This window comes from Dendrobates tinctorius, unplaced genomic scaffold, assembly GCF_039654945.1.
Source record: "Dendrobates tinctorius isolate UK_male_01 unplaced genomic scaffold, ASM3965494v1 ptg000098l, whole genome shotgun sequence".
NCBI classification, from domain to species: Eukaryota; Metazoa; Chordata; class Amphibia; order Anura; family Dendrobatidae; genus Dendrobates; species Dendrobates tinctorius.
The window spans coordinates 17,469,163-17,530,110 of NW_027361766.1; the positions used below are offsets into that span (position 1 = coordinate 17,469,163).

General features: G+C 42.3%; 1 protein-coding gene across 6 annotated transcripts; it reads left to right on the forward strand.

The window, feature by feature from the left end:
* The first annotated feature begins 4,384 nt into the window (after positions 1-4,384).
* SOX13 (SRY-box transcription factor 13) lies at positions 4,385-60,570 on the forward strand. 6 transcript variants are annotated; one of them, XM_073587144.1, is made up of 16 exons: positions 4,385-4,685; positions 30,101-30,173; positions 37,460-37,583; positions 39,213-39,303; positions 40,043-40,129; positions 42,022-42,194; positions 42,287-42,355; positions 42,453-42,558; positions 43,620-43,684; positions 43,776-43,938; positions 44,719-44,825; positions 46,188-46,284; positions 46,982-47,134; positions 54,265-54,481; positions 56,535-56,598; positions 59,282-59,418. In XM_073587144.1, the coding sequence occupies exons 2-15, from the start codon at positions 30,112-30,114 to the stop codon at positions 56,560-56,562; spliced, it is 1,542 nt and encodes a 513-aa protein (XP_073443245.1). In that variant the 5' UTR covers positions 4,385-4,685; positions 30,101-30,111; the 3' UTR covers positions 56,563-56,598; positions 59,282-59,418. The 6 variants fall into 6 exon arrangements, with proteins under 6 accessions (XP_073443245.1, XP_073443246.1, XP_073443240.1 ...); XM_073587145.1 differs by lacking the exon at positions 56,535-56,598 and having other exon boundaries at positions 4,387-4,685; positions 54,265-54,485; positions 59,282-59,422; XM_073587139.1 differs by lacking the exon at positions 56,535-56,598 and having other exon boundaries at positions 4,395-4,685; positions 59,282-60,570.
* Positions 60,571-60,948: the final 378 nt, after the last annotated feature.

Genomic DNA, 60,948 nt, shown 5'->3' on the forward strand with positions numbered 1-60,948 from the left:
AGCATTTCCCTGATCCACCCAATCAGTGATTCTGTCATAGAAGGAAATTAAGTTAGTCTGACATGACTTATTAGTTACAAACCCATGCTGACTCTGTTTAATCACTTCATTCTTATCCAGGTACTTGCATACATGTTGTTTAATAATTTGTCCAAAGATCTTTCCTGGTATAGAAGTCAGACTCACCGGCCTATAGTTGCCTGGGTCCACCTTCTTCCCCTTTTTGAAGATAGGAACAACATTTGCTCTTCTCCAGTCTTCTGGGACTTCTCGTGTTCTCCAAGAATTTTCAAAGATTATGGAGAGGGGTTCAAAAATTTCTTCTGCTATCTCCTTCAGTACTCTGGGGTGTAATTCATCTGGACCTGGAGACTTGAATTCCTTTAGGTTAGCTAAGTGTTTCCTCACTATCTTTCTGTTTATAGATATCCTGGATTCTTCTATTCCCTTAATAGGACAGTGAAGAACAGTCGATGTTACATTTCCTTTCTGAGAGAAAACAAATGCAAAATAGGAATTTAAAACATCCTGTCTTACCATTTCATCATTTTCATCCTGTAAAAATCCTATAGCATCTTTGACTTTTCTTTTACTTTTTGACATATCCCCAAAATCCTTTATTATTGCTTTTGATGTCTCTTGTAAGCCTCAATTCATTGTCAGCTTTAGTAATCTGATCTGTGCCCTGCAAGTTCTGCAGACAGCATTATATTCTTCTTTAGATATGCCTCCCTCTCCATTTTCTAAACATTTCTTTCTTCCTTTTTAGCATGTGCTTAAGTTCTGTGTTCATCCATCCTGGTTTCCTTAAATGCTTCCTATTCTTCTCTCTTTTTGAAATTGTTAACAATTGTGCTTTGAGAATTTCATTTTTCAAGATTTCCCATCCTTCCTGGACATTTTTGTCCTTAAGGATATCCAGCCATTGGATCCCTCCAATTCTCTTTCTAAATCCCTTAAAATCTGCCTTTCTGAAATCTAACCTTGACGTCTGAGTCTTCACAGGTCTTCCTCCTCCAGTTATCCAAAATTCTAAAATAGCATGGTCGCTACCTCCTAGGGTAACAGACACTTTTACCTCCTCAACCATTTCCTCCCTGTTTATAAGGATTAGATCCAAAGTAGCAGTTCCCCTTGTTTTCTCCCATACCTTTTGGAAGATAAAGCTGTCAGCAAGAGATGATAAGAATTTCCTTGACCTGTTAGTTTTGCCTGGGAGAGATTCCCAAAAAATGTCAGGATAGTTGAAATCTCCCATGACAACTATGTCCTATTTTTTGGAGAACTTGGCCATTTGATGCATAAAGAGTTCATCCATATCTTCAGTTGCACAGGCGGCCAGTAGTAAATGCCTACAATGGTGTCCTTTCCATTGTTCTGTCCTTGTATTCTTACCCAAACAGTTTCCACAGAACTCCCAGTCTCTGAAGCTTCAATCTCTGTGCAGATATACGCGTTTCTAACATACAATACGACACCTCCTCCTCGTTTATCAAGTCTGTTTCTAGCAAATAAGTTGTATCCTTCTAGTCTTGTATTCCAATCCAAGGTGTATTGTCCCACCAAGTTTCAGTGATTCCAATGACATCATATTTATTTTCCTGCTTTAGTAGTTCCAATTCTCCTTGTTTGTTGCCCATGCTTTGTGCATTAGTATAGTAACATTTTAGTTTGTGATTGGTTTCTCTTTCTCCAATATTTTTATTATTTAGATTTTTTTGTCTTTGTTCTTTCCTCCCATTTCTAATAGCAGAATTCTCAATAGCATTTGTCAGGTGTATGGCTTTTTCTGGCCTTTTGCTTCCCTTCCCACATTGTTCTAGTTTAAAGCTCTCCTGATGAGTGTAGCAAAGCGACTTCTAAATACATGTTTTCCAGTCTTCGTAAGGTGCACCCCATTTCTAGCAAGAAGTCCATCGTATAGGTAATTCACTCCGTGATCCAGAAATCCAAATCCTTGCTGATGGCACCATCGACGTAGCCAGTTGTTCACCTGCAGAATCTTATTCCACCTCCTTGCTCCATGGCCATCCACTGGGAGGATGGAAGAGAAGACCACCTGCGCTCCCAGTTCTTTCACTTTCTTACCTAAGTTTTCAAAGTCACTGCAGATGGTTTCCAGGTCGTTTCTTGCTGTGTCATTTGTCCCCACATGTATTAGCAGGAATGGGTAGTCATCTGTAGGTCTGAAGAATCCTGATATCCTGTCAGACTCATCTTTAATTTTTCTGTATTTATCACCCATTCCTGGTTTTGGCTTACAGATACTGGGTTAAAAACCTCACCAAATACTGAATGTGTGAATGTGGCCTTAACCTAGAAAACTGTATTTGATCATGTGCATGTTTTAAGGCAGTTGTATGAAAATGAATTGGATGCAGATGTCACACAGATGTAAAACGCATAGACACGGATGACACATGAACGTAAACAACATAGGCACAGATGACACATGAACGTAAAAAACAGAGACACGGATGACACATGGACGTAAAGAACGGAGACACGGATGACACATGGACGTAAACAGCATAGACACGGATGACACATGGACGTAAAGAACGGAGACACGGATGACACATGGACGTAAAGAACGGAGACACGGATGACACATGGACGTAAAGAACGGAGACACGGATGACACATGGACGTAAAGAACGGAGACACGGATGACACATGGACGTAAAGAACGGAGACACGGATGACACATGGACGTAAAGAACGGAGACACGGATGACACATGGACGTAAAGAACGGAGACACGGATGACACATGGACGTAAAGAACGGAGACTCGGATGACACATGGACGTAAAGAACGGAGACACGGATGACACATGGACGTAAAGAACGGAGACACGGATGACACATGGACGTAAAGAACGGAGACACGGATGACACATGGACGTAAAGAACGGAGACACGGATGACACATGGACGTAAAGAACGGAGACACGGATGACACATGGACGTAAAGAACGGAGACACGGATGACACATGGACGTAAAGAACGGAGACACGGATGACACATGGACGTAAAGAACGGAGACACGGATGACACATGGACGTAAAGAACGGAGACACGGATGACACATGGACGTAAAGAACGGAGACACGGATGACACATGGACGTAAAGAACGGAGACACGGATGACACATGGACGTAAAGAACGGAGACACGGATGACACATGGACGTAAAGAACGGAGACTCGGATGACACATGGACGTAAAGAACGGAGACTCGGATGACACATGGACGTAAAAAACTGAGACACGGATGACACATGGATGTAAGAAACGGAAGTACGGATGACACATGGAAGTAAAAAACTGAGACACGAATGACACATGGACATAAAAAAAGGGACACGGATGACACATGGATGTAAAAAATGGAGGTAAGGATGACACATGGACATAAAAAAAGGAAAAACAGATGACACATGGATGTAAAACACTGAGACATGGATGACACATGGACGTAAAAAACTGAGTCACGGATGACACATGGATATAAAAAACTGAGGCACGGACGACACATGGATGTAAAATACGGAGGTAAGGATGACACATGGGCATAAAAAAAAGTGACATGGATGACACATGGACGTAAAAAACGGAGGTACGAGAATGACACATGGACAAAATAAAAGGGGACACGGATGACACAGGGACGTAAAAAACAGAGGTTCGGATGATACATGGACGTAAAAAAAGGGGACACAGATGAAAATTTAAAGAAAATCTCTGGAAAATCGGAGTTTTCTGGATGAAACGTGGCTGACTTCCCATACGCTCGTCTGTAGCCACCTAATACAGGGCTCCCAGCTTTCCCCCAAAATCTACTAAAGTGGGGGCAAAAGAGAAGAAACACCATGGTGTGAGCTAAAATCATGGGACATTATTGGACTAGGGTAATCCCAGCCTTCTCTCCCAGGACCTTTGTGTTCCTCCTTTGCACAACAATCACCTCACACAAAGGTCACTGGTAATAAAGAAGATAAGCAGTGCTGACTCCACAATGGAAGGTTATTCGGGAGGCTCCGGCACCACACGGGTTAATGCCATTTCCACAGTATAGGGGCCTCTCTCCCCCACTTCCCTTTGATGTGTCCCTCACGGGACAGGAATGTGCCCCCTCCCCCCCATTTCCTGCTGCTCCCAGTAATGGGGTCTGTAAGCATCATATGGACACAGGAACAAAGGGCTTTTCTTCTGCTCCTGCTCACAAAGGGCCATTGTTCATTGTTTTCCTGCTGCTGCTGCTGCTGCTATGGGGCTTTTGTTAATTGTTATCTGGACACACACCCAGACACAGTGTGTCACACACATGGATATACGTGGAGTGGGGTCACAAGGCGCATATAGCTGCACGGCGCTGTGGTATAGGAGCGCGCCACGTGATCCGCGCGACATAGTAAATAACACACGCGTGGGCTCAGCCCTGTCAGGAGAGAAGAACTCCGTCTGTGTGATCGCGGCCGACTGCTGACTCCTCACACGCCCAGCAGGGGGCGGGCAGGAAGCGGCTATTGCATCCCTGGAGAGGCGCTCACACCCACTGGAGCCCGGAGGAGGCAGTGCACGGGCGGCGGCACAACACGGGGCTATGACTCGGGCAGCGCTCATTGCGGGGACAGCAGCGGACGGACGCCTCACGGAGTAAGGAGCGGCGCAGGAAGGCAGTGAGTATGGGGCCATTCTGTGTGCATGCTCAGGACGTGTTCTGTCCCTGCCTTCTTCCCATGTATTCTCCCTGACATGTCAGGAATACACAGACCCCACGTCCTGGCTGCTGCAGATACACTGACACTTTTGTCTGACACCACTGTCGCCTTCTTCATTTACATGGGACTGCCTAAAGCCAGAGAAGCTGTCACTGTCATAGAAGACTGTGGTAGTGATGGGGGCAGTAGTATTTGTGTCAGACTGACACGGTTTACCTATGGTGACACGATAATTGGTATGAATGGCGCCACCTAGGCGCAAATAATTGGGACTTTGGAGGGGCCGCTAGGTTTCCGGCAGCTGTTGCGCCTCTTGTGGCCCAGTCCTTACAATCTTGTAACTGAAGGGCTTGTGCACACGATGCAAATTTTGTGCGTTTTTGCCATGCAGATTTGCTTTCAAAACCTGAAGCAATCCTGATGGCGGCAAAGTGAATGAGAAGCCTGACATGTCGCGCACACGCCGAGTATTTGTGACCTGCATATTAGGGGCAGAGAATAGTCTGCGGCATGTCAAGTCTCTGTGCGTTTTTCACCATTGACCTCACTGAAATCAGTCAAAAAAACGCAGGCAAAAACTCCTAAAAAAAAAAATGAAAAAGTAGCGTTTTTGCAGTTGCGATTTCCTGCCAAGAGTAGCAGAAATGGGGCAGACCTTTCTGCATCCGCTCAGTGTGTGCAAATAGCATTAGAATGGAATATTTGACCCTAGAGCATCATTGTGTGTGAATAGTGGTCACCTATAAATCATCATGAAGTTTAATGTTCTCATTAAAGGGATTGTCCATCCGGAACAACCGCTGTGTGAAACTCAGCGGCTCGGCTATTGGCAGCCTTGGCCTGTCGCCACTATTGCTGGGGGTGAGTCCGTTGAAGTCTTTTGGCCACTTTGTGTTCCTATTGGCAGCAGACGGACACCAACTCGACCCCATTGAGTATATTGGAGTGTGTAATAGAGGCTGCAAGATATGTAAGCATAGCCTAATACTGATGGTTGTTTGGGGTCTTCCAGAGCAAGGGTCTCTACTCTGGGGGGCCCTGAGCAGCTCTTCCCCATCCCCCATCTGTGTTCACATATGAGCAGGGGTTGTCCGGATGTTATATTGTTATGTCCTCCGATCTATGGTGGGGACCCAGTGGCCCCCATAGTCCAACCCGTTATGGGACCCTCGTGTCATCAGATACACATCCGATCACTATGATTAATATTTACAGTGTACTGACACATCATGGCGGTGTTATGGTTAATAACACGTGATTGGTGTTTACTGTATGTACCCGCCTGTAATCATTAGAACTGCTGCCCGTCCATATAAGCATGCCATACCTGTCTGTATTATCACATATATTGATTCTATGCACGCGGCTCATTCTGTCCTCGCTGGCCACATACCTGCTTTATGTCCTCATAGGTAACATCATATATTTATACTTTCTTCACGTGCCGGCAATTGTAATCCAGACGCGTCTATAAAGGCAAAACATCCATGAAGACTAGAGATGTATTTATTGTATTTTTTTATGGTGCAGTGAGGTCCCATTGGAGTTAATGCTGAAGAGTTCCGATCCCAAACACATTAATGTTGATTGATGTTGTTGAGGTTTATTTACATTAACACCAATGTCAGTTTTCTGAATTTGTGGGAATTTCCTACGCAGATTTTGTTGAATATTACAAATCGGAATTCTGCGTGAAAATCTCCCTTCCCGATCATACGGCCACTGCCACTTCACCGGGTAACGTATCACTTACACGGGTGATTCCACCCAGGTTCCAGCTGAGGAGTAGCCCTATTGTGTGGGGTCAAATGGACTCTCATGCTCAATGGGCAAACCTATGGCAGATTCTGTATGCCGGTTGGCCTTGACACGGTCATGAACACGGGGGGGGGGGGGGGGAATACCGACTTGACCTGAACCCGACCAAAGGGAATATGTTGTCATCTCCAGTGCATTACTTTAATAAGACTTCTAGTAACTTACTTTTCTATAACTTAATTTATTATTTCTGCAAACTAATGGTGATTTATTTATTTTGGTTAGGGGAGGGATTCGAGACGGAATTTGGATTTATTTTTCTTAGTGAACAGCCCCCAATGATAAGAGGATACATGCCAGTATTCTCTGAAATACCATATTAATCAAAATATTGTACCATTTTTGCACCTTAATACATTATTTAATACTTTGCCATTAGACTCAGTGCTGTGACATCAAAGGGACGTGACTAAACAGCCGCAATATGGCAATGTATGCTTCAGCCCATTATGGCAGTGATGTACGCATTCGACAGGATAGACTCGTTATACAGGGTTCCCCTCAATGGGGTAAATGTATAATATGCTGCACTTTTGTGAAACATGTCACACACATTAATAAGCCAGATGTGTATAAAGGAATCTCTTGTCTATAGAAATCCTTGGTGAAGCGGCCTTTCTTTCTGAATGTTCCACGTATCGGTATAATGAGTATGGACGTGCGAGGTTCAGTTAGTTCTGACGTGACAGATGTGGGAACCAGCTGTATACCGAGAGGTGAATGAAGACTTCTATAGAGTCTCGGAAGACCTTTCACCGCTGTTAGCGGCTGTCGGAGATGCTCACTGACAGATTATGGGCTGTTTTCTTCATTTGTGTCCTGACAGCAGGATGAGTCTTACCGTACTTCCTTTGGAATAATAGACTGTGTATTGTTGCCATCTTTTCATGTACCCTTCCCGGGAAGAATATAGCTAATCTGTCTAGAAATGTTAGGGGTTATTCTACTAGCACTGGAAATATATAAAAAACAAACAAACAATACGTCCCTGTAATTACGTGCCGACATCAAAGCGCCAAAGGTTCTATGCCCGTCATAGCTTAGAAGTTCTTGACACGGGCGTATAAACAATGCTGAACCCCAGTGCTGGTGGTTTTGTGGCCCTAACCTGGTGGCTGGCTCCCTTGTTCTAGGTGGAAATATTCCCGCTGTAGAATAAAAAACGTAGCTTTTCCAAAACTCCTATCGATCCCAATAGAGACTGCTTGGTCAACCATTAAGTAAGACTAGTCAATCGGCCAGTTTATTACTAGTGGTCCTGCTGTTTAGAGCCCTGTGGAATCAAAGGGATAACCTTTCTTCTCCCCAGTGATGGAGTGGCCCCCTTCTATAAAACACATTATTGTCTGACGATTTACTCCCACCGATGGTGGCTAGGTTGGAAAATCTGCATGTATTCGAATGCGGTTTGTCACAGTTCGGTTCTGTCAGTAACAGTGACCTATGGAAAGTCTTTCCATTCTTTCCTTAAGAAACTGCAGCTGCTCCTTGTCAGCTGTCATCCCTGCCAAAGGGCTCACTGTGTATCATAGAAGCGGAATAATATGGCTGTTATCCTGGGTGAGCAGCGACTTTACAAGGGCTCTGATTCTGGTGATTATATTTTAGTTTATTCTGATATTTGGCCACAGTTACTGCATTGTCACATTAACTACAGATTAATGCCAACTGACAAAATCATGTGGTTGAGTTATATGAAGTCAGCATACAAGACTTTCTATACTTTTCCTAAACTGTATTTTTATTACGAGTTGCTGCGGTCAGGATTCTGGTAGAGGAGAAGACACATTTACTTTATTTTATTTTTTTATGGCCACCAGGTTTTATGTTTGACATGCTTGCGATGCATTTTCATCGTGTCAAAAGCTCTTCTAGCAATCGTCTCGTTAGACCGGGCATATCATTGCTAGAGTTTTAATGATACATTAAATATATCTAGCGAAATTCTAATATCATTTACCCCAGTAGGTAAGCTAGGTGTATTTTCCTGTTGTGAAGGACGTGTTCGCACATACCTGTCATGCATGTGTTTGATAGTTCTGCGTGTTACTACGGCCCTTTGTTGTAGTGCTATGTGCCTGGAACGGGAGTGATTGATTTTGGCAGGTGTTCTCCTATATATACTGTAATTCTTGTGCTTCATTCATGACCAGGAGACTGATTTCTAGAACAGTTTTATTCTAGGATGAACTAGACTCCAAATGGACTAATTGTGATGTATGGATCAAAAATGTTAGGAAAAGACAGCCGGTTTGAGAAACCCATGGGAGTGCGTTAATGCTACGTTTCCAGGGCTCTGATTAGGGGCTCCCTCACACATCAGTGATTTTTTTCTTGTATCCCAAAAAAAAAATGGTCAGTTTCATCACTGTTTCTGATCAGAGTTTGGTCCGTTTCTACCGTCTCATCAGGTTTCTCAGATGGAAAAATTGACTATGAATTTTTCTCCACCATTTCTTGTAAAACAGTCTGCGAAAAAACTGACTTCTGAGTGCTATCCTTTTTTTTTTTTTTTCATGGACCCATAGACTTGCATTTGCGAATTTGATCTGTCACTCGGATAAATATTAGACAATTTTCCTTGCTTTTGTGTAGATCACTGGGTCCACGGAAAAGATTGGCTATGTGAGCAACACCATAGACTATCATGGGTACGAGTTCTATCTGTGAGAAGCACACACTCCTACGAGAATGATGTGCAGGAACCCTGTCTGAATGACTGTAACGGCACCGTGTCCCTTTATGATATCTCATCCACATGTTGCAGAGACGATCAGTAAATTGAGTGTGCCGCTTTATGCTGCGATTATACACCTTATATTCACCACTATATCCTCAATATTTGTAAATAAACATCTAAACCACTTGGTGTATTTGCACATGGGACATTTCTACTGTGGACTGCCAGCAGGGGAATCGGATTTGATTGCTTGAATGCTGCAAGGGTCATGCTTTTGCGTTGCAAGGAGTAAAATCCGCATTGACATCTGCATCATTAATTGACACGCTATGGCTTTCAAATCCACAGTGTTGGTCATCTTTCACTTTGAACATTACTTAACGTGTAAGCATGCACCCTACATTAACTCTGCTACATAGTGGATTTCATTTCTAGAAAGTTTTCCTTGTATATTCCCTGTGTATAACATACCTTTAGTTTGGACTTTACCTTCGCGGCACTTACTCTTATTTCTGCAGCCCTTGGAGACAATGTTTCTGATATACATAGTGCATTTTCCATGCGTAAAATCTGCTGCGTATTCTGTTCATGTGAACATAAACATAAACTTACTGTCCTACCTAGGAACACATTCAGAAAGAAACCCTGGTTGTAAATGGCTTTTTATTCTTGTACACTGATTATGATTCTACACCAGCGCTTTATTATTTTTGCTCCCTGGAATTGTTGCTGGGTATGGACCTGAACTTCATCTCCTGATGATGATGAGATTACACTCTATGAATTTAAAGGTTTATTATGGCCACAAGAGCCATTATCATTAGTAGAGCAGAACGCCCCATTATGGCAAGTGTATTATATACTTATAGGAAGAAGGAAAAGTAAGGTGGGACGATGTGTGGTCACTATACAACAATTCCAAATCCGACATTTAGTAACAAGTGGTTACATGTTAGTGCCGATTATGCATTAAAGGGAATCTGCCACCAGGTTTTTGCTAATATGAGATCAGCATACTGTACACACAGACACTGATTTAAGCGATGTGTCACTTATTGGACTTCGTAGTGCAGATTGATAAGAAAAAGCTAGCAGTTCTCTGAATGTTAAGGCCCCGTCTCACTAAGCGATCTCGGTAGCGAGATCGATGCTGAGTCACAACTTTTGTGACACAACAGCGACCTCACCAGCGAGATCGCTGTGTGTGACAGCGATCAGCGAGCGGCCCCCCTGCCGGTATCGCTGATCGCTGGAAGAAACCTCTGGACATTTCTTTGGTCGCTGGTCTCCCGCTGGCCAGCACGCATCGCTGCGTGTGACAGGCGGGAGACCAGCGATCAGGTGTAAAAAAATAATAAAAAAAATAAAAAATATAGTTATTCTCACCTTCCGACGTCCCGTTCAGCCATCCTGCCTCTCTCCACGCTCCGGTCCCATTGATCCTTTGCACGAATGACCGTGAGACTTTGTTATCCCTCGAGACCATGACATCTCGCGGTCATTCGTGCAAAGGATCACTGGGACCGGAGCATGGAGAGAGGCCGGATGGCTGAACGGGAAGTCGGAAGGTGAGCATAACTATATTTTTTATTTTGATTCTATTTTTTACAGCGATGGCAAGCGATGCCGGGCGCTCGGCATCGCTGTGCTGATCGCTGGTGAAGCTGTCTGTGTGACAGCTCACCAGTGATCACATAGCGACTTACCAGCGATCCTGACACCTTGATATCGGTGTCGGGATCGCTGGTAAGTCGCTTAGTGTGACGGGGCCTTTAGACTCTGTATAAACCCTCCCACACCACTTGAATGGCAGCTTACTGAGCATAGGCAGAAAGCTGTAGGCAAGGTTATAATGAGCTCCTAAATATGGTGGACTACATATAGGCAGGTTTACAAGTCCTCTAATGATAAAATCTCAATTTTATCAGCAGGAGATGATCAAAACTACACTAAGCAGCCCAGTAAGGCTACTTTCACACTAGCGTCGTGCACTGCACGTCGCTATGCGACATTGCAGCGCACCGACGCATAGTGTGGAAGCGCCGCACAACGGGGGGCAGCGGATGCTGTTTTTCATCGCATCCGCTGCCCCATTGTGAGGTGCGGGGAGGCGGGGGCGGAGTTCCGGCCGCGTGTGCGCAGTCGGAAATGCTGCTGACGACGAACCAAAAAACGTTACATGTAACGTTTTTTGGTGGCGACGGTCCGACGCAACTGTCGCACGACGGTTGCGACGTATGGCAATGCGTCGCACTGCGTCGTTAATAAAAGTCTATGGAGAAAAAACGCATCCTGCAAGCACTTTTGCAGGATGCGTTTTTTCTTCAAAACGACACATAGCGACATGCAGTGCACGACGCTAGTGTGAAAGTAGCCTTAGTGACACATCGCTGGAGTCAGGGTTTTGGTCTCTACATTTTGCTGCCCTCTGATACTCAAACCTAGCATCATCAGGGGGAAGAAGCTGCAGTCACTACCATAGCCTCTGCCCCCACAATCGGTGACGCTTGTTTCAGGGGCTGGGCTAGTCCCTGCATGATGAGCACTCTGGAAACGCTGTCAGAATACCTGGCGTGCAGAGACAAGCTCCGCCCCCACAAGTGATGTCATTGGACTGTGCGCCAGATATTCTGACTTTGCGCTTTCCTGCCGACTAGTTACTGCTGATCTTTAGTCAGCAGGAAGAGAATGCGCTGTCATACATTGTGCAGGGACTAGCCCAGCTCCTGGAAACAAGTGCCACTGATGACTTCGTTTTAAGGTGGGGGTGGAGGTTGTGGCAGTGATCACAGCCTCAGCCCCCTGATGACGCTTCCTTTAAGAATCCCAGCATACACTGGGATTCTCAAAACAAAGTGCCATAAAAAAGGAAGAAATAAAAAAGAGAGAAAAGCTGTTAGTGTAGTTAGGGAGGTTTAGGACATATTTAATTCAAATAAATAAAATAGTTTAGATTATGACATCAAATAGAAAGGGATTAAGGGTGAAAGCTAGTTTGGATTTTGGATGACCCCTTTAAGGCAAATGCTTATTGGGGAATGTTTATTTCTCAACACATTTAGCTGTGATAAACTATGGTCTCTACATATTCCTGTTAGGTCCGAACTGTGTTTCAAGCCAATTTTATTCATCAAAGCATTCTTAGTGAATGGGTAGAAGCAGCAGGGAGACTGCATCATTGCTGCTCTTTCTTACAGGGATCTTGACTGGCCATTGATTTTGCCATTGGAAATCAATGCTGTAGAGACACCATCCTCCTCCTGAGTGCTCAGTGCCATCTTCTATGACATTACTGCAACATGCCTTCTACTTGTCGAAACAGACTCTGAAGTCATATAGCTATTGTCTGATCATCCAGATGTCGGACACATTGCTGTTCATCTTTAGACAATACATCGGATTTTTCTAGCTATAAAACACATTTGTGCTTGGGAAGTAAAAGCCTTAATAAACACTGAATTTGTCTTCTATGTGGCATTTGGACTGTTAGCTGAGCCATATGTCACAGCTAATCAGCCTGAATACACATCAGACAGTACAGGGTGGAACTGATGTGCACCTTTTCCATTGTCTTTTTGTCACCTGCAGCTATAGGGTGTCACAAGAATCCTTAACATCCAAAACAAAAAAAACCCTTTTGTGTGCCTGCTGCTTTTGTTGTTTTGCAGTAGCTATTGTAACACACAACAATAGTTCCAGGGGAAGAAAGGGTCTTTTGTGCACTCCCTTCCTTTGTCACCTGCAGCAACTGAATGCCACAAGGACAATGAGATAATTAGATGGTTCACCTTGCTTGTTTTTGTTCTGACCAGTCCCTTTCTATCATGGCCCTGGGCTAAATAAAAGGAGGGCCCCAGTGTTATTACACTATGCAAATAAATTAATTGTAAAATTAAATTAGACCCCACACAGTAGTTGCAGTGGATCTGGATTTTCTTGCTCCTTTATCAGCAGCTGCTGTCAGTGTAGAGGTCTCCTTGCCTTAGTTTACTGTGCAGCAGTCAATAATAAGGTAGTTGCAATATGCAATACTTACTCATTGGATGCAGCATTAGCCGGATTAGCGTTAGGAGGCCTAGCCCCACTGGGTATATGGCCGATTGTTTAAGCACACAGGAAGGGGGCTAGATTCTGCTGAGCGGATGACTACACCTGAGGGAAAGATAAAGGCCATATGGCGCTGATCTACTGGCTGCAGGGTGCTGTGGTGCTGATCTCCAGCATTCCTACATTTTAAGTGGATGCTTCTTCTGCGATGGTGGGGCCTTCACCAGTTTCCCAATTTGCATCTCCAATGCCAGCCTTAATTGTTGACCCAAGAACAATTGACAGTGAGAGAAGATAGGTAAGGTTCCTGTAACTGCTCTAGAATTGAATCGATGCCTTTGAATATGCCCACCAGCATCACCCACCGTATCACCAATAATTCCTCTCTAGGTGCCAAATACATTTCGACCATCCACAGTTATCTTGTCACTTGGAGGATATGCTATGAGTAGTACAGGTATTTAATGTAAATGCTTTCACCCCCTTAATTTGTACTGTGTGAACTTGGTGCAAAATCAGGTGTGTTTTATAGTAAGGCCGGGATCACACATGCGAGAAACACGGCCAAATCTCGCATGTTAATACCCGGCACTGCCGCTGGTACTTGGGAGCGGAGCGTGCTGCTCCATGTATTGCTATGCGGCCGCACGCTCCGATCCGAGTGCCGGCGGCAGTGCCGGGTATTAACATGCGAGACTCGGCCGTATTCCTCGCATGTGTGATCCCGGCCTAAGAAAAGCAAACGTGCCAGTGAAAGTCTGAATCAATTCCTCTGATAGTCCTGTAGATGAGGACATGCCAAGCTGCTGCTTCATTATTTCATTTTTTGTTTTTATTATTTCTTGCAGCAATCAATAAAATGTTACAAATGTGGTTATAGTCCGTAAAAGTCAAGCTGTTATTTTTCAGGAGGCTTTCATAGCTAAGATATTGTAGGGATTGCAATAAAGTGGTTTGCATCATTGTCCAGTACACAGGACAATGTGCTGTAAATAGAACTTGTGCTGCCGACAACAATGGCAGCCTATGCGCAGTGAACTATTCCAGATCGTTCAGTGTGAATTAAACAACTGCTGACCAGCATAAATGCTACTAGTGAGCGATCGCGTAATGCTGCACATCCCACATCTGGGCCACCTGAACTGTCTTATTTGGCGTCCCCCACCCACAAAAGAAGCTGCTTAAATTGTGCTCCCGGGGGAGCCATACACTTTAGATCAGCAAACAGAGTGGACAACATGCAATTTAACCTGGATGCAAGAGCTCAGTAGATGGAAGCCATGACTGAGTGAGGACCAGGGGCCCAGACATGATATAACCTGGCCTTGATGATGGAAACAGAATTGTAATTGAATTCTTCAAATAAGCAAATTTGCCAATTGATTCATTTACTTAAAATTTCTAGTTAGTAATATTGACGAACACATACAAACCTATATCAAAATTTCCTTTTATATTCAATTTCTTTTTGTGGTCAAATGCACAATGATTTATCATAAATTGGAATTTACAAGCTGTTTTCGTGACTGTTTACTGATTTTTGTAGATGAGGCCAAGTAACAAACTAACAATAAGCCACAAAAACGATTAGGGCAAAGATTTACAAACCATTCTTGTCTACCACGTTCTTTAGATTAAAACAATAATCAGAAAGCACAATTTCTGTAGTGGGGTGAGAGCATGATAGGGTATAGCTCTCCCAATGTATAGAAAGAATATAATGCAAGCAGAATACTCCCCAAATGATTGCAAAACCAGGCCAATGGAGTAAAGTCCCCTTAAGCCATCAACCACTAAAAAATGTAAACTAAGCAAATTTTATTTATACCAAAAATGACAAACAGTATTAAATTACGAGACATGTACACGTGGTCAGAATCGTTGGTACCCCTTGTGTAATGACAGAAAAACCCACAGTGGCCACAAAAATAACTTGAATCTGTCAAAAGTAATAATAAATAAAAAAAAAACTATGAAAATGAACAAATGAAAGTCAGACATTGCTTTTCAACCATGCTTCCAAAGAATTTCTAAAAAAAACAAAACTCCTAAAATAGGTCTGGACAGAAATGATGGTACCCCTGAAAATAGTGTGACAAAACGGACATCTTAAATTAAGGTGTGTCCACTAATTGGCATCACAGGTGTCTACAATCTTAGAATCAGTGAGTGGGCCTGTATAGAGGGCTACAGATACTCACTGCGCTGTTTGGTGATATGGTGTGTATCACACTCAACATGGACCAGAGGAAGCAAAGGAAAGAGTTGTCTCAGGAGATAAGAAAGAAAATTATAGACAAACATGTTAAAGGTAAAAGTTATAAGACCATCTCCAAGCAGCTTGATGTTCCTGTGACTACATTTGCACATATTATTCAGAAATGTAAGCTCCATGGGACTGTAGCCAACCTCCCTGGACGTGGCCGCAGAAGGAAAACTGATGACAAGTCAAAGAGACGGATAGTACGAATGGTAACAAAAAAGCCCAGAAAAACTACTAAACAGATTAAAGGTGAACTTCTAGCTCAATGAACATCAGTGTCAGATTGCAGCATCTGTCATTGTATGAGCCATAGTGGACTTCATGGGGGACTACCAAGGAGGACACCATTGTTGGGGGAAAAAAATCATAAAAAAGCCAGCCTGTAATTTGCCAAACTACATGTTGACAAGCCACAAAGCGTCTGGGAGAATGTTCTATGGACAGATGAGACAGAAAAATGGAACTCTTTGGCCAGGCACATCAGCTCTATGTTCACAGATGGAAAAATGAAGCATATCAAGAAAAGAACACTATCCCTACTGTGAAACATGGAGGAGGCTCTATTATGTTCTGGGGCTGCTTTGCTGCATCTGGCACAGAGTGTCTAGAATCTGTGCAGGGTACAATGAAATTTCAAGACTATCAAGGGATTCCAGAGAGAAATATGTTGCACAGTGTCAGAAAGCTTGGTCTCAGTCGCAGGTCATGGGTCTTGCAACAGGATAATGACCCAAAACACACAGCTATAAACACCCAAGAATGGCTAAGAGGAAAACATTTGACTATTCTGAAGTGGCCTTCTATGAGCCCTGACTTAAAGTCTATTGAGCATCTTTGGAAAAAGCTGAAACATGGCGCCTGGAAAAGGCAACCTTCATACATGAGACAATTGGAGCAGTTTGCTCTTGAGGAGTGGGCCAAAATACCTGTCGAGCGATGCAGAAGTCTCATTGACCGTTAAAGGAATCGTTTGATTGCAGTGATTGCCTCAAAAGATTGTGCAACAAAATATTACGTTAAGGCTACCATCATTTCTGTCCAAGCCTATTTCATGAGTTTTATTTTTTTCTATTCTGTGGAAGCATGGTGGAAAAGCAATGTCTGACTTTCATTTGTTCATTTTTATAGATTTTTTATTTATTACTTTTGTCAGATTCAAGTTATTTCTGTCACCATTGTGGGCTTTTCTGTCATTAAACAAGGGGTACCAACATTTTTTTCCCACTTGTGTATAATCATATTAAGTGAAAACAGATGGAGGAGACATAGAAGTGGGTGAGGAGGGAAAACAGACAAAAGTCAAACAGTAGGATCAAGGGAAGCAGCACTGCCAAATTTAAAGGACATACATCAGTGCACAATCAGCAGTAGTCAATAGATGAATTCAAGAAGTAAAGTGCATAGTGTGCATCAGTTGATAGAGCCCATCCTGCAAACATCATGTCTACTTACCCATCATAGGTCTGGGCAGGTGTCACCCTCTTCGCCGCTCTTTCCTTAGATTATCTGCTCTTTAATCAGATTACAGCTTGAATTGGGCTCATATCACCTTTTTTTAACATAAAAAGTATATAGCTAAAAATAATGGAAACTTTTCAAGTATTACGTGAAATCCAAATGTATGCCAAATTAACACTAACGGGTTACTTTAGGAATGTATATTTGATGTGTGCCCTCTCTCTCCTGTCCACCTCCTAAATATGCACACTTTGCGTTGTTGAGCTTGCATATTTATTTCCATATGAGAGCGAGAGAAACTACTACTAAACACCTCTTACAGTCTGTGATCCCCTAATATTGTCAGCAGGAAATACACACAGTGCCACTTTACACATCAGATTGTTGGCAAATTAAAAATCGTCAGAATCAGAGCTGTTTTCTATTTCAGTCGTAGTTATGGTTTTCTCTTGTGATGTATTGTCGGTATATCCAGTGTTTTTAAATAATGTAGATGTGGTGTTACTTTCGGTTTTGCCCCAACACTGCACTGCAATATAAACACCCCAATAAAGTATCAGCAAGGAGGCGTCACATTGGGCATCCACAATACTACTTCAGTGTTTGGCCAGCTGCTCCACACCCATTGGAAAGCCTTCGTGTGATGGATCTCGAAATATAGGTGATCTGTCTTCTGATATCAGTGCGTCTCATCCTCCATAGTCAGGTTTATCTTTAGATAGGGTTGGAAACTTTTTTTTTTTCTTTATTCCAGGTTTGTTTTTTTTGTTTAACAAGAAATGCAATGTATGTTTTTGAAAAACACTTTTTGGCAGACCTAGACGGATTGAGGTTTTGTGAGATCGTAACTGATGTCAGATTGTTTTACCCTGGTAGTTTTGTTTGCTGGCACAGACTGTGTTGGAACCATATCGAATCAGACGTTGAGATGCGGAGAGATGAAAGAAGTTTGGAAGTAGTTGGATTGAAACCAAAGCCTCACGCGTGGATGACCCTCAAAGGAGCAATCTCATCTGCTGTGTAGATAGAAGTCTCTACAGGTCACAATGCGGGCAGAGTCTATGAGGAGTTATTATGTCGTTTTGCAGCTGCGTTACAAATGTGTTCTTCTGCTTGTTTTGCTCAGGCTAAACTTAAAAATAATCCAGCCTGGAATTTATTACTATTGTTGCATAACTTTAGAAAGTATACACAAGCTGCTTCAGGAGAACAAAGCAAAATAAATATCTACACTAGCAGCAAACAGGTACAAAGATGGCAATATTTGCTTTAGTGTTGCTATTGGCAGTAATACATGCCCTGGACTGCAGTTTATGTAGAGGTGGGCCTGGTACTTTCTCCTTTTTGGTTATTCCAATGTAATTATTATTCTCTTCATCTGAACATTAATGGTATGTGCAGACATTGTGGATTCCATTGCGGACGTTTCCGTGCGGATTCTGCAGAATCTGCAGGTAAAATGACCTGCGTTTTACCTGCAGATTCCCTGTGGGTTTTGTGCACCTGTGGATTCCTATACTGGAATAGGTGTAAAAACACTGCGGATTCCGCACAAAGAATTGACATGCTGCAGAAAATAAACCGCTGCGTTTCTGCATGGAATTTTCCGCAGCATGTGGACATCGGATTTGGTTTTCCATAAGTTTACATGGTACACCGCATGGAAAACCGCTGCGGATCCACAGCCAAATCTGCAACGTGTGCACATACCCTAATTTAAAGTTAAAACCTTTTGGCTCTCAAATAGTATATCCTTTTATTACAGTCCGGCATCCATACTTTTAGGATATGCTTCCACAGAGTACTGCATGCAATATTGACCATTGATATTGAATTATTTGTGTGGCTGAAAGCTCTCTAGTGTGTATGGCCTCGTGTGCTAGCATGTAAAATGGATGATCGTCACCCATTATATCCTGAAAGAACACAGTAACTTCTCATTGCCCTAAAAATGACAGCAAGGAACGCGGTTTCATTATATATTATTTTATATTTATATTAATTGGACTTGACTGTTTCTCACTCACATACGCTAGGGTCACACCACCATATTTTCTCTCTTCCGAGAGAATCAGGCTGATTATGCTAATCATACAAAAAAAACTCTCCTTTCTGCCACCCCATGAAAATCGTACTGGACTTGGATTTTTTATTTTTTTTACACACTCATTGACTTGCATTGCCAAGTGCAATCAGAAGAAAATTGTGCGTGCTGCAAGCTTTTTTTTTTTTTTTTTTTTTTTAAATTTTTCCGTCTGACAAGCTAACATAGAAAAAAGTTGGACGTGTACACGGCCCCATAAAATATCATTGATCAGATTGAGATCTGATGTTTTGTCAAATCGCACTCAGACTAAAATACACCCATGTACACGAGCCCTAATTAGGTAAAATGTCAATAATTCATGACCCAACTTTTAAAGTTTTTCAGCTACCAATTCAAACTTGCCGTATACAGTAGGTAAAGGCCCTATTTTTAATTGTTTATTATTAATTCTCTTGTAAATACTCCCCATAATATTATCTGTATCCTCCTTTCCATATACCTTCATAGGCGGTTGTCTATTTAGGCTGTGTGCCTACGTTGCGTTTTTTTAAGCGTTTCCGCAGCGTTTGTGCCGGCTCAGACGCTGCAGAAACGCTTAAAAGAAGCTTCACATTAAATTGCATGTGTTTTTGGCTTTTTGTGCCAATGCATGCGTTTTTAAGCGCTCAGGAATCGCTTAGTGGCTAAAAACGCAGCATGCTCATTAATTTCCGCATTGCTGAGCGTTTTTAGCCTTTTCCAATGTTCCCAGAAAACGCGCGTCTTTTGTGCAAAAAACACGCAAGAAACGCGCGGAAAAAAGACGCGCGCTTTCTGGGAAGGGGATCAGTTTCCTGAGCATTTAAAAACGCTAACGTGGGCACATAGCCTAAGAGTTCAACATTATAATTCCGATCATTTTGTGCACATGGAAGTGCGATTGGCTTATCTAACAGCCTTTTAAACGACTGCAGATAGACTTCTATGTAGCTAATTGGTAGTCGTTTAACAGCCGCAGGTCAGAAAATTTACATGGGTTTTCGTTGTATGTTTTCAGTTCTGAAAAACTCCCAGATAACATCGTGGGTTGGACAAATGAGCTTTAGAATAGGGGTAGAAAACTGATAGAATCACTGCTGAACCCACTTCCTGCCCCCGCATATGTAGGGGCAGATGGATGGGATCATTGATGATAAGGATACATTTTCTAATACATTACTTGCTTGTCATATAAACAACTAGCAATGTGATGGCACCTACAGTTGCCTGGAGAGGAACAAATAAAGAAGATTTTTATTATATTCTTAAGTCAACTAAAAGGCATTGTAGGTAAGGAGCTTTGTGAGGATAAATAAGCAAATTTGTGTTTTGTTTTTATTTGTGCTAAGTTATGAAGAGACTTGTGACTGATTCTTGGTCATTAAACTATAGGCATGGAGAAAACGATCCTTTCTACAAAAAGTTTTTCTTGATCTGTTCCACACTATTTTCATTCTACAGGATTGTCATATACAGGTGCATCTCACAAAATTAGAATATCATCAAAAAGTTAATTTATTTCAGTTCTTCAATACAAAAAGTGAAACTCATATATTACATAGAGTGATCTATTGCAAGTGTTTATTTCTGTTAATGTTGGTGATTATGGCTTACAGCCAATGAAAACCCAAAATACATTATCTCAGTAAATTAGAATACTTTATAACATCAGCTTGAAAAAATGATTTTAAAATCCGAAATGTTGGCCTACCGAAATGTATGTTCAGTAAATGCACTCAATACTTGTCGGTGCTCCTTTGGCATCAATGCAGCGTGGCGGCATGGAGGCGATCAGCCTGTGGCACTGCTGAGTTGTTATGGAAGCCCAGGTTGCTTTGATAGCAGCCTTCAACTCGTCTGCATTGTTGGGTCTGGTGTCTCTTATTTTCTTGACAATATCCCATAGATTTTCTATGGGGTTAAGGTCAGACGAGGGATTTCTATGTATTCTAAATACAGATTATATATATGTGTATATTTATTATTCTATAATTGTAAAATGTGTTCCAAAGTATCCTAAGCATACGGTACTGCAAAATAAATATTTGTAACGGATATGTGCAGATACAGATATAGGATGGTCTTCGATTTTCTTGTCTCTGAAGGCATTTGTTCATATATTGGAAATCGTAAAATTCTGGCATTTCCATTATTAGCTACCTTATAGTCACTACAATATAGTGTAATTTATTTCTGGATGCAAAAGTTTTAGGCATGTGTGGTACGAATGCTGCAAAGTAAGAATGCTTAAAGAAACAAGTGTTAGTTTTATTGTATCAATTAACAATGCCAAGTAAATGAACAAAAAAGAGAAATCTAAATCAAATTCATATTTGGTGTGGTCGCCCCTTTTCTTTCAAAATAAGATCAAAGCATCAATGCTAGATAAACTTGCACAGAGGTTTAGAAGGAACTTGGCTTGGAGCTTGTTCCAAACACCTTGGACAAATCCTTCTGTCTCTTTGTGTAATCCCAGACAGACTCGATGATGTTGAGATCTGGGCTCTGTAGGAGTCATGTTATCATTTGCAGGACTATGTTCTTCTATACCCTAAGTGTAGTTCTTAATCACATTGACTGTATGTTTGGGGTCTTTGTTCTGCTGCAGAATAAACTTGGAGCCAATCGGGTGCCTCCCTGTTGGATTGGATGATGGATAAGTATCTATTTGTGTTTCTCAGCATTGAGAACACCATTAATTGTGACCAAGTCAACTTGCTGAAATGCAGCCCCAAACTTGCAAGGAACTTCCACCTGCTTTACTGTTGTCTGCAATCACTCATTATTGTACCGCTCTCCAGACCAAACTTCCTTCTTTTTCAGCCAGTTATTTCACATTTTGATTCATCAGTCCAGAGCACCTGCTGCCATTTTTCTCCACACAAGTGTCTTGGCTTTGTTTCCATGTTGAAAGTATGGCTTTTTGCCCTCAATTCTTCCATTAAGTCTATTTCTGGCCAGACATCTCCAAACAGTAGATGAGTGTAGCTGGGTCCCACTGGTTGCTGACTGTTCTGAGCTGATGGCCTTCTTCCAATTTCAAATGCAAAGAAGCATGATGTGCCTTTTATCTGCTGCACAAAGTTTCCTTGGCTGACCACTGGTCCTCAAGGTTGCCCATTTCTTGGTGCTTCTTCAAAAGAGCTTGATACCCCAGCCTTGTTTGAAATATTTTCCGGTGAGAGAACTTGCTGATTCAGTATAACTATCTAGTGTTTCTATTTTGTTGTGTCCTGAGCCTTGCCACAGTGTGAAAAAGTCCTCCATAGTGTCACCTAAAAGAGTTTGGCTGTTCCTCACCCAGTTTTCAGCCCCATACGCAACTGATTCTGTTTGACTGTTTATATTCTATATACTGTATATGAAAATCATGATGATTATCAATTATTCCTGTTTTAGTATAACTGGTTACTCATACATCTGACACTGATCCTACAAAATCCATGACTGTCTGTAAGTGTACTTGGAAGAATTGATACAGATTTGAAAACAAATGGTGGTCACAGCAAATATTGATTTGCTTTAGATTTCTTTTTTGTTCATTCACTTTTGCATTTTGTTATTTGATAATAAACTATTTTTGAAAACTTAATTTATAGCATTTGTTCAAAACCTTCTTCAAACTTTTGTACAATGCTGTATATAATATAAAAATATATTAAGTGCATGTGGTCAATTACCTACTGTAACGTCTCTGTGTCAATGAGGAAAATCTGGCCACTTGTGTGGGGCTGAACTATTTTCAATTATGCCAGATGTACTACTGCTGTGTTCAGTAAATCAAGGGACATGAGCCAATGTTTTATGTGAGACTGTCCGGTGCTCCTTTTTGTATGATAATTTGTGGAATGCTTCTGATTACGGATTTCATCACCCCCTGCAGTGTACTACTAGTCTGCATCATTTGGAGGACAATTATTCAGTCTTAATTTATCTAGCTTACAATCAGGTTACAGCCATGATTATCTCCCCTCAATGTTGTTGGTCACAATGCCCTGTCATCAGTGTGATTCTACAGTACTTCAACCTAGAGACCATGGTTGCAGCTGGCAGATTACAGAACTTCTACACTGCCCAACACTGAGCCCATGAATTAGTTTAGATAACCAGGTTGGGACAGTCCTGTCCCCTGGTCACAAACCTTGCTGTGCTTGGTCAGCTTCCTAAGTTTGCTGTTACCTCCTCTCAGTGTGTGCCCACCAAAAGCGGAGTGCTGCTACTTTGGGGTAGTTGGCCCTGAATACCCTGATTGTCGCGGAGGTTCTAATCCCGGGCGAGTCAGTGGGAGGGTGAATCTCTTGTCACTTGAACCATCTTGTGTGCTTGCTGTGAATGTAATATATGCTGTTAACTGTTGGTGAACAAAGTCTTACCGGAGTGTGTTGCCTTCACCTTGTGCTGTCTGAGTAGTGATCTGCCCATGGGGAAAGAGTGCGGGCTTTCAGTGGGATGAACCCCGACCCGTGTGGTCTCTCTGGGATGAACCCTGACCCGTGTGGTCTCTCTAAAGATAGCTAGGCCAGCAGACAAGAGCCCCCACTGATCCTCGTGTCTCCACACTTACCACTACTACCAGTTTGTCTAAGGTCATTCGAATGTGTATAGGGTGGTTGGAGGAAAAGCAGGTCATTTAGTGAGTACTCGGCAGACTGCTTTTGGAGGTTTATGGTCACCTTTTTTAGTGGTTCTATAGATTTTGCTCCTGTACTGATAATTTGCTGTACTTTTAGCAATTTTATAGGGGTTTTCTCTCCTTGTCCTCAGGATACTGAAGAAATTAATTCCAAGGCATTAGGTAGTTTACCGCAGATTGTGTGATGCAGGTATTATTTTGATGACCTTTGCCTTGTATTGATAACACTTGTCACCTGATAAAATGACTTTCTGGCAATTTGGAAACTATTTTCCACCTGCATGTGCAGTTTTTTTTTCAGATTGGATGGAATCTTGTACTGCAACATGTGTTTTTTATATTCCGTATATACTTTCTCCAAGTGTTGTCTTTTAATTGTATTTTGGAAATTGTTCACTTCTGGAGTAAGCATAAATACTTTACTATTTCTGAAGATTAATAGTTCAGTAGTGTTTGTGCACCTTAAATACAAAGTTGTTAAGCAGCAAGCCAAAATACCGTAGTTATTATGGAATCTTTATGTAATAAAAACATAATAACCCATATTTTTGAGCACAATAAACAAATCAGACTGTAGAATATGCTGTGCTTTTGAGCCTAAAAAATATTGTACATTTTGGTTCAAAGCAACGGAGGCACAAAACTTGCTGTATCAATGAAGGTATGTTCACACAGAGGTGTTTTTTTTTTAACATGGATTTTGAAACAAATTCTGCACTAAAATCCACTTTAGGGTATGTGCATGGGTATTTGCTGTGTTTTTGCGCATTTTGTTAAAAAATGAAGGATTTCCTATTAACAGCACAGTGAATGAGATCCCTGAAGTCATGCACATGTTGCTTACTTTTTCCTGGCAGATTTAAAGCTGTTTCAAATCCGCAGCATGTCAATTCTTTATGCATTTTTTTGCACTTGTCTTTCAAAAAATTCTAAAGAATGGTGGGAAAAAATGCATTAACATGCTGCAAAAAATGTGTGTATTTTATTCTGTATTTTATTTTTTGCGAAAACGTCAACATCTGCAGCAGAAAAATTTGCAGCAAATGCTTAGCGCGTGGATATACCCCCAGCGCTGCCTCAGTTATGCTTTCTATTGTCTTTGGGAAGAAGACGCTCCTATAGTGTACATGATGCTGTTATTTTTTCATATGTTTTGAGTTTTTTTCAGCTTGTAAATATTACATGTCTATTTTTGAGGCATTTCTGCCTAAAGAAATAAAAATGTCTAAATGTGGTCACTGAATCAATAGAAACATAAAAAAGTTAGTCATGCACGTAAAAGGAGCCAAAAAACGAAGAAAAAAAATATATTTTTTGTTTATGATTTTTTGTAATATTAATCTTTGCTAACCACAACTGCTCGGAAGTAGGTTATTAAGGGACAAAAGGGCAACTGCACGATCAGATCAGAGTTCTTGTAGTTGGTAGCTCAATATATATATAATATATATATAACAACGGCAAATATATATATATATAAAAAATTTTATATACAGCTCTGGCAAAAATTAAGAGACCAGTGCAAAAGTATAAAAAAAGGTATATTTTCGAGTAAAATGTAAATTGCTCTTATATTCTATAAACTACTGACAACATGTCTTTGAATTTCCAAGCACTAAAGTTTGTATTTATTTTCAGAAAATGAGAAATGGTCAAAATAACAACAAAAAAATGCATTGCTTGCAGGCCTCTAATAATGCTAAGAAAACAAGGTCTTAATCATTTAGAAACAACAATACTAATGTTTTAACTCAGGAAGATTTCAGAAATCAATATTTTGTGGAATAACCATGATTTTTAAACACCGCTTTCATGTGTCTTGGCATGCTTTCCACCAGTCTTTCACACTGCTTTTGGGTGACCTTATGCCACTCCTGGTACAAAAATGTAAGCAGTTCTTCTTTGTTTGATGACTTGTGACTATCCATCTTCCTCTTGATTATATTCCAGAGGTTTTCAATGGGGTTCGGGTCTGGAGATTGGGCTGGCCGTGACTGTGATTTGATGTGGTGGTCCTTCATCCACACATTGATTGTCCACAAATTGAGAAAATAGATATCCGGCACCGTTGTGTGGAAAAATACCCTGGATGTCTGCACATATATTTTTCACATTATTAAAAAAACACCTTAATCCCACTTGGAACGGGTGCTCAATCCCATGTTGAAAAAACAGAACATTTCATTGTGAAAAGAAAGAAAAAATAGGATGGCACTCACCGTTCATGTGAATCAAATCACTTTAGTTCACATACACAAGGCATAGGCACGGGAGCAATGTGCTGGAAGACGGACAACAGCCGTTTCGCGCTCAATACGCTTCAACAGGTCCTATTGAAGCGTATTGAGCGCGAAACGGCTGTTGTCCGTCTTCCAGCACATTGCTCCCGTGCTTATGCCGATGCCTTGTGTATGTGAAATAAAGTGATTTGATTCACATGAACAGTGAGTGCCATCCTATTTTTTCTTTCTCCACACATTGATTGACCTAGCTGTGTGGCATGGTGCATTGTCCTGCTGGCAAAAAACAGTCCTCAGTCAGTGAACATTGCCTGAGCAGAAGGAATCAACAGTTTTTCTAGGATAACCTTGTATGCGGCTTGATTCATACGTCCTTGCAAAGATTAACCTGCCCAATTCCAGCCTTGCTGAAGCATCCCCAGATCATCACCGATCCTCCACCATATTTCACAGTGGGTACAAGACACTGTGGCTTGTACGCCTCTCCAAGTCTCCGTCTAACCATTTGATGACCAGGTGTTTGGCAAAGTTGAAAATTAGGCACATCAGAGAAGCTCTCCTTTGCTTCTCATTGATGAAAGGTTATTTTCTAGCCTTACATGACTTGAGCCCTGCAACTAGGAGCCTGTTACGAACTGTTCTTGCCGTGCACTTCACCCCAGCTGCCATTTGCCATTCCATTTGTAAGTCACTTGTCATCCTGTGGTTGCTGAGTGACATTCGAATAAGATGATGGTCATCCCGGTTAGTGGAGGGTCATTTTCGCCCTCTGTCGGTCTGTAACATTGTTGTCCCCAATGTCTGCTGCTTGACCCTGTTGTAATGGTCTGCCGTCTTAGAAATTTTAAGGGTGGAGGCAACATGACGCTCACTGTATCCCTCTGCTAGTAAAGCCAGAATTGAGCCCTTCCTTTCCTCACTCAAGACTTTTCTTTTAAACTCCTTTGGCATGGTTAAGTGTTATTTTTTCATTCCTATTACTTTTGGGATATTACTAGCACTTGTTTTGCCATCCAGCTTGTCCTATTGCAACAAGATTGTGAACACCACAGCAGGGTTTTTTATACTTTCCTTCGTTATATAAGATTTGGTTAAGGTTATCACCTAATCAAAAGCACATTAAGTAGAATGAGGTGTACTCTAGTTGGAATTCAACTGACACTGGAATGGAATGGCTGTCCGACATGTAGAGAAGCTGATTTTTATAAAACTGTGCCGTGGTCTCTTAATTTTTGCCATCTATCTATCTATCTATCTATCTATACCGTATAATGTCGAGTATAAGCCGGCCCCCCTAATTTTGCCACAAAAAACTGGGAAAACTTATTGACTCGAGTATAAGCCTAGGGTGGAAAATGCAGCAGCTACTGGTGAATTTAAAAAATAAAAATAGATACCAATAAAAGTAAAATTAATTGAGACATCAGTAGGTTAAATGTTTTTGAATATCCATATTGAATCAGGAGCCCCACATAATGTTCCATACAGTTCATGATAGCCCCATAAGATGCTCCATACAAAATACACCCCATATAATGCTGCACAAAGGCTAATAATGGCCCCATAAGATGCTCCATAGAATAATATGCCCCATATGCTGCTCCATAAAGGTTATGCCCCCATAAGATGCTCCATAGATTATGCCACCATATGCTGCCCCCATAAGATGCTCCATAGATTATGCCCCCATAAGATGTTCCATAGATTATTCCCCCATATGCTGCCCCCATAAGATGCTCCATAGATTATGCCCCTATATGCTGCCCCCATAAGATGTTCCATAGATTATTCCCCCATATGCTGCTCCCATAAGATGCTCCATAGATCATGCCCCTATGTGCTGCCCCCATAAGATGCTCCATAGATTATGGCCCCATGTGCTGCTGCTGCATTTAAAAATTAAAAAAAATGACATACTCACCTCTCCGTTGTGGGGGGCCAGGTGCCAGTGTCACTGCTGGCACCTTAGATATTCACCTGTCCCCCGGTCCATCGCTGCTTGCTGCTGTCTGGCACGTCACCTGTCAGTGACGTTCAGACTGCAGGGGGCGCGGTGTGCACTAACCACGTCACCGCGACCTCTGCTGTCTGAACGTCACTGACAGATGACGTGCCAGACAGCAGCAAGCAGCCATGGACGCAGGACAGGTGAGTATCGCTATACTTACCCGTCCTGGCACTGTCTCTTCAGCCCCCAGCTTCTCCGCGATCTCCCTTCCTGATTTCAGCGGTCACGTGGTACCGCTCATTAAAACTCATGAATATGCGCATATTCATGAGTTTAATAAGCGGTACCATGTGACCGCTGAAGGAAGGAAGGGAGATCGTGGAGAAGCAGGGCTAAGGAGACAGGACGGGTAAGTATGACCTGAAACCCCTGCCCCCCCTCCGAGCCCCAGGTGTATATGACTCGAATATAAGCCGAGAGGGGGACTTTCAGACCAAAAAAATGAGCTGAAAATCTCGGCTTATATACGTTAATTACACTGCTCAAAAAAATAATAATCCAGTTGCAAGTTTTTATTCTTTGCATAGTGGAATGTGTTCAGAACAATAAAACATTAACAATTATCAAAGTAAATCAAAATGAATATCTGATGGAGGTCTGGATTTGGAATGATACTCAAAATCAAAGTGGAAAATCAAATTATAGGCTGATCCAACTTCAGTGGAAATGCCTCATGATGACAAGGAAAAGATGCTCAGTATTGTGTGTGTGGCCTCCACGTGCCTGTATGACCTCCCTACTGTACAACGCCTGGGCATGCTCCTGATGAGGCTGCGGATGGTCTCCTGAGGGATCTCCTCCCAGACCTGGACTAAAGCATCCACCAACTCTTGGACAGTCTGTGGTGCAATATGATGTTGGTGGATGGAGCGAGACATGATGTCCCAGATGTGCTCAGTCGGATTCAAGTCAGGGGAACGGGCAGGCCAGTCCATAGCTTCAGTGCCTTCATTTTGCAGGAACTGCTGACACACTCCAGCCACATGAGGTCTGGCATTGTCCTGCATTAGGATGAACCCAGGGCCAATCGCACCAGCATATGGTCTCACAAGGGGTCTGAGGATCTCATCTCGGTACCTAATGGCAGTCAGGCTACCTCTGGCGAGCACATCGAGGACTGTGCGGCTCTCCAAAGAAATGCCACCCCACACCATTACTGACCCACTGCCAAACCGGTCATGCTAAAGGATGTTGCAGGCAGCAGATCGCTCTCCACGGCATCTCCAGACTCTGTCACGTCTGTCACATTTGCTCAGTGTGAACCTGCTTTCATCTGTGAAGAGCACAGGACGCCAGTAGTGAATTTGTCTATCCTGGTGTTCTGTGGCAAATGCCAAGCACTCTGCACGGTGTTAAGCTGTGAGCACAACCCTCATTTGTGGACGTCGGGCCCTCAGACCATCCTCATGGAGTCAGTTTCTAACCGTTTGTGCAGACACATCCACATTTGTGGCCTGCTGGAGGTCATTTTGCAGGGCTCTGGCAGTGCTCCTCCTGTTCCTCCTTGCACAAAAGCTGAGGTAGCGGTCCTGCTGCTGGGTTGTTGTCCTCCTACGGCCCCCTCCACGTCTCCTGGTATACTGGCCTGTCTCCTGGTAGCGCCTCCAGCCTCTGGACACTACGCTGACAGACACAGCAAACCTTCTTGCCACAGCTCGCATTGATGTGCCATCCTGGATGAGCTGCACTACCTGAGTCACTTGTGTGGGTTGTAGAGTCCATCTCATGCTACCACGAGTGTGAAAGCACAACCAACATTCAAAAGTGACCAAAATATCAGCCAGAAAGCATTGGTACTGAGATGTGGTCTTTGGTCCCCACCTGCAGAACCACTCCTTTATTGATGGTGTCTTGATAATTGCCAATAATTTCCATCTGTTGTCTATTCCATTTGCACAACAGCAAGTGAAATTGATTGTCAATCAGTGTTGCTTCCTAAGTGGACAGTTTGATTTCACAGAAGCTTGATTTATTTGGAGTTATATTTTGTTGTTTAAGTATTTCCTTTATTTTTTATATATAATATATTATATTTTTTTAATATCCAAACATCATTTAACCGATTAAAACATGGCACGTTTCATTGATTATTGGGGATATAATATAGAATGACATGTTTTATTTTCCATTTGTAACTTGTGTGCACATTTTTGTCTTTCAGTGCTTGCTTGAATGGATTCTTCTGCAGTGCAGGGTGCATTGAAATGCTATTCTTTAAATCTATTACAGCAAAGGTAACTATACTATGCTGTACTATAAGACCAACCGCAATAATATGCTTGTTGAATTTTACCCTAATAGGGCAAATGCTACAGCCCATCAGTTTGTCAAAGTTAGTGGCCTTACATCACAACATGGGCGTCACAGTACAGAGACCCCAGCACTTAGTTGTAATTTAGAAGGAACCTGACTGTAAATGATGCTTTCCTCCTGCAGCGGAACAGCAAAAAAAAGTGAAGCAATTCTCATTGTTACCAGTGAGATGTGTAATATATCAGTTCCACCAAAGCGAGTGGCTCATTTGTACCTGCTCTCCTCCCTGGCTGATAGATGAAGGTCCTATATTCCCCTTTTCTATTGGTTGTGCTGTATTTTTTTCACTTTTTTGGGGGTGTTTTTCACTTAGTAACATAGTTAGTAAGGCTGAAAAAAGACATTAGTCCATCCAGTTCAGCCTATAAAATTCTGTCAGAATAAATCCCCAGATCTACATCCTTCTAAAGAACCTAACAATAACTGTAAGATACAATATTGTTACGCTCCAGGAAGACATCCAGGCCTCTCTTGAACCCTTCGACTGAGTTCGCCATCACCACCTCCTCAGGCAGGGAATTCCAGATTCTCACTGCCCTAACTGTAAAGAATCCTCTTCTATGTTGGTGGAAAAACCTTTTCTCCTCCAGACTCAGAGAATGTCCCCTTGTGACCGTCACCTTCCTTGGTATAAACAGATCCTCGGAGAGATATTTGTATTGTCCCCTTATATACTTATACATGGTTATTAGATTGCCCCTCAATCGTCTTTTTTCTAGACTAAATCATCCTAATTTTGCTAATCTCTCTGGGTATTGTAGTTCCCCCATCCCCTTTATTAATTTTGTTGCCCTCCTTTGTACCATCTAGTTCCATTATATCCTTCCTGAGCACCGGTGCCCAAAACTGTACACAGTACTCCATGTGCGGTCTAACCAGAGATTTTTACAGAGGCAGTATAATGCTCTCATCATGTGTAGCAGACCTCTTTTAATGCACCCCATGATCCTGTTTGCCTTGGTAGCCGCTGCCTGGTACTGGCTGCTCCAGGTAAGTTTATCATTAACTAGGATCCCCTAGTCCTTCTTCATGTCAGATTTACCCAGTGGTTTTCCGTTCAGTGTGTAATGGTGATATTGATTCCTTCTTCCCATGTGTATAACCTTACATTTATCATTGTTAAACTGCATCTGCCACCTTTCGGCCCAAGTTCCCAACTTATCCAGATCCATCTGTAGCAGAATACTATCTTCTCTTGTATTGACTGCTTTACATAGTTTTGTATCATCTGCAAATATCGATATTTTACTGTGCAAACCTTCTACCAGATCGTTAATAAATATGTTGAAGAGAATAGGTCCCAACACCGACCCCTGCGGTACCCCACTGGTCACAGCGACCCAGTTAGAGAATATACCATTTATAAACACCCTCTGCTTTCTATCACTAAGCCAGTTACTTACCCATTTACACACATTTTCCCCCAGACCCAGCATTCTCAGCATTCAACACTTGTTGTTTTAATGGAAAAAAAAACTGTCAATAGCATATGATGGATCTTTTATCATAATTCTTAATTTTTGGGATTGCACTTGCCTCTTTTGATGGGTATTCTCATAAGTGCATACTCCATTAGAGTGCATGGTCTATTGCTCAGAACTAGCCACTCAGTGAGAATTGCTATGGTGAACTCAGCCTAGGCATGTACATTCGGCTCAACTGAGCGTGCAGGTGTTCTCAATAGGGAAGCGGGAAAAGGCGACCAGACAGCTGGTGGTGGCTTATCTGTGGTGAGAACAAAGCATCGGGCATGTTAGAATGCAACATATCTGTTCCTTAATCTCTGCAATATCTGCTGTTGTGTGGAGTCTGGACTTGTGATGGAACATTCAGTAGTGCACTAATATTATTATCATGACATTTAGCTCCAGTTTTCTCAAATTTGAGCCAACTTTCATGTCACGATCTTATATATTTCTTATGCTGAAAGTATCTTCCATGGAGAATATGCAAATAATTATATTTTAGGTAATAGAATTATTATTAGGTTTTTGCTTTAGCTTTTTGTACTGCCCTGTAAATGCTGTAACCAATGCATGAGATTCACATGCAAACTATGCACAACAGAAAGCATAAGGGAAGTCAGCACATGAAAACCTGGGTGCTCCGAAGTGTCCCTTGTGTTTTCCCTTCCCTGGTGTTCAGAGGCCGAGGGTGAGGAATGTGGGAGAGGCTCCACGCATGGAGTGAGGGTGGGGGAAGTCATTGTACTCTAACAATGCCATCCTTAGCTAAGGCAGAGTCCCCACAGCAACCTGCAGGGCAGGAACAGACCTGATTGCTAGGGGGAGGGAGAAATGGAGAGAATGAAGAAGGATAAGGGACGAATAAGCAGATGAAACTATCAGATAGCAGTGGTAACGTATGGAGGGCTTCTGTGTCTGTCAGCGACCGCATAGAAAGATGTGTTCTTGTATCTGTCATCGCTGACATGTAGGTGTGAGTCATGCATTATAGGTACTGTGCTGTGAGCGGCTCAATGGTACATGTCTATGTGTGAGCGTACAGGTTCCTGGCAGCGGAACATTATCACAATGCCCCATTGTGTTCTTGTCATACTTCCTTTGTTAGTTTGTCCGCTCATTGTTCGGCTTCCTCTGCCCCCTGCCGAGTGGCCTCTCCTTGCTTTGGCTCCACTGGGAAGCTTTGCACTCCCACTCCCAGCACTCACCTCTGCATGAAGCCCATACTGGAATATGGTCTTCATGCAGAGGTGAGGGTGTTAATAAGGAGTAAAGGTTTGAACAGAGAGAACAAGCACATCCCACAGTAGGAGTCCAGGGATGCAGTAACCGGCTATTTACTATGCTTTTATTCTTCACCTTTTCTACTGTAGGTTTGTTGCTTTTAGTAGTGTTAACACTAAGGCCTAGTAACAGAGGATATTTATTTTCCAGTTTTTCTATTACCTCAATATCTGTATTTTGGATTTCATAATGTATCTACGGTAACTCATTCTGTTCTCGGCCTCTCATTCTAGTGTGTGTTGTCTCTTGCTTTTCTTTCCTCGTCCATGTTTTCCTCCTTTACAGCTAGTTATATGTTCCTCCCTTTCTTCAGCGGTCCCAGAAGCAGGACAATAAGCTCAGCACACAATGTGCACAATGACAGATGACAATGACTGACCTTTGAGCTATGAATTTACTCCCTTTGATTGAACTTTCTCCCTTGGCACGCTGCACTGGTTCAGGACTAGTTTGATCCATTGAGTAAAATTCCATGTAATTTACCCAACTATGGGTGAGAAACATGATGTTTTGTTTTTGTTTTTTTAAGTCAAAGCATTAGTTAGATGCTGCATTTTACCTTAGATTTTGAGGAATTGCTTTAGGCTAAGTGCACACGCTGCGGATTGGTCTGCGGATTGGCCTGCAGTTTTGCCCTGCGGTTTATCATCTCTACAATGCAGGAGATGGTAAACCACAGCAGAATCCGCAGAAAAGAAGTGACATGTCATTTCTTTCTGCGGATTCAAAACCGCAGCTTTTCCGGAGTTAAAAATCTGCAGCATGTGCACAGCAGATTGTAAATCACATAGATTTACATGCTACTGTACACTGTCTGCAGAACTGCTGCAGTTCTGCTGCGGCCAAAACAGCAGCTGAACCGCAGCAAAAACTGCAGTGTGTGCACATAGCCTTATTTTATTGCTTCCTTAGGTTTTGGGAGAAGGGGAATGGGGGAAAAAATCAGTTTCTGCAATACTATGAGTTTGCTGCTACAGTAATTCTTTAGAGCAGGAGTGGGGAATCTTTTCTTCTGTTTGGGGCCATTTTGATATTCATACCATAATGTTTCTCTTTGGTGGGACGTGTGATGTAAGGTGGTATTTAACATGTTGCTACTCTCAAATGCTTTTCCAGGTATGCTGTGGTCTGGATCACAACCTTTGATTTTGTAAAGAAATCGCAGCAAAAAGTTGTTCTGAATAGACATGAGCAAATATCGTTGGATGCCACCTTATTCAGCTCGGTAATAAAGCTTACCAAATAGCTGCAGCGGGAACCCAGATACCTGGAGCGCTTCCGTTAATCAGGTGTCCGACGCCGCAGCTGCACATGTCGCGGCTGTGTGACAATCACAACACATGCATGGAGAGACCAACAAACAGGCTCTCCATGCATGTGTTGTGACTGTCACACAGCCGTGACACATGCAGCTGCTGCGCCGGACACCTGAATATTGGGAGCCCTCCGGGTTCCTGCTGCAGCTATTTGGTAAGCTCTATTACCGAGCCGAATAAGGAGGCATCCAACGATATTCATTCATGTTTATTCAGAACAACTTTTTGCTGCGATTTTCTTTACAAAACTTATCAATGGTTGACTGTGATCCAGACCACAGCATATACTCTCATGTCTACTTCTGAACACAGATGTATATTACACTGCAGGTCTCCTCACAGTGGGAAATTCATCACTGCTCATGTTACATTTAAAGAATGCAAACAGTGGAGGTCTGCAACATATACATTACAGAGAATACACTGGGGCTGGATTATACACATCACATAGGAGACACTGGGACATCACATAGGATGCGTTGAGACTGGATCATACACGTTACATAGGAGACACGGGTTGCTGCATATACATCACATAGGATACCCTGGGTCTGGATCATACACATCACATAGGAGGCATTGGGACTGGATCATACATATCACATAGGAGACACTGAAGCTGCTGCATATACATCACATAGGATTCCCTGGGACTGGATCATACACATCACATAGGACATATTGAGACTGGATAATACACGTCACATAGGAGAGACACTGGGGCTGCTGCATATACATCACATAGGATTCCCTGGGGCTGGATCATACACATCACATAAGATTCACTGGGACAGAAGCATAACATAATACAGGAGACTTTGAAACATATCAAATAGGAGATGCTGGGACTGAAGTACGTATTTCACAGGAGAATGTGGGACTGGATCATGTACATCACAGGAAACATTGGGGCTGCCGCTGCTGTCTTCATCTGTGGAATGGGAGTTCTCCGCCAGTGGAATGGGAGTACTCTGCCGAAAAAAAGGTCTAGACGCTGATACTGGCCAGGACGTAATCCATCAATGCATGCACCGCAGCATTCAGTATTTGCAAGAAGTAATTAAAGGGTCAGCAAAATGTGACCGTTGGCTCAAATATTGTGGTTCCCGGTAATCTACTCGGGGAGCTCGAGAAAAGGTTATTGCGGGCCCCAAATGGCTCGCTCGCTGGCTGGAGGGTATCCACTCTTGTCTTAAAGGAACTCTTGTCAGCACAGAATGACTGTTCAAACTAAATACAGGCATGAGTTGAAAACATTGACACATTCTTAGCACTTCATCTTTAATCTTTAATCTCATCATGAATGACAAGTTTACATGTAGAGGGTGCACAGCAGGGTTTCTGTTCAGAAATTTCAGTTTTCTGAACGTATTATAAATAATTCTTCTCCAGAAGGAAGAAAACCTTCTCTCTCGTGCAACCTGTAGGAAGCTTTGTTCTACAGACTCCCTACTGGCTGGATCTCACTTTCATGAGGCAGCTTTCTGAAAGATAATAAAACCACTTTTCCCCAATCTAAGCAGCTTGACAGCAGCGAGGGACATTTTATAAGCTATGACGTGAATGGGGCATTTCAAAATAAATAAAGATATATGTTACTCCAGCTTTACCCTTAAATACTAGCTGAATTCAGACACCCTAGTAACACATTCTATGTGCAAACAACAATGCACAGACTTGCATAGTAGTATCTCAGGCTGTCAAGTTCAGGTCAGGCGACCCACTGGCAATCCGAGCATCATGGTCCATACATGAACTATCTTATATAGGAGTCTGAGATTTTAGGACTGGTGCCACTCTGACTGTTCATTATATGGCTGGATTTTGCCCATAGAGCTAGATTTTGTAAATCATACTATTTCTTTGCTAGCGATTAATGTTGGAGTTGGCCTCTAGTACATCACTGTAAACCATACTACCTTCTTTAGAAAAGGTTATACATTATCTTTGAGTACACTTTCCATGTGTGCACTTACATAATATATGTTATATTACATTATAATATTTCCAATATGTTAGCGTGTATGTATGTATATGTGTGTGTGTATGTATGTGTGTGTGTGTATATATATATATATATATATATATATATATATATATATATATATATATATATATATATATATAGTAATATGTATATGTTTTGTTTCTTTTTTAAATCACTTTTGCAATTGCATCGTTTGGCTATTAACAGTTTTTTGTATCCCAGCACAGTCAGCTTTTATGCTGTCTGTAGTTTTAAATCAGCAGGGAAAAGCTTAGGAAAAACAGCTAAGGCCGGGGTCACACTGGCGAGGAATACGGCCGAGTGAGAGGCGCTAAAAGCACGCATTAGACACGGACCAATGATTCTCTATGGGGCAGCTCCCAACAGCCGTATATTTCTCATCCGTATTCTACGGTCCGTGCCAATTGCAGCATGCTGCGATTGTCAGCGTACTACGCCCGTAATACGCCAATGCAAGTCTATGGGTGCGCAAAAAATACGGATTACACACGGACCACACATGTGACTTGCGAGAAATACTCACCCGGTGTCTTTTAGCAAAGCCGGCAATTCAGTGCGCTATACAGTAAACTCACACTGACAGGTTTAATAAAGAAACGAAAGAATAGATATATACACATAGAATACACACATATATATATGCATTCTATGTGTCTATATCTATTCTTTGGTTTCTGTTAGAAACCCTGTCATAGGGCTCCATTATATGTCCATTTTGCAAGCCTGCGAGAAAATCTCGCCATACGGATGCCATACGGATTATATACGGATGCTGACATGCGTAAAATACGCGACCACACCTTGATTACGGATGACATACGGAGCACTGTTTAGGGGCCATTCATCCGTATTACACATGTAAAATACTGACCGTATTTTGCGTCGGTTAGTGTGACTCCGGCCTAAGAGTTATCCACTCTCCTGTCAGGCGATCAGAAGGAGCTCTCTCACCGTTTACCAGTTAATTCATTCTGCAGCCAGCAATATACAGTGCAACAACAAGTATGTAGAAGACAAATAAATGATCCCAATTTTTACATGAATCCTAATTGCAAGAAAAATCTTTACATTTCACATTATGCTCAATATTTAGAAAATAGGAAAATCCATAACTCTTTTCGAACCCTCTGTTTCAGTGTTGCTTCGAAGGTGTCCATTTCTCCAGCAGAATCCTGCCCTAAGATGGAGGAGGATTCCAAAGACGATATCTTACTGAATGTGAATAATTTAGCTACTTTACAACAAGATTCATCTCTTCAGGTGAGCCAGGTATTTAAGTTTGGATAACATATCCATGGTCACACATTTCCAAATCGAAATCTTCTAAGCCCACCTGTATTTTGGTGCAAGATCCAAGTCAGAAATCGCTCTGATTTGTTCCACAGGCTTTTTTCGACAGAATCTAAAGACCTAAATAGTAGCATATGAGGTGCTTTTTGCAAGTTTTGATGTTTTTTTTTCATGGAACTTCCTGTTATGTGTTAACGGCATTATGTAAGCTCCGTTCACCTGAGTCGGCTAGAAATTGTCGTCAGATTTCATATGAATCTCTGATCGGAATCCATGACAAAATCCCAATGTCCTGTCCAACCTGTTTGACCACTTGGGGTCAATTTACTTGTTCCAGATTTGTTAGAAATTTCAGTAACTTTTCCATTTATCTGATTAGGGCTTTCATTAAAAAACCGGGTATTTTTGTGCTGCAGATCAACCCCAATCTTATGTATGACGCTGATTTTAAGGCCGGGGTCACACTTGCGAGAAACTCGCACGAGTCTCACGTCTCAATACCTGGCACTGCCGCCGGCACTCGGAGCGGAGTATGCGGCTGCATGGATTTCTAAGCAGCTGAGCGCTCCGGTCCGAGTGCCGGCGGCAGTGCCGGGTATTGAGACGTGAGACTCGTGCGAGTTTCTCGCAAGTGTGACCCTGGCCTAAGTCAGAGGAATTCCTGCAACTAATTTGCCACGTGTAGAGTTTCCCTAGAAGAGAAACATGAAATAGTTTGAAGTACATATACACAGAAATCTGGGCTAGAAACTTTCCTCTTACTAGAGCAGTGATGGTACCAGATGTGTTATCATTTTTCATTATGCGTTTCTATTTTTTCAAACTATCAGAAATCAAGACAAATGAAACCCATATTATTATAAATATATAGATTTAATATTATTAATACATATGATTACTAGCATTACCTGTGGCTAAATTATGATAGAGGTGAACACAGCAATAGTGGATCCCTTCCCCCTTTAAAAAATAAAATAAAAAAAATGGTCAAAATGGAAATTAGAATGAAGTCTACCTCTGTGTATATATGGAAAATCTCTGCAGCAATGGAAGTTTACTTTGTTGCTTTTCTATTGTGGTTTGGGTTAGAGTTTAATCAAAATGAGTCATGTTTTAAGTAGGTAAAAATTGCCCTAAAATGCTTCAAACTTTTTTTTTTTTCACAAGACGCAATGAAAGGTGACAAAAGTGTAACTAGTTAAGTTTTTTTGTTTGGGAATTGCTGGAAACCTACTTAGGAAATTCATGTTCACATCTTAGATAAATACAAATGATTTATATCCTAAATATAAATATATATTTGTACTAAGCAAATGCTCTAAATCTGTGGCAGTATAGGTTTGTATGTGGATCTTTATTGAATATGATGTATTTCTAAATATTTGAGGTTTACCGCAGTTTCCCTTATGTAGTAGCGCCCCCTAGTGTGCTGAATGGAGCAAAATGAAATTTATAGATTTTTTTTTTCTATAAGCCAATACTTTTTATCTTTACAGATCAGAATGTTTGGCAGCTAAAAATTGATGGTGGAAACATGTTTAAAAATTGCTTGTAATTCTATTAACTCATTGCTGGTTTCACTTTCATTTTTTTACAAAGGAACCCTCGCATGTCTCGGATTTTCAGAATATTGTCCCTGTATCTAATGGACGGCAAGAAAGTCCTGAAGTGAGCAAAACCATGAATGATGGTAGGATTTTCAACCCACACTTTATTTTATTTTTTTGAATACCCAATGACACTTAAAACATTAGTCCAGGATTGGGGTTTGTCTGCAGCCACTGTGAATCCTCATATAAGGTGTGGCGCTCCCTGTCTGGCGCTCCCTGTCTGGCGCTCCCTGTCTGGCGCTCTCTGTCTCTCGCTCTCTGTCTCGCGCTCTCTCCTGCCTTTTGTCATTAGGACTATTTAGACACTGTCTAGGCGTCTTCTTTACACGCATAGTGGCAATGCATCATTGGATTTGCGGAAAGTTCTAAAGGCCACCGCTCCCTTTCGAATTGGGAGAAGAGCAAGGCTGGTGATGTCCTGTCTACTGATACCTACTGAAAGGTAAAGAATGGGCCCGGTGCATGATCCTTGCCGATCAGACACACATCTGGACAGGTATCTGTAGACATGATGTCAATGCCCCCTCTCAATACACAAGATGATTGGTGCGTTTAGGATGCTTCTCAAGGAAATGTATATGCTAAATAAATGCTCCCCCACGTTAGATGAGCATATGACAAAGTTGATACTAGTACTATAAGGCATTCTATAGGTCCTATTGTAGAGATAAGAGCTAACTCTTGGCTTTTATTTTAACTACACGTGCCCTTATATTTTACTTTTATGAATCTGTGATTGCTGTGCACATCATGTTGCAATATGTCCTGTCGCTGCCATTGAATTTTGTCTTTATTTATATATACCATTCTCATTTGCAGCAATGCCAGCCCTTGAAAAACTACTCAGAGGCGACTGGAAAGACACAATATTAGGAAATGGAACCCTGGACTGTAAAGATGTGAAAGGTATGTTCTGTAATATATTATGTGCTATACAGTGGTTTCTGCTCACACTAACACAAACTACCACTAACTTCCTAACTGGTCCAAGTTTTGTTTCAAAAGTTTAGATAACATGGCTCATTTCTTTGTTTTATTTTTAAAAAATATGGTTAATACATTGAAAGTGACACTCAAGCCATCCATTGCACAGTAATGTATGGCCAGCATATCCCACAGCCATCCTTTATTAAATGGGGGGGGGGGGACAGAGTATCCTCTTTTGTCTGTTTCCCCACCATAGACATTAGTGTCCAGATTAGTGCTCTTGTTCCTACACAGTGGCTTTTAGTTCTCCCTTTAGGATGTTCATATGAACTAATAGGATATGTGAGCAATGGTTATCTTCTTGAGACAACTCTTTTAGCCCCTTTGTGACATGCGCCGTATTAGTACTGCGCATGTTGTGTCTTTTGATGTGGGCTCCAGCGGTGAGCGCACATCTTTCCCCGGCACATGTCGGCTGTTTTGAACAGCTGGTATGTGCCCGGAACAGCTGCGGGTGGAATCGCGATCCACTCACAGCAATTAATCCGTTAAATGCCGCTGTCAAAATTTGCGCCAGAAATCCGTCCTTCGGTGACCCCCGTCACGTGACCGCAGGTCACCGATGGGTTAGCATGACAACCAGAGGTCTCCTGGTGACCTCTATGGTTGTCAATGCTGGATTGCTATGAATGCCACATGGTGGTCGGCGCTCAAAGCAAGTGAGTAATTCTGCTACATACAGGTGATCTGATCATCGCCTGTATGTAGCAGAGCCCATCGGATTATGGCAGCTTCTAGTCTCCCATGGAGACTATTGAAGCATGGCAAAAGTAAAACAAAAAAAAGTTTTTAAAGATATTTAAAAAATAGAAAAGTTCAAATCACCCCCATTTCACCCCATTCAAAGTAAAACAATAAAAAAATCATACATACACACATTTGGTATCACCGCGTTCAGAATCGCCAGATATATCAATATAAAAAAGATTTAACCTGATCGCTACAGGGCATAACGAGAAAAAATGTCAAAATGCCAGAATTACGTTTTTTGATTGCTGCAACATTGCATTAAAATGCAATAACGGGCGATCAAAAGAACGTATCAACAATAAAATGGTAGAATTAAAAACGTCAGCTCGGCACGCAAAAAATAAGCCCTCAACTATCATGACATCAGGAAAAATGGAGACGCTACGGGTCTCGGAAAATGACACAATTTTTTTTTTTTTACCAACTTTGGATTTTTTTTTCACCACTTAAATAAAAAAGAACCTAGACATGTTTGGTGTCTATGAACTCGTAATGACCTGGAGAGTTATAATGGCAGGTCAGTTTTAGTATTTGGTAAACATGGTAAAAAAAATCCAAAAAAAGTCGTTGAATTGCACTTTTTTTTTTGCAATTTCACCGCAGTTGGAATTTTTTTTCCAGTACACAATATGGTAAAACCAGTGGTGGTGGTTGTTCAAAAGTACAACTTGTGCTGCAAAAAACAAGCCCTCACATGGACATATTGACGGAAAAATAAAAAAGTTATGGCTCTGGAAAGAAGGGGAGTAAAAAATAGTAACGCAAAAACGAAAAAGGGCTCCTTCTCAAAGGGGTTAAAGGGAACAAGTTGCTCTGTTTGGGGACACTGAACCAACAACATATCATTATGCTGTTAGGATTGAGCGCTCCAAACATACCCTCATCAAAACAGGCCATTTTAAGTTTGAGTAATGAAAGGATGTATACATTTCCAAGATGACAGTGGGCACATTGTGCAGATGAGGCAACGCCCGTTATACCAATCTAGCATATTTTGGGTTGGACAGTCATAAAAAAATATGAGGTTTTCCTTTTTCTGTAAATTCCTCTTGTGCTTTTAGGTACTCAGGAGAGCTTGGCAGAGAAAGAGCTGCAGTTGTTGTTGATGATCCGTCAGCTTGCAGGACTGAGGGACCAGCTGCTTAATGCACACTCTGAACATCGGAACATGGCAGCTATGTTGTTAGAGAAACAGCAGCAGCAAATGGAGCTCGCAAGACAGCAACAGGAGCAGGTAGAAATGATTTGTTTCCTGCATATGTGACTGCGATTGCCATATCTTTGTGGTGCTCGTCATCTTTTCTCTTTCTGACTTCATCTGCATAGATTGCTAAACAGCAGCAGCAGCTCATCCAGCAGCAGCACAAAATTAATATGTTGCAGCAGCAGATCCAGGTAATGATCGCTTTCAGCTTTTAACCTATGCCACAATTTTAAAGTAAGAAAGAGCTTAACCTTCCAATTTCTTTTTCATTTTTTGCGATCTATGCAGCAAGTAAACATGCCATATGTCATGATTCCAGCATTCCCTCCTGCTCAGACAGTTCCTACTGATCCCCAGATTTCACCTCTTCTCCAACCAATTCCTTGTAAGCCTGGTGAGTAGATGCTGATCCTTGAATGGAAGCAATCTACATTTTGACATTTTTAATAGAATGCAATCATACTGTCAATATCTCTCTTTGTGTTCATGACATCATCTACTGACCTTAGAATCATCTGATTGACACTGCATGCTCTTATTTAGTCTGTGATCTACAAGAGATTCTTTTAGTTTAAATCCTTCTAGATCATATGATGATCCCATATTATTTGTGCCCAGATGCATAACTTTACGTCTCTACATCAAACCTCATCATCCAACTGGTTGCTAATAAACTCAGTTTTTCCATATCCGCTTGTAACTTATGAACATCCTCCATAGACTGTATACACTGTGATTGATTTCATCACACTGTTTAATCCCTTCTATATCACTAATAAATAGGTTTAATTTTAGTGGACTCAGCAGTGAACTTTGGCGTAAAGTACATCATTTACATAATGTCCAAGCTCTGTATCCACAGCTACTCCTCTGTCAAAGCTCTGTATCCATAGCTACTCCTCTGTCCAAGCTCTGTATCCATAGCTACTCCTCTGTCCAAGCTCTGTATCCACAGCTACCCTTCTGTCCAAGCTCTGTATCCACAGCTACTCCTCTGTCCAAGCTCTGTATCCACAGTTACTCCTCTGTCCAAGCTCTGTATCCACAGTTACTCCTCTGTCCAAGCTCTGTATCCACAGTTACTCTTCTGTCCAAGCTCTGTATCCATAGCTACTCCTCTGTCCATGTTTATTCTCTTCATGAAAAGTTATTAGGTTGGATTGAAAGCTTTTGTCCTTACAGCTGTGCTGGTGTTCACTCATGTTATTTTCTACTATATACTCGGCATATAATCCCTTACAAGCCCCTTGAACATTTTTCCCCACAATGGATGATGAGCTTACTGCTATGTAATTACCCAGGAAAGACCCACAGCCCTTTTTGAAAAATGGTCACAACATGTGTATTGGGAAGGAAAGGGTGATTAGGTGAAATAGTCAGCTGAACAAACGTGAACTATTTATATGTTCCTTTACAATGAGTGTATGTTATATTGATTATAATTATTTTCTTCAGTTGAATATCCAATGCAGCTGCTACATAATCCTACACCACCAAGAGCCTCTACTACTGGAAAACAGGTAAAGTATTGCAATGGAAGGATGTGAATTGGAAAAGAACAAATATGAGCCCTAAAATGAGGCTCTAATGTTCCCTTTGTCTTTTACTTAGGAACCATCTCAGCCTTTGAATCTGACAGCCAAACCAAAAGCTTCTGAGCAGTCTCCCTCATCAAGTAACTCTCCAACTTTGAAAATGTCACCAGCAACAAGTAATGGTTATGGAAGCACCAGAGATAGTACATCCAGCCCTACAAGATCCAGTCTACCGCTTGGTATGTCTGAAAATTTTCCTTCCCTTTTCATTTAAACCTGGTGGCTATAAGGTGGGGTCACCTATTCATAGGTGAAACAATCTGATGATTTATTTTCTTCTAACCGGGATGAGAATTATTCATGACCTTAAGGCTATGTGCCCACGTAGTGATTCTGAAGCAGAATATTCCTGAGCAGAATCGCACACCCTGCTCCCGGGAAAATGAATGTGGTTTTTGACGCGCTTTTTTAAGCGTTTGTCAAGCGTTTTAGCATGCGTTTTCCTAAGCGTTTTTGCCCATGCAAAATTAATGAACATGCTGCACTTTTTACCGCTAAGTGATTCCGCAGCGGTAAAAAACGCACCATTGGCACAACATGTGCGGTTTCAGTTTTGATTGAATGGATTGCTTTTCTTAAGCGTTTCCGTGGCAGAATCGCACATTTAAAAGCGCTGCGGAAATGCTTAAAAAACACTACGTGGGCACACAGCCTAAATGGTGAAAACATGATTGTTCTGGTTAACCAAGTGGTCTTGGGTTTTTTTTTACTCCAGTAACACATTAATCTTTTTCATGATGATTTTACACATTGTCCTCCTCTCTATTTCTTAATTTCCTCCTATACCTTACTGTCAAGAACTTATTTTGCCTTACACAGTTCTTTACGTTTAGATTTTTTTTTTCTACCTTCCCAGTCTGCTGATTTTTTTTTTTTTTTTTTTTTTTATTTGGTAATTCTGTTTACTCTCTGTTGTGTCCAGTCATCTTTTATATAGTGATTGATATTTGTCCCCTCAGGTTTCTTGGGTGAAGGAGATGCCATTACTAAAGCCATACAAGAAGCCCGGCAGCTTCTTCATGGGCAGAACAAAACACCAGAGCAGCGTGATGGTCACAATGTTAAGGTATGTGTTTAATAGGGGGGAAATCTGTGACAACCAGAGAGAACAAGGGCAATGGCTGACAGTCTTAGTAAATACAGGAAATTGATGATAGTCTCTGAAAAGCATTAGTGATCTTTCATGTAAGGGTTTAATCATGTCAGGTTCTTTTTTTTTTCTTCAGCTCTTATCTCTTTGCAATCTGTCATCTGTCCACTTATGTATTTATTAATCCACTAGATGGAGGCCCGATGCTATCGCATCAGGAGGGCAGTAAGTCACGATGGGGGCAGGCTTTGCAGTGTTGAGAATCTCCCCCTCCCCCCCATGTGCTCATCCACCTAGCCACTCTCTTTCCCCATGTGCTGACTTCTCCCGTGTGCTCTCTTCTTTGACCTGTCTACCCCATGTGCTGTCCCCCTTGTCTGCTGTCTCTCTCCTTCCTGTGCTGTGTTCTCCCCTCATGTGCTGTCCCAATTGCGCTGTCTCCCCCCTGTGCTCTGCCTCTCTCACCCCTGTGTCTGACCGTGTACAGAACATACCATAGCTCCTGGGCAGGGGAGGAAGCAAAAGACAATACTGACATTACAGCAGGAGATCGCAGAGGATACATTTTGTGAGGTAAAATATTGTTTAAAAACAGTCAGTGAAATATTTTACCTCACAAAATGAATCCTCTGTGATCCCCTGCTGTAATGTCAGTATTGTCTTTTGCTTCCTCCCCTGCCCACGGTCAGTACACAGTCAGACACAGACAATTTTTAAAATGAAATTTCGTTCATGGGGAAACCCCTTTAATGTGACCGGCTTCCTCTGCCTATAGACACGTCGCGCATCTGCCGCCAAGTTCAGCCGAATGATTCACAGCGCCTGCGTGGAATTCGCGGAGGCGCTTTGCGACGGTGTTCCGCTGGTGGTACCGCGCAAGAGGCTGCGAGTGTGTGTGGTGGGTACAGCCTATAGAGTGTGTGTGTGTGTGTGAGGTGCAACAGTGTTCCGCTGGTGGTACCGTGCAATAGGTTGGTACCAGCAGCAGTTTCCATATTGAGACACCCATCACTTGGGTGTCCCAATATGGCGGTTGGTGAACTTCCTCCGCTTGGAATTCTGGGATACGGTGACATCTGGACAGAACAGGAAATTAAAACTTTGACGTGTAGTAGTTGAATTTGTCATGATTATGCAGGTGTACCTTTAATGTAAATGATAAATCTTAGGCTGTAGTCCTTTACATTTCCTGTTTTATTCCGAGCAGCTCTACTGTTCAATGCTGAATCTCTTTTCCAGAATAAACTGAGGAGTTGTTTCTGTAATATTCTATACAAGTAGAGAACACAGTACATGTTAGTACTAAAATGTAATAAACTTCAGTACTTTTATGTCTAGGAATTGTTTGAATCGATGCCGCAAAGGCAATTTCAGGATGACCCTTCTCTACAAGAAAGTGAAGAATCTTTACTGCGATGCAGCATGGATATTGATGGTACGTCCTACTATTGGTATTGGGGTATGTGCACACAGCATGTCGATGCTGGAGCAGCCATAGGGTTTTCCCAGGTGAAGACGCTTCAGGAAAACTCTCGGGCATTTTCCTGAAGCAACTTCGCCGTTGTTCTCGCACTGGTGGCGTTCATTCTGTAGAGATCGGCCAGCAGAAGCCACCCGAGAGAATGAGCACGTCACTTATTTTAACCGATTCAGGATTTCCAGTGTGACATAAGCCTGAATATGTGCATAGCAATGTGGTTTTGACATTCGTACACTATGTTCACTCTTTGGAGTGCTTTTGTGCCGCTTTTTCATGCTGATTCTGTTAAGATACCGTGTGCACATACACTGCATTTGTGATTCCAGTCAAAGGGTATGTTGCAATTTCTTGATCCATAAAGAGAAAAGTAGAAGTGAGAGACTGAAACTTTTTGTATCCATTCCATTTGGCCCAGAAAAACAACCATAAATACGATTCCTTCCTTTATATCATAGTCTTAAAATGTCAAATGTTGAATTCTCTCATATCTTGTTTTATAATACCAGGAGGTAATGTGGAGAATATCTTCCTTCTCTATTTTTTTTTTTTCTTGTATCTGCCTCCACATCTACTTTTTTGAGAATTCAAATTATCAGACATTTTTATGACTGAAATATCAATTATGCAATGTATTTTGTGTGTATAATTATAGAATGTGTTCTAGGATCCCGACACTTCTCTGAGAGCCGTGGCAGCCACATAAAAAGGCCAATGAACGCTTTTATGGTATGGGCAAAGGATGAACGAAGAAAGATCCTGCAAGCCTTCCCAGATATGCACAATTCCAGCATCAGCAAAATTCTTGGTAAGATTTTTTTTTTTTTTTTTTTTTTTTTAATACTCTAATGTGTAATAAAAAAATATAATAAAAAAGTGTGTCAGGACTCTATAGGTAAATGCCATGCCAAATGGTCAGGTGACACCAGTACTTTGATAGTCAGCAAAGCCTTTAGACTACAGTATCTGCCCTTGGTTCCTACAAATTTGGTCTGATACTACATTATAAGGTAACTAGTGATGAGCGAACATGCTCTGATAACGTCTTTTCTCTATCGCCTTATTGGGGGACACAGAAACCATGGGTGTATGCTGCTGCCACTAGGAGGCTGACACTATGCAGAAAAAAAGTTAGCTCCTTCTCCGCAGTGTACACCCCTCCGACAGGAAGTAGGATGTTCAGTTTAGCTTAGTGTCAGTAGGAGGTGGACACGGGTCTTTCATTAGACCCCTATCTACCTCAATGTGCGTCGTTCCTTTTCAGGTACAGAAGGGATACAGAGTGAATAGTCACATCTGTACTCCCACAAGAGACTAGGAGTACGGCGTGTACTGCCACCCCGTATCCTCTTACGTCTAGCCGGCAGGACCCAGACCCCTAGCACAGAAGCGTGCTTAGGTGAGGCAGACCCGGTCCTGGCCCTTCGTCTCCCACCTACTCGCCCACCAGAGCCTGTTTGTTGGATGAGACGTGACGTCCTGAAACCTTTTTCCGGACGTCGGACACCACAGGGAGAAAAGGTACCATTTTTTCCTAGGAAAGAACTTCGCATAAGAAGATGGGATAAAGAAGAGGAAACCCCTTTTAGTCTTGGCCGGCTTAATCGGGCCTAGTCCTCCCCTCATCTGGCCGCTCTCCTGCCGCACATGTGAAGAGCTCATCTCCTGCCGGCAGATCACTTCAGGCTTCCCCCAGCTCGTACCCTATTCAGCAGAATAGGTGATGGTGGGCAGCAGCCAGCTCCCCTCAGCGCGGGGCTCATGCCCCGCCGCTTCCCCCCGCACCTGACCTTTCCGGTAGGATTCAGGGGATAGCTCCAGGTTTTTCGGGCCTCCACGCCCCCCCCCCTTCGTCGGCGGTCCCTGTGTCTAATCTAGGCCCCGGCTTCAGTTGCGGCCTAGTCTTTGGTAGCTCCGCCCCCCCGTTCTCGTATCCGGCGGGCTTTTTTCCCGCCCGTCTCTCTTCAGCTCCCGGCGCAAACTCCGCCCTATGTCCGGCTACCTTGCGGCGCACAGAGAAGACACATCGCCGCCATCTTCCTGCTGTAATGATTCCTGCCTGCGCCCTGAGTCCACGGTTAGATCCGCCCCCGCTCGGGCTGTGCAGAGTGGAGGTCTGGACAGCGCCCCTCTTCTAATGTGGGTAGCTGGGGGCCCTGTGCGGCCATATGGGGGTGAGCGCACCGATAATGATTTCTGCCTGCGGGCAGCGCGGGCCTTGTCACCGCAAGTCCCTTACAGTAAAATTTAAGCAGCCCCACGCTATCGGCAGGTCCAGAGATGTGGCAGATTATCCTACTTTGGTATTGGCTCCTCTGCTATGCGTTATAGTGATACAGTTTCTCGGGTATTAGATCCTGTAGAGCACAACAGTAATTGGCGTAATAAGTTCTCCTGGGCCGTACAATCAATAGTGGCTCTAGCGTTACAGTGCCCAGTTACTCACGTAATGATATTCCGGAGCCTTACAGTCCCTGATGTAATAGTACTCTGCAGTCGTAATACTACTCTGCAGCCATACAGTCACATAATGGTACTTTGCAGCCGCACAGTTACTGACGTATTGATACTCAGAAGCGTTACAGGCACAGACGTAATAGTATTCTGCAGCCATTCAGTCACGTAATGGTTCTCTGCAGCCGAACAGTTACTGATGTAATGATACTTGGGAGCGTTACAGTCTCTGACGTAATAGTGCTCTGCAGCCATACAGTCTCGTATTGGTACTTTGCAGCCGCAGAGTTACTGACGTATTGGTACTCAGGAGCGTTACATGCACAGACGTAATAGTACTCTGCAGCCATTCAGTCACGTAATGGTTCTCTGCAGCCAAACAGTTACTGATGTAATGATACTCGGGAGCGTTACAGTCACTGACGTAATAGTACTCTGCAGCCATACAGTCTCGCAATGGTACTCTGCAGTCGCACAGTTTGACGGAAATGGTACTCTGAGCCGTATAGTCACAGACTTAAGAGTACCCTGGAGCCGCACAGTCACTGACGTAATAGTACCCTGGTGCCGTACAGTCACAGACGTAAGGGTAATATGAAACCGTACAGTGCTCTGAAGCCGTTCAGTCACTGTCTTATTAGTTACCTATAACCGGTAATAATCTACAGCAGTGCAATCCTGGTTCAATAATAATCCAGAGCCGTACATTCACTGGAATGATAGGCAGACACACATAGGGATGCTGGTGCCCCGGCATAACAACTGCGTCCATATCCCCTGCACCCAGGCATTAGTCCTTCATTTTCCTGCCCTCCGGACGTTGACTTTGCTCTGCTCTAAGCAGTATAAAGGCCTGCCTCTACCCCTTCACGTCTGCTGTGTTTGGGCCGGACTTTCAGCTTCATACAAGTCCGTGTTACCCTGCAATTGTCTGCTGTGCGTCAGTGTAGTAAGATGCTGACCACAACCAGCAGATCCAGAGGTTGCGACCAAGGCGCACAACAGAGAGTAGAGTTTAGTCTCCCTCTGATTCTAGGCCTACTGTTCTACAGTCAAAAGAACGGACTGGTCAAGTTATACCTCAGGACAGTCTTCGTGGTGCGGCACACTACACGTATTACTGTTATTCTGCCTAATGTCGTCAGGTATTCAGGCCTAGACCGCATCCCAGAGGCTGTGATTCTGCCTAATGTCGTCAGGTATTCAGACCATCACGCAACAAAAATTGGCTCTTTCCTATACCCTTGTTCGGGTTCTCTCTCAAGATAATAGGGGCAGATTGCAGCTGGGTGCTATCCGCTACCAAGGCTTCAGACGCACCATCTACCAGGTACAGTGGTTGAAAGTGCTGTGCTTCAGGGGAGACGTGGCTTCGCTGACCGCTGCAGTGGTACTGGTGTTCTGTACCATATTCAGGTAAGTCAGACGCTCCAGCCTTCAGGTTCTTCGCGTCCCATTGCAGCAGTGTTCGGTTCCTATCGAGCACATGCATACACCTCTTCCAGACGTGTTTGTTCGATACTTGCCGTCTTTCCGGTAACTCAACCATACCCGAGGTTGATCGGCTACACCGGTCCGGCTCTTCTGTCCTATTGTCAGGTGAGTCAAAGGCGCCTTCTCTCGCGCCCCTCAGGGTCTTTTACAACTTCTGCCTAAGCTCCCGTCTAATCACCACTCTGGAAGGTGACGGTATGTATTACTTCTGGTGGACTGCAGCTGCGGTACAGACCGCTTTCAGGTGAGTCAAGGACACCTGTCATCTACATATTCCATTGCCTATAACATCTGTGGGTTGTTATCAGTTAAAATTTAGGCCCTACCGCGTACAGGCGGAGCGGATCTCGGCAGGAGCATAAGTAGATACTCCACCTTCAGGTAGGTTAGACACTCTTGTGTCCGGTACGGATCGTCGCAGTTTACTGCGGCATGCTTTGGACTCTAAGTGTGAATTGCTCCGCAGGAGTTTTGTCCACACGTTCTGATTATTCTTTTCCTAACTACTCAATTGGTCAGTTTACAGTACTATCCGCAGGCCATCTTTACTGCCTGGTGTGTTATACTTATTAATGATTGGCCAATAGTACCTTTTAGGGTCTGGTATATACTGAGGGCCTTGAGCTACCACAATACTTGAGCCCCTTATTGTCGATACTTACCTATCCTTTTTTACAGACACCCGGATAAAACCTACCGCAGCTCAGAGATGGGACTTCCAACCGTGACGGGAACAAGTATCCCACCTCAGACAGGAAGGGGATCTGACTCTGCGCAAGCATCGGACAGGGTAGAAACCTGATCCAGTCCGGGATCTAATAGAGAATCTAGTGATAACGAGTTTCTCCCTTCCGCTGGAACCGTATCCTTTCACTGTTATTCTCTGGTGCGTGTTATCCTAGACTCCGCAAACGGGTCTACGCACTGCAATTCCTTCCCGGTTCCAGAGGACCAAGCATGGATTTGGTCATTTACATCGTCAGACGGATTCATCTTCCTTTCATCAGCCTAGTTGTCTTCTAGTGTATAAGTGATCTACCTAGAGCAAGCTTTCTTTGCAGTTGACATACTCCATATTTTTTTCAGGGACTTTCCTTGCTACACTGTTCATTTTTTCTTTTGATCTCAGTCTGCAGAACTGACTTCAGCCGTTTCTAAACAAAGGGACTCCTCAATACATCTTTTCATTCCGGAGAGTTTCGCAGAGTTCACTACGTCTGCGACTACAAGCCCTCCGGTTCCAGTTACCTCCACTACGGGTCTTCCTCCCCTAGACGGGCATCCCTCAGGGATAGGCAAGCTCACACAGCAGTTGCCAAGCTCAACCTTGGAAGCACCCGCCGCTATATCTTAGCCCCGTCTCCACCGGGTTGCAAAGTTCTATATTCGAGTGGCCGAGTTTGCTCATCAGAGCATTCTCTCTGGAGACCGGTTGGAAGAATTGACCGTTCTCTCTGTCCAAAAACCTTTTTTCTTGCATTGAGGACATGGTTTTACACCTTCCCGAGTCCATCAGACTCGTTCCCATCTAAGGATCCTTTTTTGGCTTACGGTTTCACAAACGAAATTATCCCCAAAGATGTCCCTCGCCAACTTACCGTTCCTTCGGTTTGGCTCCTCCAGACCAAATGTTTAAGTAGGCCTCCAGAAGGGTGAGCTGACCCCTTTCCTCGTGCTAACCTCGTTGTTCTGCAGTGCATTTCCTCAACATGGCTCGCTGAGGATCTAGGATTGAGTCCATCCTTGTTTTTTGGTCAGGAAAATACTTCTGCGTTCAGCATTCGCCTTCTGAGAAACGCAAGATTTTTACTTTGCTCCATGAAACCTTTATCCAGGCCCTGATTTATTCAGAACTTCGGAAATTTCGGTTTTGTTTGTTTTTCAAAACAGACAGGTTCATTATCTTCTTGTTCATTTGGTAGCCTTCCCTTTCAGACTTTCAACTACTCCTGAGGTCTCAGAGAGTTTGTAGCAGCTGTGGTGTGCTTCCGGTGGATCAATGATTCAGTGTCCTCGGACTTACCCTTCATGATGCTCTCTCATCAGGCTATCTAGCCAGAGCAACGGTTCTTATCAGGTTTGGACTTGAAGCGTAGAGGTCTTCCGACCTCCTGGTCAGCGGCTGATCGCTGAATCCGGTTGGCATGGTGAGATCACCTGGTCAGGAAAGACTGCGTTCCTCCGAATACGACACACCCTGCCCGGGCAGTGTTTGTCCTCCTGGCGGTGCTCTTTCGGTCTTCGCCCGACACCTCTACAGAGGATATGTCCTCCATAGGCCCACAAGGCTTTTCAGAGCCCATGCCGAGCTTAAAAAGATCTTGCAGGTGGACCTGGCAAGGGACGATGGCGAGTCCCTCGTCCTGATGGGAGTTGTCCGCTGTTCCCTCCCCTTGGGGACTGCTTTGGGACGTCCCATGGTTTCTGTGTCCCCCAATAAGGCGATAGAGAAAACAGGATTTTTAGTTGCTTACCGTAAAATCTGTTTCTCTGAGCCTTCATTGGGGGACACAGCTCCCTCCCAAGTTGAACAGCCTTTTACTGTATTATAGTGTTACAGTTTGAGTTTGTGTTTTCTGTGGTTTCTGTCTCATTCACAGATTGCTTCTCCTACTGCTTTCTTACTAACTGAACATCCTACTTCCTGTCGGAGGGGTGTACACTGCGGAGAAGGAGCTAACTTTTTTTCTGCATAGTGTCAGCCTCCTAGTGGCAGCAGCATACACCCATGGTTTCTGTGTCCCCCAATGAAGGCTCAGAGAAACAGATTTTACGGTAAGCAACTAAAAATCCTGTTATCTGAGAATGTTCTGGAGTTATCCGAGTATTTTGGGCATGCTCGTATATTATGGTCAAGTCCCTGTGGCTGCATGTTTTGCGGCTGTGTTTTCTATGTCCAGGACCACAAAAGCACTGACAGTCTGACATCAGAAATGTTGGATCCATTATTTCACTGATAATCAATTGTCCGGGGCCCCCACACGCATTGGAGTCAATCGATCCCGTCGATCACAGAGAGTTTGGCTGATTATTATTATTGTTATTTATATAGCACCATTAATTCCATGGTGCTGTACATGAGAAGGGGGTTATATACAAAGTTATAGATATCGTTAACAGTAAACAAATTTACAATGACAGACTGGTACAGAGGGGAGAGGACCCTGTCCTTGCGGACTTACATTCTACGGGCTGATGTTAGACTGTGTATGTGCGCTTAAGACTTGAGGAAAATTCCTTGCACTTATACAATAATAAAACATGAAGAGTAGGAAGATAGGGAAATAACATTTACAGTGTTTGACAATCTAGTCGGCCATGTTCAAAAGTTGCAGAAAATTTACACTGCATATCTTGCCATAAATTGGCATATAAATTGAGTTAATTGAGGAATTTAATGTGAATTTCATCTTTTGCAATGAAGATAAGGGTTGTATGAGCAGTTGAAGTCTGGGTCTCATTCTGGAATATACAGTAATTTACAGAGTTATGCCAGTGTCAAAAAAGACAAAGTTTGTCATTTGTCATCTGCTTTAGTAAAGGTTCTCATTATGAAGACGCGTGGTAGATAGTCCAGGTTTCCTTAAGGCCCCGTCTCGCATAGCGAGATCACTAATGCGTCACTGATTTTGTGACGCAACAGCGATTTCGCTACATGGTGACATGCAACAGCAACCGGGCTCACTGCCGGGTATCACTGATCGTGCAGGAACGTCCTGGGCCATTTTTTCGTCGTCTGCGTCCCGCTGGCCAGCATGCATCGCTGTGTTTGATCGCTGGATCGGTCTGCCTGTTTGGCAGCTTACTAGTGATCATTTAGCGACGCACCAGCGATCCCTACCGGTCGTATCGATGTCGGGATCGCTGGTGCGTCACTAAGTGAAACGGGACCCTTAGCCACAGGGACTATGTAATGTCCATGGTGAATTTGCACAATGTGCATTCAGTACTTTGGTCTGTTTCATACTTTTCTTTTTCTTTTTTTTACAGGCTCTCGCTGGAAATCTATGAGCAATTCTGAGAAGCAACCATACTATGAAGAACAGGCACGGCTGAGCCGACAGCACTTGGAGAAGTATCCAGACTACAAATATAAGCCACGACCCAAACGTACTTGTATTGTAGAGGGAAAGAGACTGAGAGTAGGAGAATACAAAGCTCTGATGAAGAACCGAAGACAAGACACGCGGCATGGATACGTTCTCCCGTAAGTATGTATATCAGGAAGAGAATTTTTCAAATATTTATACTGTTTTTTTGCCAATTAAAGAAAATTGAAACCTAGAAATATATTGTAAAACTATAAACAGGTCTTGTACGTAGATTACTTATGCTGAAAAAAATTATTCCTAGTCATTAATGGGGCTTTCTGGTCATACAATATTGATAATATCCTTACAATCGGTGAATATTCTGAATATTCACAATTTATTCTAACCTAGAAGTTGTTTCAGCGCTTTGTCTATTCCAATAAGGTGGAAAGAAAAGCGATCTCAAAAACAATTGAAATGACAAAAAAATATATAATTTTTACATAGAAATATTTGCCTTTTGAAAGTTTGAGCATCAGATGATGATGCAGCAAGCTTTAGTTTTACAAATGTCTCTTTATATAAAAAAAAAAGTCCCTAACTTCTAACTTTCTGCTTGCACTGTTATCTTTATAGGGCTACATTCACACAACTGTTTTATGTGTAACCAGTCAAGAGAAATAGACTGGGTTTTTTTTTTTTTTGTTTTTTTTTTTTATCCCTTTTATTTATTTTTTTCACTGAATCAAGTGGACTGTCTGAGCATTTTTATTAGTGTAACCGGGTGTGTGTGTCCAAATCTGTGCTGCCGGCAAGGATGAATGGCAAATGATATTCTTCGAAGCTTTATTTCAAAACAGGTTAATAATCAACACGTTTCGAGGTGATGCAGGACCTCTTCCTCAGGACAAAATCTTGTAAAAAAAACATTTTGTAAGGTTTTGTCTTAAGGAAGAGGTCCTGCATGACCTCGAAATGCATTGACCATTAACCTGTTTTGAAATATAGCTTTGAAGAATATCATCTGCCATCCATCTTTATCTGCAGCGCAGATTTGGACACATAGACCCGCTTTCACCATTGTCCTCGGTCTTTGGACCCATGTCCTGCAGCAGCTGATCCTTGCTTTTTTCATGTTTCCTTAGTTGCAACAAAACATGGTGAGCGTACCTCTCCCCGGTGTACCCCAAGTTTTTAACCAGTTAAGACCCTTTTTGCGCTTTTTTTTTTGCTCTCCAGATTTTCTACTTCTATTATGAGCATTTTTATTGACTCTCTTAACAATCTATCAGTGAAAAACGGATGAAGCTAGAAAGGGGAAAGAAGAACTGAAGTACAGGGAATATCTTCCTAGTTTCATGTGCGTCTCACGGATTCCCATAGAATATAATGGCCGAGTCTGATCCTCAAACCAGGTGGGAATAGGACATGTTCGAAATCCCATGGACCAGAGACACAGATCCATTTTTAAAACCGATGTGTATATGGTTCAATAAAACTATGGTGTGCTGTCCAAAAAAAAAAAAAAACGTAGCGCACTAGGACGTGTCACACGCATGTGTGAATGTAGCCTAACTAAACATTAACATGTTACACATCGCTGTCAGAGCAACGTCCTATTTATCACATCAAATCTTGGTAATTCTGAGCTGTATTTTTGGAATAATGTGGAAGTTGTCATGTAAACTATACTGTATAGAGAGCGCACCTGTGTGGGCGCATTGCCCTATGAAATCTCTCATACAGGAGGAAGCCTTCTATAATTGAGACATTTAATTAAAATAAACACAAAAGGCTTCCACATCTGTTGTGCATGGTCTAATGCAGTCATTGCTGGGCAGCATATCTTTTGTGTCTTTTCTAATTAAATAACTGCAGGGTACAAAAGGGAGAGCCAAGTAGATGTTATTTCATTAAACAAGGCACAATAGAAGAACAGTTGCCTCTGAATTAGACTGTCACTTTGTTAATAGATTATCAGCCTATTTGTAGAGCTTGCAGTGCAGGTTTTATTATAGAGCTGCCACACTAGATAAGACCAAGTACCAGCATTTATTGATCGTTCAAATAAAAGTTTGAGTTTTAGGAATATGTTTGTGGATAGCTAAATTTTTTTTTTTTTATTATTATTATATACACTTCTGCTAATGTGTCAGCAGGCATCTTGCCATATTGCAATACCTGACAGTGCTTTTTCATGTTTATTTCCATGTTTCATTTTCGTGTTAGACCTGTTCATACGGCTTTTGAAACCTGAATTCTTTTAATGGGGCCCCCCTGTGTGAATTGAGAGGTAATGCTCTTTCATGACCAAATCTCCATTCACTTCTATGGGACTGAAATAACGGCTATTATGGAGATGAATGAAGTATGACTGATCATGTGCACTACAGTGGACTTTGGGATGCCCCCATTGTTGGACTGCATCACAGTCTAGGGTTGATAATGTACACATGGCAGCTTGGGACCTGCTATCTTGGTACTCCTGTGAAGACCCATTTTTGGTTGGTCTGCATGAGAAACCATGATTTTTACTATATACTACAGCTCTGTGGCATTTCAGTATATAGTATGCGCAATCAGACGATCGCTAGTTCAAGTTCCACACGACGATTTAAAAATCAACATATTTTGTTAATATATATAAAAATCAACTGACCTTTGCCCCCATTAACAATAAAAAATAAAGTTCAAAGCCTGTGCTATCGTAATATAAAGTTAATTGAACTGATTGTTAAATAATGTAAAGAGAATAAAATCAAAAAGACAAAATTGCAGTTATTAGGTTGCTACAGTTCCATAAAAAAATTAAATCTGATGTCATGAAGACGTTGTATCCACAACAAAAGGGAATATATAAAAATGCCAGCTCACCCCCAAAAGACAAGTCCTCACACAGATCCATCAGTGTAAAATTGAAAACATTATGGGTCTTGTAAAATTATGACAAGCAAAATGTAGCTATATATTTATTACATATTTCTACACTTTCTAAATTAGTTTTTTTTACGACAAAAAAGCCAGAAGTTTTGTGTCTCCATAATCGCACCTAGGCCGGGGTCACAGTTGTGAGTGCTATCTGAGAAACTTGCACAAGTCTTGCGCCTCAATATCCAGGCACTGCCGCCCAGCACTCAGAACCGGAGCATGCGGCTGTATAGAAAGACATGCAGTCACACACTCCAGGCCCCGAGTTCCTGCGGCAGTGTCGGGTATTGAGGCGAGAGACTTGTGCGAATTTCTTGCATTGCACTTGTAACAAGGTGGCCCGGGGTGGTATTCCCAGCCGAGTCAACTAAGCCACAGTCAGTATACACCCCGGCACCTTGTACAGAAATGGACTCAATCCCAGGCACAGCTGCAGTCCAACAGGGAAACCTTTTTTATAAAAGAGATGAACAAAGTGCAGTATCAACTTCCTGCTCTCTCCCTAACAACGTCCACCACCGTACCCACAGCAGCCACGGTGACTGAAAGAGGAGGTAGTCCATATGCCGGAATCTGGACGCTTGAAGTCCCTTCGGTGGGGTACTCACGTAGTCTTAGTGTCCGTTGCACTGCCCAAAGGTCCAGGGCAAGGCACCCAGCCGCAGCTGAGCATCTGCCTTGGGCAAACGTGCCCAAATTAACCTTTCACTTTCCTTTCTCTACATATACAGGAATACACAATACATGGACACATTAACATATGGCTGTACATTGCTTGTACACACACTTCACAGTACAAGAACAACAAAACATTAATAAACATATACTGTCCGGGTACCGCATAAAACACACGGGGCCAAGACATAGGAGAGAGAGGAGACGACAAGGTTCTCCACCACCTCCTTACACACTCGCAAGTGTGTCCCTGGCCTTACCTGGAGAATCATGTTATTAGGTCATTTTTAACATACAAAGAATACCTAAAAAACAATTGCGAAATTGCTTCTTTTTTTCACATTTGCAAACTCACAAAAAACAAAATGAAAACCGCCAAGTATAAAAGTAGTTAAACAGAATCTGTGTGCAGGTTTTTGCTCTATAATCTGACAGCAGCATGGCATAGGAGCAGATGCCCTGTTTCCAGCGATACGTCACTTAGTGCAGTAATGATAGTGACAATTTTCTCTGCTGTTGTTCTAGCAGAGCTCAGTTGTTCAGCTGTGTAGAATTCTGCACACATGTGTAGAGAGGGCACGGCACTCAGGAATAGCTCGGTTATCGGTGCTCAAGTCGGGTGTCCAACCCATCAAGTCAAAATGACAAAAATCTTGGCACTCAATGTGTGAAATATTCAGATACTTTTTATTTCGTGCATCCAGACAGAAAGGGTTAAATGTTTTCGGTCCACTATAGGACCTATGTCAGAACAATCTTGTTTACTGAAATATACATACAAAAGGAGAACAAAAACAAAATGTTAATTGCTGTCATCACAGAAATACATACTAACAAAAGACATGACAAAATATATGTTCCAACTTCGTCAACAAACTTCCAAGGAGAAAGAGACGACTATATCCTATAGTGGACCGAAAACGTTTAACCCTTTCTGTCTGGATGCACGAAATAAAAAGTATCTGAATATTTCACACATTGAGTGCCAAGATTTTTGTCATTTTAATTCTGCACACATGACAGATGGGGTTGGATTAGGATTCACGTCCTGTAATGATAATCTCCTGCTGATAAAACACTGATTGAATTGAAACAGCAAACGCTAAGCAAGTGCCACATCCCTGTAATCGGGGTCTCTGCTCCTATATTATGGTGCTCTTAGTTTGCAGAAACCTGGTGACAGATTACCATGTGGTAAATCAAAGTAAAGTGTTTTGTTTTTTTTTTTTAACACAAATTTTTGTGACTTTTAATGAGGGGTAATTGGTTCTAGTTAATATGGTGTTTAAAAATATTACTGTTTCCAATCTTCCTGTAAATTCTTGTTTTCAGACGTCTCAAAATTCACGACCATGAATTGATTTATTTTTCAGATCCCAAGGGTCCATGACAAGTCCTCCATCACCATCTGGTTTCCAACCCCAATCTCTGTCTGGACTGTCTCACCTGCCCACTTCTGATATGTACCCGCCCCAGGATGGCAACATGCCAGTAATCCTCAACTCCAGGAGTCTTCAGAATCGGGATCCAAGAGGGTCTATGCCACGTATGCGTGAACTGTGCAGCGACTCTGAAGACTCAATCAAGAGTGAAGGCGAGCTTGTAGTTATAACCGATTAGGCAACGGCAAACGACCATGCCCACTGCTCTGCTGTTCTGTACATAGCGATGACATCCCACACACCCCTTCCCACTTTTGCAGAGGGATCAATGGAGAGACACCTCCATACTTTCCAGCTCTCAGTTGTTGCTGTCTCTTGTGCTCAGGTTATATTCCTATAGATTGACATAAATATATTATCACATGGAGCTGGACTAAAATCCTCTGGAATGCTTTAGCACTTTTAGGATATACCGTACTCTTATTTGCAAAGCAACGCTGCATATTTTCAGTGGAGCGTTGGTAAACTGAGGTGAAATTCTGTTGTTGTGTACTTCAAATATGAATGGGTTTCTGTAGATTATCTGTGTTTTTGTTATAATTTTGACACTTGCATTATGTGCAAATGAATTATAGTAAAAGACCAATTCTCAGCTAGCAGTTTAGTAGTGTAAAAATGGCCTCCCCACTTATATTTTCTAAAGTAGAAGAGAACGAGGGGATGGAGATATTCAACAAGACCCGAAATGTTGCTTTCTATTGAGAATACAGAAGTGTAATCTACTACTCCTGATAGGCAAAAATCCAGACACTTGGTATTCCTTGTCATCCGCAAATGATGGTGTTAATTTCAGTGGCTCTTTATGGCCAAGGAATTGGTGTAAAGAAACTGGTACCACCTGCTCAAGTGATTGGAACCCTGATTTATTGCTTAAATTCAGTTTGTAACCATCAGTGTTCTCTTTTGGGTCCTGTTTGACAGGTGGTGTCACAACAGCGGTGTGCAATCATTATATTTACATCTCCATAGTGCCTTATTGAATGTACTGAAGGGATATAACCTAAGAGCCCATAATTCTCATACCTCATAAGAGACACAATAGATCTATATATAAATGTATGTATATTTTTATACCTCTGTAAATATAGGTCATAGAGATGATGGTTTTTTTTTTATTTTGATAAAGAAACAGAAAATAACTTAAGTCTGAAATATTTCTCTAGTTCCCGGTTTACTGTACAGAATGAAAAATAAAGAAACCGTCTACATTTTGTGTGAAATCAGGCTCTGCCTTTTTACTTGACCCTTTCCCAACATTTAGGCTACGTTCACACGTAGCGGAACTCTACGCTAGAATTCCGGATTCCATTCCACGGGAAAATCGCATTTTAAATTCCCGCGATTTTGCCGCGGAAAAACTAGCGTTTTGCAAGCGTAATTAGCTTGCAGAATGCTAGCGTTTTCCAAGCAATCTGGAGCATCACTTGGAGAAATGATTGACAGGTTGGTCACACTCGTCAAACATAGTGTTTGACGAGTGTGACCAACTTTTTACTACTGATGTTGCCTATGCAGCATCAGTAGTAAAAGCTAGGATGTAAAAAATAATAAAAAAAATAAAAAATATTGTTATTCTTACCTTCCGGCGTCCCGCACAG

Excerpts from the sequence above, each read along its gene's own strand:
- SOX13 (XM_073587139.1), top strand. The coding sequence starts at position 30,112 with ATGGATTCTTCTGCAGTGCAGGGTGCATTGAAATGCTATTCTTTAAAT. Across the intron at positions 42,356-42,452 it reads TGTTGCAGCAGCAGATCCAG|CAAGTAAACATGCCATATGT; the intron begins GTAATGATCGCT and ends CGATCTATGCAG. Across the intron at positions 46,285-46,981 it reads ATGCAGCATGGATATTGATG|AATGTGTTCTAGGATCCCGA; the intron begins GTACGTCCTACT and ends GTATAATTATAG.